General features: G+C 42.8%; 4 protein-coding genes and 1 pseudogene across 5 annotated transcripts; 2 read left to right on the top strand and 3 right to left on the bottom strand.

Moving 5' to 3' along the window:
* Positions 1–5481: 5481 nt before the first annotated feature.
* LOC127780242 (uncharacterized) lies at positions 5482–7797 on the bottom strand (the record flags this gene model as incomplete). Its single annotated transcript, XM_052307170.1, has 4 exons — positions 5482–5532; positions 7078–7370; positions 7459–7646; positions 7691–7797. Coding segments are annotated over 4 exons (639 nt in total), but the record flags the coding sequence as incomplete, so codon positions are not given.
* A 1230-nt stretch (positions 7798–9027) lies between these two features.
* LOC127780403 (peroxidase 7) lies at positions 9028–10500 on the bottom strand. Its single transcript, XM_052307311.1, has 3 exons — positions 10159–10500; positions 9868–10047; positions 9028–9776 (listed from the first exon to the last, which is right to left on the bottom strand). Exons 1-3 carry the CDS (start codon positions 10498–10500, stop codon positions 9192–9194), a joined length of 1107 nt encoding a protein of 368 aa, XP_052163271.1. The 3' UTR covers positions 9028–9191.
* Positions 10501–21382: 10882 nt separating this feature from the next.
* LOC127780732 (uncharacterized) lies at positions 21383–28712 on the top strand (annotated as a pseudogene).
* Positions 28713–35037: 6325 nt separating this feature from the next.
* LOC127778539 (protein trichome birefringence-like 13) lies at positions 35038–40756 on the bottom strand. Its single transcript, XM_052305159.1, has 6 exons — positions 40278–40756; positions 39630–39807; positions 39078–39218; positions 37296–37416; positions 36465–36599; positions 35038–35789 (listed from the first exon to the last, which is right to left on the bottom strand). Exons 1-6 carry the CDS (start codon positions 40687–40689, stop codon positions 35532–35534), a joined length of 1245 nt encoding a protein of 414 aa, XP_052161119.1. The 5' UTR covers positions 40690–40756; the 3' UTR covers positions 35038–35531.
* Positions 40757–43383: 2627 nt separating this feature from the next.
* LOC127779287 (ubiquitin-like domain-containing protein CIP73) lies at positions 43384–51858 on the top strand. Of its 2 annotated transcripts, XM_052306016.1 has the most exons (18): positions 43384–43707; positions 44284–44413; positions 44591–44708; positions 45270–45368; positions 45913–45953; positions 46074–46124; positions 46223–46291; positions 46369–46515; positions 46591–46660; positions 46738–46886; positions 47845–48009; positions 48092–48163; positions 48247–48361; positions 48934–49497; positions 49595–49923; positions 50194–50796; positions 51045–51200; positions 51535–51858. In XM_052306016.1, exons 2-18 carry the CDS (start codon positions 44285–44287, stop codon positions 51607–51609), a joined length of 2952 nt encoding a protein of 983 aa, XP_052161976.1. In that variant the 5' UTR covers positions 43384–43707; position 44284; the 3' UTR covers positions 51610–51858. The 2 variants fall into 2 exon arrangements, with proteins under 2 accessions (XP_052161976.1, XP_052161978.1); XM_052306018.1 differs by lacking the exon at positions 46074–46124 and having other exon boundaries at positions 43385–43707.
* The last annotated feature ends 20015 nt before the right edge of the window (positions 51859–71873 follow it).

The following is a 71873-nucleotide window of genomic DNA, read 5'->3' as shown; positions in this document are numbered from 1 at the left end:
CGTGGCGGCCTAGGAGCGTTTGTAGAAGTGCCACGTGGCGGCTTGAGAGCGTTTATAGGAAGTTTAATGGACTTTTAGTATATAATAGATAGATTTGTATCGTCCCAATCAAAAGACTGGGGCCTAAATGCCCCCACCGCCGTTACTAGCAGTGGCAATGGAAAACATTGTGTACTCCCTCCATCCAAAAGTCTAACCCTATTTCTTTTGGCATTAAGACTAAGGAGTAATTAATTCTTTCACAATGTGATAAAATCAATGAACATGCAACCAATAAGTAAAAAAATGACTTTTTAGGTTCCGATTAACAATTTAATTTAGCACATAGTAACTACAAATTGAACTTAGACTTTTGAAAAAAAAACCAAAAAATAAAAAACCCTCGTAGCTTTCCAGATCCGGCCACCCCTCCCCGCCGGAGTTGAGGTCAAGGGCGGCCATGCCTATCTGTTAACGACCAAATTTGTTTTTTCGCAGCAACACTATCCTGGAAAGCACTGCCGCTGCCAGATCCAGTGAAGTAGTACGGGGAGTCGGTGTAGGGGCCGAGCCTGTCGGGGGAGGCGTGTGAATCGGACTGCGACATGAAGTCCCTCGTGCCGGAGCCGTCGCCGTCCATCTCCGCCCCGGATTGATGCGGCTGGCGAGATCGGTGAAGCCGAAAGCTGCCGTGAGCAGCTACGGCGAGCAAAATCGGCGGTGGCGGAGGCGGGCGTGAACGGCGTCGGCGGAGTAGGAGGCGGGCGAGATGAGGAAATTTTGGGGGCGAGATGAGAGAGAGCGAGCGTGCGAGGGAAGAGAGAGAGAGAGAGCGGGGGTAAGAGAGAGAGCGCATGACCGACCGGGGGCAATGCGCGTCCCAAAGCACTTTTTGGTGAAATTTGCTAGTCCAAACTGCCAAATGACAAATACAAAGTTGTCAACTTTTGAAACTAGTGTTTAGATCCATTTTACCAAAAAGTGGTTCAAAATGGCAAAAGTTTTGCCATTTTGAAGGATCTAAACGGGCCCTAAGTTTTAGGCTTTTGGAAGGAGGGAGCATCTCTTAAGAGCAACTCCAACAATCTAGCTATCTGGTTTGGATCGGTAAAAAAAAAAAACAAAACGAGTCAAAACCAGGGTCCAACACACTCGGTGTCTCGCTCCGCTCGCGATCCCGTTCGACATCCGTCGCCCCTCGTCCTGCATATTTGCAGTGGCCATCCCGCTCGCAATCGCCTCTCTCCCGCGCACGCGCTCGTTTCCCGCCCGCGCGCTCCCGCCCAATCGGTCCCGGCGCCTCGCCTTCCCGCCGTGCTACGCCGTCGCACCTGTCCCGCCGTCCCGCGCCGTCGTCGGTCCTGCCGTCTAGCGCCCCCGCCCTTCCGCCGTCGCGCCGCTCTGGCCCCGGCCTTCGTCTCGCCATGTGGAGGCTGCCGCGTCCTGCTTCAACGGCGGCTAGGGTCTTGGATCAGGATGCTCATCGCCCGGAAGGGGACTTGGATCAGTCGGGTATTGGATCGATGCGCCATCGGGTGGTTCCTCCAATAGGCGTCGATGGTTGGAAGGCACAAGGTCTGTTCATCGGTGAGCAAGTCACCGATGAGGAGGTCTGCACAGGTGAGACTCACTATCTACGTCTGTCAAACCCTTTGCTGTTAGTTGGATGACTGGATCACAGGAAGTTTAGCTCGTTCTGTATTCTACCTGAGGATTTTGGGATTGCATTCATGTTGGCTGTAGGTTTCTGGAAATAAAATTGCTGTCTTTCTTCGCACCTGACCAGAGTAGCTACTTGTTAGTACAGTACATTTGAATGAAAGATTCATCCAGATCAAATTGCTTCTTCTTTGCAAGTAAATAAACAGGACCTACCCTGAGTCCCGTTTTGCTCTAAATCTTCCATCATGCATTCACATCACAATAATTTCCACAAAATAAGATAGTTTACAATTGCAAGAGAGTAGGTAAATTAAAAGGATAATACTATGTTATTTACATTGCTGCAAATGTCCACATTGCATATAATTTTATTCAGCTCGATAGTAGTTACATTACTTTAGATGCAACTACTTCCAGTATAATTGTAGGCTCCTTTTTATAGCCCCTATACATCCCGTGCCATGCAGTAGGACAATTCTTCCGGCTCCAATGCATACAATCTGTGGAACCTAGCATACTAGGAAATCTTCTGCTCGCTCCAATTGTAAGTAACCTAGCAGTATCCTGTTCATTAAGCTTCCTCATGTACTCTGGCCCAAAAACCTCAACAACTGCTGCAACAAACTTTCTCAAAGCTTCTAGAGCGGTGCTCTCACCAATACGAATGTACTCGTCCAAAGCATCAGCTGGTACTCCATAAGCCAACATACGGAAAGCCGCTACTACCTTCTGCAGACAAGATAATCCGAGCACACCGACTGCATTCCTCTTCTGCTTAAAATAATCGTCATGTTCCTCAACAGCTTTCATTATGCGAAGAAATACATGTAGCCTCATCCGAAACCTATATCATGATGCAATTAAATTAAATTAGCAATACGATAAAACACGGCACATAAAAATTACATAAACATTATAGAGAACATGCGAACCTGCGTCTAAAGATGTTTGGTCCAAACGTTGGATTATCTGAGAAATAGTCTTTGTAAAGAAGATTGTGCCACAATAGTCTATCCCGATGCACTACCTCATGTCCATGAACAGATCCAATTCGACCCGGATTATTTACTGATTCCTCAATGATCATTTGCGCAGCACCAAAAAATAGATCATGCTCCTCATCCGACGAAGAGGGATCAATCAATTCGTTCATTACGAACTCATTAAATTCATCATCGGACTCCATACCCTGCACGCAAGACTGATCAATTTCTACTGATGTTAATTGAATTCACACAAGACTGCAGTACCAATCTTCCTCTACATGGCGATAGTGTACGCACCTGTTGGATGAGTGGCCGGCGGCGGCCTGATGACGCAACAAGGAGGCGCGCGGCGTGCATAAACGATCTGCCGACGGCGACGTGGTGCAACGAGAGGCAGCGACGTGCAGAAGGAAGCAGCCGGCTGTGAACGACGTCCAAGCGATGGCCGGAAACCAGCGGCGGCGGCGGAGAAACGAGAAGTCACGGAGTCAACCGGTCCGGAAGAACGGGAGCCGTGACGTGGACCCTTTTGAATATGGAGAGTCAATATTTAGCTAGGCTGTTGGTTTTACCCCTCTGTTTGGGATCTTTTTTCGTTTTTACAGACCTCTTTTCTCTCTAAACTTAGCTAATCATATACATAATCTCTTGGAGTTGCTCTTAGGGTCTGTTTTGCTAGGTTCTAAATCCCGAATCCGTATCCGGTGAAGCTAGAGCAGACCAAACGCTACTTAATTCTCAACTTTAAGGAGTAAATCGATCTGCTCTAGAAAATATATAGGAATGGTGGGGTTACCTTTTTTTATCTCCATAACTTCAAATCCACTACAGATTTAGAGCTCTATCAAATTGGCTCTTAATTATTACTTGTCTTGTGAAATAAGGTTAAAGTTGATTATCGAATATTTGCTATTAGTTCGTCACAAGATTTATGCAGACATTTCAAACACCGATTTCACTTTCCTTTTCTCTATCCCCCTCTAGCTCGGGACTAGCGGTGGAAAGCAGAATTTTTAACTAGGGTCTTATTAACATTAACACGTCTCATCAAGTGATAGTTATGGGGAGACAGGGGCGGAGGCAGCCCTAGGCTTGCTTCCAAAATCATGTATAAATTATGTTAAATCACCATGTAAGTTTAGAGGAAAATCAACAACTTATTAGATGAGCCCTAGGTTAGCCCTACTCTTTAGTAATTTCTGGCTTCGCCACTGTGAGGAGATGATTAGATAGGACACATAAATCTACATGTCAATGATTATCACTGCATGGACAACGTTGTAGAGTACCCTCAATAATTCTCCATCTCTAGATGGATGGACTTAACACTAACTCCCTTCTTTGCCATGTTGGGCTCTCCTCTTTCACAGCTACCATGATGTTCTTGCTCGTCTCCTCCTCGATGCCTATATCGCCAACCTTTCTTATCGAAGCCATCTAGCTAACCTCATTCGTCGATGTCTGGTCCTACTTATCTACCTGCTGGTAAAGACTCACTACTACAAAACATCAAATAGATGCCGACACCTAGCCTTAGGCATCCCCCTCCTTACGGTTAAGGGTAATGACTTCAAACATGGCCTTTAAAATGCAAAGCGGACGTTCCGGCACGAATCTCCGCAATTACTTGTTCGGCAAAAGTGGTAAAACCGGTACCTATAATACCTTTCCCGCCAACACGCCCGCCAACCCGCCAAAATAGCAAGAACCGGCATCTTTATCTCCTAATAGGAAACCGGTACATTTTACCCCTGACAGAAATAGATGCCGGTTTTAAATTAAATCTGGCATCTTTTAGTTGGCGTGGGGGCCACCTTGGACTCGGCAACTTTGTGGACAAAAGAAATATATGCCGGTTTTCAGTCAAAACTGACACCCATCTTAAGCCGAGCCGAATCCACTCCTCTTTCGCCCATCCTTATCCACTTCTCTCTCTCTCCCTCTCCATCCCGTCTCCACCGCCCCTCTCCTCTCTCTTCTTCTTCCTTCTCTCCTTCTCTCTTCCTCTCCACATTTCCTTCACCTCTCCTCCTCCATTCACCACGGCGGCAGCATGGCGGGGTTCTCCCCTCCGCCAAATCCGGTGGGACGGGAGGTGCTGGTCCGGCGGCGGCGTGCTCCCCTCCATCAGATCTGGCAGGAGGGGAGAACCCGGTGACGGCCCGTGGATGGAGACGGCGGGACGGAGGTGGCCCGCACCGGATCTGGAGGTGCGGCGTCGGCTGGAGGTGAGACAGCATCGGTGGTCGGCGGATCCATCTCTCCCCCTCCCTCCCTCTTTGTGATTTGTTTGAGATGCGTTCTTGTTCATGTGAGAGTTCATTTGTTGCTATGAGAATTGATGTGAGATTTTGTGTCGTTCTTGTTCATCTGTTGATGTGGAATCTATTCATCATTTGTTTCTTTGGTCATGTGGGTTCATGTGGGAGTTAATCGGCTAGAGTCGGCTCGAGCTCGAGCTGGCTTATGTTTTTTTGCTCGTTGATTACATATTGGTGTTGGTTTTTAAAATGACAGTGGCGCCGGTGCACTAATCAGTGGCGCCTCCATGGTGCCGGTTAGGAAAACCAGCATCTAAGGGGGTTACCAACCGGCACCGAAGTGCTTTTTTGTAGTAGTGACTCCTAAAATATTTTGTTATGCTTTTCTTCCCTTCCCTTCTGTCGGTCTCCTCAGGATGTTAATACGCAATGTTAACATTCCACACTACTATACGTATATTTTAAGAATAATGTTTTAAAAACTTGTATATATTCTACAAATCTTCCACGTAATTTATACCGACAAATTCCATCAAGTTGCCGTTTTCCGTTCCTTTCCACATCCCTCATAATTCTCTCGCTGATCTCACCTGCTAATAATCAAGAACATGCACGGACGGCGACATGAGCCCTGTACGGTTTTCCTGCTCCCCAAAAAACCGTGATGGACCTCATGTTACTCTGTACCAAGACCCTCCATGTTCTCTCATTTCATTTCATTTGCACACGCCCACACCACTCATCTGTTTGTTCCTCTCGTCGATCTTGTTGTTGGGAATTTACCTTTCGAGTCTTGACCCCAAGTGGCTGGACATGCATGCAAAAGATCATTCAATTAATTGCCACCGTGTCCTATGCTGCTGTAATCAAGCGCAGCTCGATCCCTGCTGCCCAACTGTTCAGCGAGATGGCGAAATGGTGCCAGTGTGTGACTGACACGTCCATGGAATCATGGATTGACACATCCAGAGAGAAATCTCATGCCCCAAGCGACATATTTCCAAATGAAAAGTATTATGTGAATAAAATTTTTATACACGTGTTTTTAGCGATATAAAAGTAAAGTCTGAAAATAAAATTACTACTCGCTTTATTTTGAAATTTAATATAAATATGTAATATATATAGTATTATGGTTAAAGTACCAATAGTAAGACAAGTTACAACAAAATATGTAATACTTCCATGATTTTTTTAGTAAAATGAATGGTAAACTTCATGTAAAAAAAAAATTAACGACATCATATCTTTCAAAACGGAGTTAGTAGCTTTTTAATACTATGAAACACAAATAATGTAAGTTTTATATATTTATAAGGTTTTAAAATACAAATTTGATCTTCCATGCATCTAAAAAAAATGTTTGGGAAATAAAATGAAATTACATTATGAAATTAATTTTTTGGTAATTTCTAGATACGATTTTCATACATCCAATAATTTTAGAAAGGTATTGGTGCTAGGATGTTGTTAAGTTTGAATTGAAGCATCGTCACTACTGTTTAATGGGCCTGTGATGGATTGTGTAATGGGCTAATCTACTACATGAGCTGGTACTGATTTCCTTTTGGAAAAAGTACACCGAAGGTCCCTCAACTTGTCATCGAGTTACAAAATCGTCCCCCAACCGCAAAACCAAATATCCAACGTCCCTTAACTAACCAAAACCGATCACAAATGGTCGTTCCGTGGTTTTGACCCCGGTTTTGTCCTACGTGACGGCTGAGTCAGCGTGGGACCCACGTGGGCCCCATATGTCAGGCTGCCACATCAGCCTCCTCTCCCTCTTTTCCCCTCTTCTCTCCGTTCCTCATCTCTCTCTCTCTCCCTTCTCTGACCCATGGTTGCGACGGGCGACGCGGCAGCGGTGGGGGGGAGCAGCGCGCGAGCGGGCGGCGAGGGGAGGGAGCGGGCGGCGGGGGGAGGAGCGGCGCGCGGGCTCCCCCGCTGGCTGCCACCCACGAGGCCCACGAGGCAGAGCAACGGCGGCGACGACACGGCGGGGGGCGACATGGCATCGGCCTCGTCGGAGGCGAGCGCGGCGGCCCCACCCTCCTCGACTGCGCGGCACGCGGCCGTCGGGGTGCGCGAAGAGGCCCCCCACCGCGGCGTCGAAGTCGGGCGCAAAGACGGCGAGGAGGTCCGATGGCCGACCGGCGATGCGGCGGCGGAGATTGGCAGGGCGAGGCGGCGTCGGCGGCGGCGAGGTCCTTGACGAGCCTCCCATTGCCGGTGTCACAGCACGCGCCGCGGTAGAGGCGGTGGGCGAAGAGGATGCCGCGCGGGTCAAGGCGATCGAGGACGAGGGACGCGTACTCGGGGAGGCCCGCGGTGAAAACGACGAGCTCGAACGCGCACGCCGCTGTGGCGAGGAATGCGTCGACGCCGGGGCACACGGCGAAGTCGTGCTGCGTCGGTGGCAGCGGCGGGTTGGTGTAGAAGAGGAGCGGCGTGAAGATGCCACCACGACCCCGCCCGTCATCTCGTTGAACACCATGATTAGCACGACCATCACCAAGTGCGGCCGGTACTCGCGACGAAGAAGCCACCACAACGCGCCCGACTCGTACCTCCGGTCCTCCTCAGGAGCGCGGACGATATCCTTGAGCTCGGTGTCGACGTGGCGGTGGCTGCCCAGGCCCTGCGGATGCACCGCAGCGAGTCGCGGGCCTCGTCGAGCCTCCCACGCAGCGCGAAGCTGTTAGGCGTGTCCGGGATGGACGCGGCGCCCACGATGACGATGACAGCCGGGACGATGCTGGTGCCGAGCGAGAGTGGAAGTGGCGGCGAGATGGCCACCACCTGATTGGGCTTCCGCGTGGAAGGAGACGGAAGTCAGCGGCGGCGGTGCGACGCTTAGTGGGGGAGCCGAGGACGGCGAGGCGGGCGAAGAGTTTGAGAAGGCGGCGGCGGCAGCCATGGGTCAGAGAAGGGAGAGAGAGAGACGAGGAAGGGAGAGAAGAGGGGAAGGAAAAGAGAGAGAGGAGGCTGATGTAGCAGTCTAACAAATGGGGCTCACGTGGGTCCCACGCTGACTCAGCCGCCACGTAGGATAAAACCGGGGTCAAAACCACCAAAGGACCATTTGTGACCGGTTTTGATTAGTTAAGGGATGTTGGGTATCTGGTTTTGTGGTTGGGGGACGATTTTATAACTCGATGACAAGTTGAGGGACCTTCGGTGTACCTTTTCCTTTCCTTTTCGAAAAGGAAACAGTCCATTTGCCTCCCTCGACTATTGACGGAGCTTGGTCACACTCTTTAACCGCAAAATCTAAGATAGTGAGTTAGTGACTCCCTTAATTATTAAAACCGAATAAATTTACCTTCTTAGATGGTCTTGATAGTGGTTTTATCCTGTGGCGCCTATGTCACTTTTACTTTTTTTTTTAATGTGACGTTGTGCTTACATGGCATTTTTGTAAAAGAAAAAGAGAGAAAGAAATAGATGGAACCCACATATAACTCAGGAAAAAGTAAAAAAAAAATATCAATAGGGCCCATCTTAGTGCGTTCTTGCTGGCAGATGGCCATCGTTGCCGTCAAGCTCATCACACTTCTCTCCTACAACACCATACTCCACGTACGGTGGTGTGACAGCGAAGCTTGTTTAGCCTAGGTGCCGTTGTCGGCCTGACGGCATCTCTCTCTCTGCTAGGAGAGAGACGGAGAGAAAAGGGCAAGTGAAGGGAAATGGAGAAAAGGGGTGGACACGGAAGAAGAGAGAGGATGACATATGGGTTCTACTATTTTTATTTTTTTAAAGGTTTATATGTGAGTCCCATCTTTTTTAATAAAAAATCGGACTGAGCACCGCATAGGCACCATGTCAGCATGTTAAATCACTATGTAGCTTAAAACTGCCATTAAAATCGTTTAGAGAGGTAAAATAGATCCGATTTTTATAGTTGATGAGTATATGTTTTGAAATTTGGGGATATGCAAATTAAACTTGCCATAGTTGAGGGCGGCGCAATGGACTTGTACCAGGAATCAGAGAGGGTGAATTACAAGGCCTCAAAACTTTGTCCAGATCAACTTCAGATGCAATATCATGATTTAAGCATAAAACATGACTCTGTCTTACACTCTTACACCATACAACACCATCTCAAATGTAGTATTACCGAACAAATTGAAGAGAATTAAGCTCCAAAACACAAGCAATTTTTTTTTCTCCTGAGGAAATTACCAAGAAGCCAAAATGAAAAACCAGTTACATTACTCGCATAAGCAATTGATAATAGATATCGATCGATAATATAATTCGATATATTGACATATATGCTAATCAGATCAATCAATCAGTAGGAGTTGCTGTTGATGGCGGAGCACTTGAGGCGGACCTCGCCTTCGTCGCCGGTGAGCACCTGCGCGGCGCCGAGGCGGCGCATGGAGTCGGCGAACTGGTGCCTGATCAGCTCCGGGCGCGCGCCGGCGAGCTGCCTGACGAACTCCCCCGTCCTCGAGTCCGGCAGCAGCTTCTGGTCCGTCTCCAGGAGGCCCATGGCGCGCAGCAGGTTCTTGTAGTAGCCGTTGTCGAACTCCGTCGGCGTGTCGGCGTCGAGGTAGACGTACCCGCCGTCGCCGGCGGCGGCGCACTTGCGGCGGAGGAAGTCGCCGTACCGCGGGCTCATGCTGGCGTCGGGCCTCCCCGTGCCGGCGTAGTCCCACAGCCTCGGCTTCACGGCGGCGCACGTGGCGCGGCCGATGGTGTGCGCGCCGGAGAGCACGGCGAGGTCCAGCACGGTGAGCCCCCTCGACTCGAAGAAGGCGATGAGGTCGGTGACGCTCTCCCGCCCCATGGGCACGTACTGGTCGGCGTCCACCATGCTCGACCTCCTCCCGTCCTTCCTCCCGTACATCAGCGGCCAGTAGTCCACCTTCACCTGCACGCACGAACACCGTTAGCCACGCGCGCCGCCGCCGCCGTACGCCGCCGGCGAGAGTAGATTACTAGAGTGTGTGAGCTGAGCTTGCCTCGGTGCTGGCGTCGCGGGCGGCGGCGGCGAGGATGTCGGCGCAGGAGACGGTCTTGGGGCACTTGGCCTCCAGCTCGGCCTTGATGGACTCGATGAGCTCGAACCCGCGCAGCGTCTTGCTCGCCTTGGCGTACCTCTCGCTCCCCGGCGAGTCCACCAGCACGGACGCGTCGATCCCCTGCACGCAATCCAATATCCATCACATCGCGATTAGCCGCCATTGCCGGAATGGTGGAGATGTCATGTCAGGCTGGCACGGCGACGGCGAGCTCGTTCGTGGCGTACGTACCCCGACGGCGAAGTCGTGGAAGAAGAGGCGGAGGAGGGCGGGGGCGAGGGTGGAGTCGGCGGCGATGGCCTTCTTGACGGCTCGCTGGACGATGCCCTCCATGTCCGGGCACGACTGGTGGTAGTAGTCGGCCTTCAGCCCGGCGGCCGGCCGCCGGTACGCCGGCTGCACGTAGCCTTGTTGTTTCTGGCCGTCCGCCGCCACCAGCGCGGCGAGGAGGAGCGCCGCCGCCGCCGCCGAGACGGCGACGACGGCCAAGGAGAGAGACGCCGGCGTCCTCGTCATCTTGATCGATCGAAAGGGAAAACAATTCTGTGCTGCCGTGAGCTGTGCATTATTCATCTGGGTTTCTGCGTGAGATTATATAGTTTTTTGAGCTTGTTTTGTGACGAGGACGACATGGCGAGCACGTAGCGCAGAAAACGAGATGAATTCGATCGATCGACGACGTGAGGAGAGCAACACAAGACGGGATTGTGATTGAAATTAATTAGTACAGTAGTATACTCTCTAATTAATAATTGGGTTGCAGTTTGCACGTAGGGGGAATCTAGATGGTTTAAATAGTTATTTGAATTGTTAATTTTGGTGTCAAGTGTTTGTTTGCGCAGGTAAATATATGCGTGTATTGGTCAATCGATCGAGTCGGCGTAAACATATTTGTGCTTGGCATGTCGAGGGCAAACATGCAAGCATGCAACCATCATATGACAACATCAAGTTATCGACATACATGGTTACGGTACAAGATTTTTCTATTTGATCTTGCAAATGATTGGATGATCGACTTTCGAAAAAGAAGGAAATGTTGAGAAATACTACTTAATTCATCTGGGTCAACAATCAACCAAATGACAATCTTTTTTTTTGGCACTAAATTTGGGTTAGGTATGAGATCTCACAAGGTTTCATCAGTCTTAAATCTGCTACTAAAAACAGCAGTGTTCATTTGTTCAAATAAACAGAAACACTGTAACCTACTCTAAACTAACATAGATATTTGAACAGACCCTCACCCACCTCCAAAACACACACAGAAATGAAGTTGACTTTACATGGTCAACATACAGTGGAAACTTCGATCACAACAGTGTTGTACTAATCAGGCAACGAATTGATGCTTCATCGTATTTTAACCCCAAAATTATCTCGGGGGAATTTCTCAAACAAGGTCTCCAACTTTTGTCAGGCTCACTCACTCTCGATTGCCACGCGATTCGCTGGTAGCAAATCGTTCCAAGTATCTGTTTGCCCTCGCAAGCACCAATGCATGCAATCATCATGCTTCTTCCAACCAGCTGTTGAAGGATGAGCATCAGCTCCGAATTCACACATCATTCGAGTTATATTCAGAACACTTTAATTTGAAAGTAGACTTTTTAAGAGCCCTCACCAAGACATCTGTTGGAATAAATGGGCTAGGCACAATTTAATTCAATTAAAATCTCAATAGCCCACAAGTAATGTTAGAGACAATAATACTGCCTTGGAAATTTAGGCGGAAGAACCTCAACTTAAATAGGGTGATATTGGGGATTTCCTGTTGACCGGTTGAGGTGATGGTTGGACTGCCACACGCATGCGCGCGCGCCGAGTCGGCCTCAGCCGTTGGCGTAGCGAGGCGAGGCGGCCGACCGAGCCAAGCCTGCCTGCTGCTCTTCCGTTTTGTAATAGACGAGAATAAAGTCACCATTAAAAAATGAAATTCATTGTGTTGTAACCTCCACAACAAATGAGAGATCCATTGTGTTGTAACATCCGCAACAAATGAGAGATTTATTTGTTGTAACCTTCACAACAAATGAAAGATTCATTGTGTGGTAACCTTCACAACAAATGAGATTTATTTTGTGGTAACCTTCACAACAAATGAGATTTATTTGTGTGATAATGGAGATCTCTCTATATATAAATAACGCAAGGTAGAGGCCCTCAATGAGTGTGTCTTCCTCCTACTATTGTTCCTTGGCGATACTCTTCTTCTGTTCCTACGCTGTCTCTCTTTTCCCCGGTTCTGTTCATCCCGCACGCACGGGTGATCGGAACGAGCAGGTGCCTCCGAAACTCCGTCCGCTTGAGAACCTGCACGCGTAGGCGGGCGATCAAGTTTTTGGGTAGCGCTTCAAGCGCGACTGCTCTGCATCATCTTCACCAACATGTCGATAACCGGCGACAACAACAACACTGGAGACAAGGAGAAGGAGCCTCCCGTCAACACCAACAGAGGCAATACTACCTCAAACTCCAGCGAATGGCCATTCTCGGGGTATAACGTTTCACTATTACCGTTCGTTCTTCGTTTCCTACAGCTGTCGGTCGCAATATTATTGCGTTCTCTTGTCTATGTTGATGCTTATTCTATATTAAGCATGCTCATGTTGTACACATCTAACAATGTCACTAGATCTACTCAAATTACAAATATCATATTTATTGTCTTAATATTTTGGATTAAAATATGCTGAATTATGACCAAATTTCCAACAATCCAAAAACTTGATAGGTCTTTTTCGATAGTTGGCTTTGCTGCATCACTAAAACCACATCCTTTCGATGGTTCAAATTATAAAAGATGGAAAGCACGTGCACTTTTGTGGTTGACGGCGATGCAATGTTTCTTTGTTTCACGGGGCAAAACGAGTGAACCGCCTCTCTCCCCTGAGGAGGAGGCTAAGTTCGAGGCTGCGGATTGCTTGTTCCGTGGAGCATTGATCAGTGTGCTCCCCGATAGTATTGTGGATGTGTATATGCACATGCCTTCAGGGAAGGACATGTGGGATGCTCTTGAGGCCAAGTTCGGGGTTTCCGACGCCGGCAGCGAGCTGTATGTCATGGAGCAGTTCTATGACTAAAAGATGGTCGATGGCCGTTCTGTATTGGAACAGGCTCATGAGATTCAGATGTTGGCAAAGGAACTTGAGCACAACAACTGTGAGTTGTCGGATAAGTTTATGGCAGGTGGCATTATTGCCAAATTGCCACCTTCTTGGACGGACTTTGCTACTTCTCTAAAACACAAGAGGCAAGAGTTCAGTGTGACTGATCTTATTGGCTCTTTGGGTGTTGAGGAGAAGACGAGAGCAAAGGACAACCGGGGCAAAAAGATCAAGGGAGGTTCTAGCGCCAATTTGGTGTAGAAGAAGAACCCTCACGCATCTCACAACAACAACAAGAAAGTCAAGCCTAATGTCAAACTAAAGGCTACTACCAATTTTAAGAAGAAAGGCAAGCGAAAGGCCAAAGGCGTCTGCTTTGTGTGCGGTAAGCCTGGGCATTGGGCCAAGAATTGTCCTCATCGCAAGGACAAGAAGTCTGCCAACATGGTCATTAGCGAGGGCGGAGGAACATTGGGGTATAGTAAATTTTTACCTACAGTTTTCTCTGTCTGTCATTCACCTGATTGGTGGGTTGATACTGGTGCTAATATTAATGTGTGTGCTGACATTTCCCTGTTTTCTTCTTATCAGGTCGGGAGAGGTTCCTCCTTGTTGATGGGAAATGGATCGCTTGCGGCTGTTCATGGTGTTGGTACGGTCGATCTGAAGTTTACTTCGGGAAAGACCGTACAGCTGAAGAACATGCAGCATGTCCCTTCAATAAAGAAGAATCTAGTTAGCGGCTCTCTATTGTGCAGAGATGGTTTTAGATTTGTGTTTGAATCCAATAAATTTGTCGTATCTAAATATGGAACTTTTATTGGAAAAGGCTATGACAGCGGAGGCTTATTCCGTTTTTCTTTGGATGACATGTGTAATAATAATGTTGTGAACCATATTAGCGAGAATGATGAGTCCAATGTGTGGCATTCGCGACTTTGTCATGTGAATTTTGGTTGTATGACACGCTTAGCCAACATGAGTTTAATTCCAAAATTCACTTTAGTCAAAGGCTCTAAGTGCCATACTTGTGTTCAATCGAAACAACCTCGCAAGCCTCACAAGGCATTCGAGGCGAGGAATTTGGCACCACTAGAACTTGTTCATTCCGATCTGTGCGAAATGAACAGCGTGTTGACTAAAGGGGGAAAGAAATATTTCATGACACTGATAGATGATTGCACTAGATTCTACTATGTGTACCTATTGAAAACAAAGGATGAAGCATTACATTACTTTAAGATCTATAAGGCTGAGGTAGAAAACCAACTGGAAAGGAAAATCAAACGGTTGAGGTCTGATAGAGGTGGAGAGTATTTTTCCAATGAGTTTACTTCTTTCTGTGAAGAGTATGGAATTATTCATGAGAGGACGCCTCCCTATTCACCCCAGTCAAACAGGGTAGCCGAAAGAAAGAACCGCACTCTAACTGAGATGGTGAATGTCATGTTAGACACTGCAGGACTTTCCAAGGAATGGTGGGGTGAGGCAATATTGACTGCGTGTCATGTCCTGAATAGAATTCCTACTAAGCATAAGGAAGTAACACCATTCGTGGAATGGGAAAGAAAGAAATTAAATCTCTCTCACCTGCGTACATGGGGCTGTTTGGCCAAGGTAAATGTACCTATAGCCAAAAAGCCTAAACATGGACCAAAGACCGTAGATTGTGTGTTCCTTGGTTATGCTATTCACAGTGTGGAATATAGGTTCTTAATAGTAAATTCTGGAGTACCCGACATGAGTGTTGGTACAATTACTGAGTCCAGAGATGCCACATTTTTTGAGAATGAATTTCCTATGAAAAATGCACCTAGCACTTCTAGTCAAGAACCTATTTTATCCCCTGAGCACTTTGCGCCGATAGAACACATTGATCAAACGCTTGAGGAAAATTCTGAGGAGGATAACATTGTAGCAACTCGAAAGAATAAGAGACAAAGGACTGCAAAGTCTTTTGGAGATGACTACATTGTATATCTTGTGGATGATACTCCAAGAACCATTGAAGAGGCATATTCATCTTTTGACGCTGACTATTGGAAGGAAGCGGTACGCAGTGAGATGGACTCAATTATGTCTAATGGTACTTGGGAAGTCGTTGAGCGTCCATATGGGTGCAAGCCTGTAGGATGCAAATGGGTTTTCAAGAAAAAACTTAGGCTTGATGGTACAATTGAAAAGTACAAGGCAAGGCTTGTGGCCAAGGGTTATATCCAAAAAGAAGGCGTGGACTTTTTCGATACTTATTCACCAGTTGCTCGCTTGACCACAATTCGAGTACTACTCGCTCTGGCAGCCTCTCATGGTCTACTCGTCCATCAAATGGATGTTAAGACAGCTTCCCTCAATGGAGAGTTGGAGGAGGAAATCGATATGGATCAACCAGATGGGTATGTACTAGAAGGTCAAGAGGAAATGGTGTGCAAGCTGTTGAAGTCCTTGTATGGTCTTAAACAAGCACCTAAGCAATGACATGAGAAGTTTGACAATACACTTACATCTGTTGGCTTTGTTGTGAACGAAGCTGATAAATGTGTGTACTATCGCTATAGTGGGGGGGGAAGGAGTGATCTTGTGTTTATATGTCGATGACATATTGATCTTTGGGACCAACCTCAATGTGATTGAGGAGGTCAAGCACTTTCTGTCCAAAAGCTTTGAAATGAAGGATTTGGGAGTGGCTGATGTTATTCTTAACATTAAACTATTGAGAGGAAATGAGGGTGGGATTACACTTGTGCAATCTCACTATGTGGACAAGGTCCTGAATCGCTTTGGTTATAGTGACTGTAAGGAAGCTCCTACTCCTTATGATCCCAGTGTGCTATTAAGGAAAAACCAAAGAATAGTAAGGGATCAATTGAGATACTCTCAGATCATTGGTTCATTGATGTACTTAGCTAGTGCAACGAGGCCTGACATCTCATTTGCTGTGAGCAAGTTGAACCAGTTTGTTTCAAATCCGGGAGATGATCATTGGCATGCTCTTGAAAGAGTAATGTGCTATCTAAAAGGGACAATGAGCTATGGAATTCACTACGCCGGGTACCCAAAAGTGCTGGAGGGCTATAGTGATTCAAACTGGATATCTGATGCTGATGAGATAAAGGCCACAAGTGGATATGTGTTCACACTTGGAGGTAGCGATGTTTCCTAGAAGTCTTGCAAGAAGACCATCTTAACGAGGTCAACAATGGAAGCTGAACTCACAGCTTTAGATACTGCCACAGTTGAGGCCGAATGGCTTCGTGAGCTCCTGATGGACTTGCCAGTGGTTGAAAAACCAGTACCAACAATCCTGATGAACTGTGATAATCAAACAGTGATTATTAAAGTGAACAGTTCGAAGGACAACATGAAGTCATCCAGGCATGTTAAAAGAAGACTGAAGTCTGTCAGAAAGCAGAAAAACTCCGGAGTGATAGCATTGGACTATGTCCAGACGGCTAAAAATCTGGCAGATCAGTTTACCAAGGGGCTACCACGTAATGTGATAGACTGTGTATCGAGGGAGATGGGCTTGAGACCCAATTAGAGTTGCACAATGGTGGAAACCTGTCCATTGTGATCGGAGATCCCTGTGAATTTGGATGGCGAAACAAACTATTGGGTAACTGACAGAAGAGACCCTAAAATGAGCTTATCTTCATGATGCACTTCTCTTCTATTCTGTATGGTAGGATGGTATACACCTTAATGTGATCCGAGTGGCTTTTCATAAAGCAGAGATGTTATCCTATAGAACATCTTAGAAGGAACACACCTATATGAGTCCGACTGCTAGTCACAGTCTATGAGATTTGGGTGATCTCTAGATACTCATGAAAAGTCTAGGAGTATAACTTATACGCTCCAAACAGAGGGGATGCAAACGGCAACCCAGTACCAGTTAAGGGTTTGAGTGAAACCTGAATCGCACAAGACTAACAATTCAAGGCATAATCCAATGTTCAGTTGTGATCTGGTGTAGCTCTTTTCCTAGGTGGAAGTTGAACTTAACAGTCTCCATCGAAACACTGGTATAACTAACAGGTTCAGTTTGGAGAACATTTCTTGTGAGCCATGAAATTTGGTGGGGATTGTTGGAATAAATGGGCTAGGCCCAATTTAATTCAATTAAAATCTCAATAGCCCCCAAGCAATGTTAGAGACAATAATATTGCCTTGGAAATTTAGGCGGAAGAACCTCAACTTAAATAGGGTGATATTGGGGATTTCCTGTTGACCGGTTGAGGTGATGGTTAGACTGCCACACGCATGCACACGCGCCGAGTCGACCTCAGCCGTTGGCGTAGCGAGGCGAGGCGGCCGACCGAGCCGAGCCTGCCTGGTGCTCTTCCGTTTTGTAATAGACGAGAATAAAGTCACCATTAACAAATGAAATTCATTGTGTTGTAACCTCCACAACAAATGAGAGATCCATTGTGTTGTAACATCCGCAACAAATGAGAGATTTATTTGTTGTAACCTTCACAACAAATGAAAGATTCATTGTGTGGTAACCTTCACAACAAATGAGATTTATTTTGTGGTAACCTTCACAACAAATGAGATTTATTTGTGTGGTAATGGAGATCTCTCTCTATATAAATAACTCAAGGTAGAGGCTCTCAATGAGTGTGTCTTTCTCCTGCTATTGTTCCTTGGCGATACTCTTCTTCTGTTCCTGCGTTGTCTCTCTGCTTCCTCGGTTCTGTTCATCCCGCGCGCACGAGTGATCGGAACGAGCAGGTGCCTCCGAAACTCCGTCCGCTTGAGAACCTGGACGGGTAGGCCAGCGATCAAGTTTTTAGGTAGCGCTTCAAGCGCGACTGCTCTGCATCATCTTCACCAACATGTCGATAACCGGCGATAACAACAACACTGGAGACAAGGAGAAGGAGCCTCCTGTTAACACCAACGGAGGCAATACTGCCTCAAACTCCAGTGAAGGGCCATTCTCGGGGTATAACGTTTCTATTACCGTTCGTTCTTCGTTTCCTATAGTTGTCCGTCGCAATATTATTGCGTTCTCTTGTCTATGTTGATGCTTATTCTATATTAAGTATGCTCATGTTGTACACATATAACAATGTCACTAGATCTACTCAAATTACAAATGTCATATTTATTGTCTTAATATTTTGGATTAAAATATATCGAATTATAACCAAATTTCCAACAGCACTTGGTGCTGGTTTACCAAGCGTGCTTCTACGTTGTTTGTGCGATTTTTGTCCAAAGAGAAAAGTTCCTCGACCTGACCAAGGTTGAGCTCAAGGTATTAATATCGAATTTCCAGGTTCTCAAACCCCTATAGGTGATATTTGCCTATTCGGACAAATAAAAAAAAGGAATAATATGTCTGCAATGCAGAACAATTAACCACCATTCAATCATCTTCGTAACCGAACGCTGGTTAGCAGAAGACTATTCTCCCAACATAGAAAAAAAAAATCAATAAACTACCAGTCAATACATATTTATGGGAGACGATTACACAAAGCACGATCGTTGTTTGTTCAGTTTTTCTTTTCTATCTTTTTTACATTCCCTCAACCCCCCCCCCCCCCCGGTTCCATCCTTTGTTTCTTTTTTCATTTTTATTTTTTTTTACTTTGTAAGCTTCTCTATTTATCAATGAAAACTAGCTACAAGCACTTAAGCATCGTTTGCAAGAGCTGGTTCCCAACACTCTACCATCGTTTTCCGCGCGCACGTTTTCAAAACTACTAAACGGTGTGTTTTTTGCAAAAAGTTTATACACAAAAGTTGCTTAAAAAAATCATATTGATCCATTTTTAAAAAAAATAGCAAATACTTAATTAATTATGTGCTAATGGACTGCTCCGTTTTCCGTAAATACTGTTTGGGTTGGGAACCCAAACTTGCGAACAGAGCCTTATAGATCAGTCACTAGTATATCTATTTAATATTAGACTCGGTTTGTCATATATTTTACGCAGAGTATGATGGTTCAAACGGGTCTAAAAGATAATATGTAGTTAAAAAGTATAAGTCATCAAAGATTCTAAATAATAAAAACTCCATTTTAAGGATAAGATTTAAACTCGACGGAAAGATTATGGACATTGAGTATGTTTAGATTGGTGCCATTTTAAATTATACCCTTTTTTGATAAAATTGACAAAAAAAATATAGATGTATTAATTTAGTTTGTTACCAAACATTTGTAATACATAAGAATCTATTATATTATTAAGACAGCTTTAAAAAGAGACACCATGTTTACTATAGATGCTAGAAATTCCCATATTAATCGAAGAAAAAGAAAAGAAGAGTCCAAGTAGAAATACAAATTACAAATAAATGAAATTCGAAATTAAAAATAATCAATATTAAAAGAAAAGTCACTCAATACGAGATTAATTAAAATTTGGAAGAAAATTAAATAAAATCTGAAATAAAAAAATAAAAGAAGAGTTCAGGTAGGAATACAATTTAAAAATAACTAAAATTCGGAATTTAAATAAGAAATATTGAAAGAAGAGTCCATATAAGAATTCAATATGAGATTAATTAAAATTTAAAATAAAAATAAAACAAAATCAAAAAATATCTCTACTACTTAAAAAATTGAAGATGATTCCGTCGTCCGTCCGTGAAAAAAAGGGCGAAAAAAATCAAATATCAAATAAAAAGATAGGGCGAAAAAAAGGATCCGATTCCCCGTGAGCCTTAATATGAGTCAGCATCATATTTGGACCCAAATCCTAGAGAAAACACTAGTACAAGAACACAAGAACAGCATCAACACAAACACAAGAAGAAAACGCGACACCGGAAGGGGAGGGTGCCGCCGTCGCCGGGCCACCACTACCTCCCCTCCCTTCCCACTAGATCCGGCGGAGGGAAGGGTGCCACCGCCGCCGCCGCCTCCCTTCCTGTTGGATCCGACGGAGGGGAGGGCGTCACCCCTGCCCACCGCCTCCCTTCCCGCCGGAAGGGAGGGCATTGCCGCCTGCCACCTCCCGTGGCTCCATGGCAAGAAAGAGGAGGCGAGGGGCAGAGAGGCGCTGAGGTCGCGGGTAGAGAGAGGAGAGAGGAGGCGGGGCGTCGCGGGAGGCGAAGTGAACGAGAGAGAGGATAAGGGAGAGAGAGAGGAGGGGCGGTGTGGTTCGGTTTAGTCGGGCAGTTTTTTTTAATATGTGCTATTTTGGCGGTGTGGTTCGGTTTAGTTGGCCGGTTTTTTTAATATGTGTTATTTTTTTAATAAAATCAACACCTATAATATAAATATAGGTGTCAGTTTTTAAAAAATTGACCTACTACTCTGTAAAAAAAACTCAATGGACTTTTTTCTTTTTGAACCATTTTAATGCACCCGGAGTTTTGTATGTCTCAGCAAGAAGAGAACAAATCTACCATCTGAATAGTCGATACATATAACAACTTAACAAACGATATGCATAATTTGCACACTAATTTGTACACCTATGGAAAAAGCATTTATCGATAATCCATAAATGTTTGAGGTGATTTTCCATTCATGCATGCATCCATGAATCTCATTGACTAGGCGTGAACAGAGAAAACATGTGCAATCAAAATCTATAAATGTAATGGATACATGTTCTAAGTGGGTTGATGGTCTAATTAATGATAGGAAATGTTAAATAATCTAGCTAGGGCACTTGGCCCTGTTTTTCCTATGCTAACATAATTTGAGCGCACACTTTTAAACACCTTAATCGGATATGATCCATTTGAATGGTTGTACTCTAGCTTTACAATTAAATCAGGCCAACCATTAGAGAACCCTCTTAAGCATATCATATAATCCTATAAACAGGATATTTATATATGCTGATCACTATGTTCTATCGGAGTATAAATAGAGCATGAAAATTCTAATTTATATCCATGAAACAGGCATTCGTTTAGGATTAATGAAACAGATTTTCATATGTAGGCTAATAAAGTTTTTCCAATTTTTATCTAATTTCAGTTGCTTTTTCATTTACATTATTAGTTTTAGCACTATTTGATCCACTAAAAATTATTGTAACTTATATTTTCTCTATAGTAAATTATTTGTAGCTAAATTTGAAAATATGATTAAGTTATATAACTTTCCTGATATTGAATTATCGTTCCGAACAAAGTTATCTGTAGTTTCATATTGTTATTTATATGTTTATATTTCCTTCATCATTTTATGTCCAACTATATAATATATGATTTAGGATTTTAATTTATGTCAGTGAATATTATTTAGAACCCGTTACAACGCATGGGTATTATTGATTTTTTACTAGTAAGAAAATAAAATAAAACCCGGAATTTTAAAAAAAAGTTCAAGTAGAAATATAATTTAAAAACATGTAGGATTCAATGCTCAGAGAATGTCTCCTACTGCTACCCTTGCCCAACAACTGTTTTCATTCCCAGATTTGTTGCTGTTTTACAAGTATAGTCAAGAACCTCTCCAACACCTTGAAGGATGTTGTTTGGAAATCAGACAATCTTCAACTTCAAGGTTAACCTTCTTAGATTAACTTGGGAGAGGAGGGATGGGTGAAATATTGTTGACATCCCATTCTTCTGAATAAGTACTATAGTTTTTAGAGGATGGAACAGCAGAAAGCATATCTAGTGCACTTGTAACTAATGTGAACGATCCTGTAAAGTGTAAATCATGTGTTGGTACTGTTATATCTCCCGCTCTAAGTGAATCTGATTATTCAATGGGTTTTGTGTCTGCGATTTTTATATGTAAATCAGTACAGTAGTAAAGAAATCAGTATAGTAGTAAAGAAGAACCGTATGAGCGCAATTGGTCAGCATTCATGTTCATTTACATTGGTATATACGGTAGTAAAGAAGAAACATATGTGCACAATCTCCGTAGAAAACCAACAAGACTAAGAGGAAAACCAACCAGACTAAGGAAATATTACTGCTGTGCTGACGAAAGAATCAACAAATTTAGACTAAGAGATACTCCGTAGAACAGAAGGCACGGAGGAAATCCTGATCGGCAAAATGCGTTATTCACTTGCTCAGACTCTGCCCTTCTTGTGATAATCTCGGGCCTCCCCAGCTCTTAGCCGCCTTGTGTGTCGTCGCCCTCTACTCGTCGTCTCTTTTCTTGGCGATCACCGGCAGCGCACCGTTGACCGTGCTGCCTGACGAATCAAAGGGCTAAGAAGGGTCCTTAAAGGTCGATCTTGTAGGGATAGCTCCAAAAGATCATTGTGTCAGCCCTCGTTGGCTAATGTTTCTTGTTTTCGGTTCTTGGACGAGCTCACCACCGGCTGCCATGCCCGGGGCCCCTTCTTGCCTTGACTTGCGGACGTCTGGCTCCCTCCTTGCACCGTGATCGCCTCCTCTCTCCCTCCTTCCACCGTGATCGCCTCCTCTTTGTCCCTCCGAGCCGGGTCGGTTGCTCCCTCGTCCGCGAGAGTCACCGGCCTTAACTGTCGCCGGCAATGGCCACTACCCTTTAACTTTTTTTTTTGCTACGGGCGCTGCAAACTATTGCTACAGACGCTGCGAACTATCGCCGCCAACGAGTGCTTTCTTCGCTTTCTCTCTCTTTTCCAAACCGTTACAGAACTTGTAATGAGAAGAGGAAGATTGCTCTTTTTAGCTCCTATCCTGCTCTATTTGCTTCCCTTCTGTTCTTAAACGTAAGAGTCGTTTTTTTTCTGGAAGGCCCTTACTTTTATACAAAACTAGAAAAAAAATAAGTGTATGTACTATTTTTAATTCATACATTTTGTATCTACTATTTAGAGATGATCTAAAACGCAAAATTTATTAAGCAACTAAAAAATCGGCGTGCCGTTGGCACGCTTGCTAGTCAGAATATATATATATGTGTATATATATATATATATATATATATATATATATATATATATATATATATATATATATATATATATATATATGACACCTATTTCCTACTACCGGGAGTAGTTACTCCCTCCTCTTAATGGGTCAGGTTATGATCCAATAACCGGTCCTTAGCTTGGTTATTTTATTTAAACAATTAACTAAATTGTTTATTTGTTGAAATTATTTATTATTCGTTAGTTGCATGCAAACGAATTTAGTTAGTTGACATTAACATGCTAGCAAAAGAAACATGCAAGCGATATACTAATTTTAGTTAGTTGATGGTGACATCTTCTGCTCGTTTTTAATTAGCTAGTTTAAGTAGCATGCATTCAAAAAGGTTTGTATCCCACGAAAATACCGGACGGCACCTAAACTCTGAATTAGTGAGCTGGATAAGGTGGGAGTAGTTACTCCCGGTAGTAGCATATAATTTTCCTATATATATATATATATATATATATATATATATATATATATATATATATATATATATATATATATATACACTTATCACTCAAAAATACTACATGATAAAATTGGTGTGTTTTTTTAATTTAAAATATGTAAATACTTATTTTATTATTTAAAATTTTAGAGTTTTCATAAAATATTTTAGAAAGAAAATTATTAACCACTATTTTAGTTTTGACAAATAGATATATGATATTAAAAAACATTTATAGATGCATGTATAAATGATTTATTTATTATATATAGAAGTAAAAAACATATTTATCATAAAAAAATTAGAATTTGTATGTCATGTCAAGCAAAAGTACCAAATTTAATGTGTAATTTATTACATAAATTTTGATGAAATCCAAACAAGTAAAATAAATTTTAAGATTCATCAAAATTAATTGGTTCAAATATATTTGCTAATAGATTTGAATTTTTGAAAGATTAATCATTTAGTATATTTAGAGTTTTTTTAACATATCATGTGTAACAAAAAAAACACAATCATTTTATTAACTGAGGAGGTATTGATGATCCTATTACGTGATATAAGAAAACAAGGTTGTCTTCTTTCTTTGTTTGTTTTGGATTTTTTTTCTTTGCATAATAACTTTGGGTTTACTATATATTCTAGAGTAGTAGGAGTAGTACCGGGTAGTCGTAGGATATTTAAAGAAGGAAAATGAATGTAAATTCGTTGTTTTAGATTTTTTTTTCTTAATAATTTTGGGTTTACTATATATATTTTAGAGTTGTAGGAGTAGTATCGAGTAGATGTGGTATATTTATAGAAGGCAAATGAGTAGAAGTTCGTGTGGTTGGAAATGGAAGATAGTTTTGGAAGCCTCTAGAATCCATACGTGATATTTTTCTCTAGATTTTTCCTCATATATGATTGTTAGATGTTTTTTCTCTAGTATAAATTTAGATTTTTCTTCAAAGTAAGAGGTGCCAAGTGGACCAATCAAAAGCTAGCAAAAGAGCCAACTTTAGATTATTAGACTAGTCCAATACTTTTTTTTATAAACATTAGACCTTTCAAAGTATTATTTTGAGTGAAATACCCGTTTGGTCCTTAAAGTTGCATGGTGATGTCACTTACATTCCTGATTTTATAAAATACTTCCTCCGTTCCATAATTCTTGATCTTTTCGATAAGGTTGAGGTCAACATTTTGGAATTTTGACTATAAATAACTTTTAAAAATATTTAGTTTGAAGGCACTAAAACAAAAATATATATGTTAGTCTTAAAAAGTACTATAATAAAAGTAAATATTTATTTATTTATTTTATATATTATAATATAAAATTGTAGTTAAAGATATATTCTGAAGACCATATCATTGTCCAAAACATTAAAAATTAGAGATATGGAGAAAGTAAGTCCATAATGTTGGTTCAATATATGACTGCAGGTCCAAACCTCCTTTTGATTGTGTACAACTGCCTACGTGGCGCTCCATGATGGTACACATTTTGCATTTGTCCTTCTAGGCAGGAGTATACGTTGCAAAAAAGTGTGGGCAGTGAACAGCAGCGGTGAAGCCGATGGAGCTATGTACATAAGAGAATCCCGTGCCACGATGAGGACCTCAAGCTCAGTCGTCAGCGGATCTTGCAACCCTGAGCTCTAGCACTACAGATCACCGATGCTAGATCTTGAGGAAAGCACGGGAGGACCCTTGACGTAGACGCAACCAGAACAATAGCGCTTGACAGCTAGCTCTGCCTCTAAGCTTTGATGGGGCGGATGCAGGGTAATGCCGAGGTCACCTTCGCACCGCATGAGCCGATAGCCGTCACCAGATGCACCACGCCCGAGCACCAGGCTCACTGGATGTGGAGCTTGTGACCATCAATATCGCCTTTGCGCCGCGCACCACCACCGGATGTGTGCACGGAGGGGAGGGTGCACCAGTGAGGAAGGAGGAGAGGAAGGCTGCGAGATGCATGGAGGGCAGAGCTTCACACCAGAGAAGCTCATCCCTGCACCGGCCACCCCATACATTGGTGGTGACAGGACCATCTCATCACTTGCTCATCCACAGCACCCAACCATTGCTGTCGTCGCCAAGCGTGGACGTGGTCAGATCCACTGTCGGTGTTCACTGCCTACCCTTTTGTGCAACTTGTTCTCCTACCAAGGGGGCCGAATGTAAAATTTAAGCCAACGTGGAGCATCACATCGGCAATCGTACACGGTTAAAAGGGGTTCGGACCTTCTATGATACCCAATATTATTATCTAAATATGCATTTTATGAGATCGTGGATCTAAATGACACCATCATGCAACCTTAAGGACATGCCATGTATTTTACTATATTATTTTAGTATATTTTCAGATTTATGTTAATTATTGTCAAAATACGAATCTAATTATACAACTTCATATGAAAAATAAATTATTTTTAAAAAATATATATCAAATCTTAGTATTAAAGCTAAAACTAACCATTAATTTTGAATCCACTGTAATTTTTATGGAACTTTAGCATACCTCCTCCGTTTTATATTATAAAATGTTTCAATGGTTCTTTTAAGTTAAACTTTTATAAGTCTAATAAAGTTTATATAAAAAATGTAATAATAATTTTAATCCAAAGCAAACATGCTATCAAAATATTTAATGTTGGATTTAATTAAACTAATTTGATATTGTAAATGTTACTAAACTTTTCTATAAATTTGATTAAACTTTAAGAAGTTTGATTAAGAAAAAAATCAGAACGAATGTTGCTAAAGTGAGTTTTGAAATATGAATGACTTTTGTCAATATTTTGGCAGTGTGATCAGTTATTCACATTAGAACTTTTGTTTTTGAGATGTCATATTGGAACTAAGTTACCAGTTACCACTTATCAGCAATTGACCGAGATATTGTGTTTGTTTATATCCTCCGGACTGATAATACTTGTTGTTTTAGATAAGAGTGAGGTCAAACTTTATGATCTTTGATTATGAGCTATTTTTAAAATATCTGTCTTTCAAATATGGTGATACCTGTATAGATTAGTCTTAAAAAATATTTTAATAAAATATATATTTATTACTTCCTCCGTTTCACAGTGTAAGTCATTCTAGCATTTCCTACATTCATATAGATATTAATGAATCTAGATAGATATATATGTCTAGATTCATTAACATCAATATAAATGTGGAAAATATTGGAATGATTTACATTGTGAAACGGAGGGAGTAATACTTTTATATATATTATAATAGAAAATAATGGTTAAAGTTATTTTTTTATAAGACCACATCTTTATTGAAAAGACCAGTATTATCAAATCCGGAGGAAGTAGATTAATGCGCCGCTTGCCCCCAGAATTAACGAATTGGGCTTTGAATCTAGGAGGAAAGGGCCCGCCCGTCTCCGTCGACCACCACGCGCACCTGGTTAATTTGGTTCGCCGGCGCCGGCGTGCCGCGACCCCGGCCGCAACGCCCCGCGCGCCAATGCCGCCCACCAGATCACAGGCTGCGCAACTGGTGACTCCGCCATTGCGCGCGGACGGGGACGGCTGCGGCAAGAACGCAAAAGGAGAAGCACGGCGACAGAGAGGAGCACCGTCACACAATCGGAGTCGGAGGCAAAGCCAAACGAATCCGGATCGGCGGGCCTCTCTTATACAAGCTCTATATAATTTCACGGGGATTTGCCTGCCGGCATGGCACTCACTACGATTACATCGCTTCACTGCGTTGTTGGCTAGTACTCCCTCCTTCCCTAAATGTTTAACACCGTTGACTTTTTTAAATATGTTTGACTGTTCATTTTATTAAAAACTTTTGTGATATGTGTAAAACTATATGTATACATAAAAGTATATTTAACAATAAATCAAATGATAGAAAAAGAATTAATAATTACTTAAATTTTTTTGAATAAGACGAACGGTCAAACATTTTTAAAAAAGTCAACGGCGTCAAACATTTTGGGATAGAGGGAGTATTAATTTGGCAAGGGAACACAAGCTCGATCTGCTCAGCTAGCGACGACTCGACGATGATGGCATCGGTCGTGGTGCGACCTCCCGTCGGATCTGCTGGGCCTCGTCATCGCACGCCTCCCCTTCCCCGCCAACCGCACGCGCTTCCGCGCCGTGTGCAGGCCGTGGCAATCCGCCGTCCGCCTCCACGTCGCCTCCCCGCCGCAGCTCCCGTGGATCGCTCTCTCCCCCGGGCCGCCCGTCGCCACACCCACCCACGCCGGCGAGAACAACGTTGTTAACACCGTCTGCGTTGGCTCCACCGATGGATGGCGCGCCCTGCACCGCACCGCCACCACCGGCGGCGGGAAGAAAACCAAGAGGCACACGTTCTTCTTGCACAACCCTTTCACCACCACCACCGTCCCGCTCGCCGAGCTAGAGGACGTCCTCGACGACGCTTTCTTAAAGCGGAACGAGGTCCGCAAGGTGATCATCCGGTCCTCCTCCTGCTGCCCCGATGGAGACCACCTCGTCGCCGTCATGACCGACCACTATAACTTCCCTTTGATCCTGTGCCGGCCAGGGAAGGGCACCTGGACGCCCGACTCATGCACGATGCCATTCGTCCGCGTCATCGATATTGCCTTCTTCAAGGACAAGCTCTATCTAATTACAACAGCCGAGGACCTCTTCGCCGTCGACCTCGCCGCCGATGAACACGGCAAGCCCACCGTCACCAACGTCGAGCGCATCATCAGACAACCGAGAAGCCCCGATGGCATGATCGACGCATTTAGGTAGAGCGACGACGAAGACGACGACGACGACGGCGACGCACGAGAGGATGACGGTGACGCATCGTCGACCAATGACGACGGGGAGTACTCCTCCCTCGATGATGAGGGGGTAGTAGACGGTGAGGACCATGACGAGGTATTGAACCAAGAGGGTGGAGACAACAACAGCGACGGCGACGGCGAAATTGAGCCCGTCACTGATGACGATGACATCGACGACGTTGGCCAGCAGTGGCGCCCCACTTAGGAGCATAGAAAGTTTGAGCAATTCTACGAGGAGGAGTACGCGATTGTCGGCACCTAGCACCTCTTGGAGTCGTGTGACCGGTTGCACATGGTGAGACGGGAGTGGGTACTCCCATTCATCTTGCAGACCGACCACACCCGCAAGCTGGACGCCGGAACATGGGTTCCGGTCACCGGCAGCCTAGGTGGCCAAGCAATCTTCCTCAGTGAACTCTTCAGCAAGTCCGTGCCTGCGCCTGCACACAGTGAGGTTGAAAAGGACATGGTTTATTTTGTTGATACATACGACGTGTGGGACATGAAATCCGGCACTAGGAGGCTGTTTAGGCGAGTCGATAAAGACATGACGCGGCCCACGTGGGTGTTTCCTCCCAAGTTGATTGTGTAATGAATGTGGAACAAGGGAAAGAAATTTAATGGAGAGCACCACGCGTCGGACGTACGGCGTGAGACAAAAAATCGGACGCCTCGTGCGACCGTCCGATCCATGAACACGTGCGTCAGTCATCCATCATGCATGGATCAAACAAATTTTAAACTACTTTTTCTCTTAAAATATTTATCCAAATCATGATCCGATTGCACCATTAAATCCGTTGCAATTAAATCTTTAAAACAAGACCACACATGAATATAATCCGATGAAAAAAAAATTTAGCTTATTATTGAATTATTTTTAAATGGTGCACGCTGTTGCGCCAAGTATATCGGAATTGTTTCACTAAGTAGATCGAAAATATTTTATCGGACGTTGTTTCGCCTTATATGAAAATAATGTTTCAGCGAATAGCAAAAGGATGTTTTAATTCACTGTAACATTTGATTCATACATAGTGAAACATCACAAGTACATTAGGTGAAATATTTTTAAATTGAAAAAAAAAATCGGACGGTAAAATGTTGCAGTTGACTAACAAGAGAAATATTATGTTATATATTTGGTGAAACAAAAAAAATCAGCAACTAGAACATTTAAATATTTTATGAAACATGGTGAAGATATACGTTGAAACATGTCGCTGTCACACATGAAACAACAAGTATTAACGGATTGGAACACATGTTTTTCTTTTATCAAAATATAATCAAGCGATATCTTGTTGTATAGATTTAATTACAATAAATACAATGGTGTGATCGGATCATAGATTGAATAGGTAATTTAAGAGAAAAATCATTTTGAAGCTTGCTAAAATACATGCATGTATGCATGCATGAGGTGGAGAGAGAGTCGTAGAAGGTAGTTTCAGGAATTTTGTGAAACACACTTAAGACACATATTGAAACATATCACTATCACGTATGAAACATTTTGTTTTAACGGTTTCAAACATATGTTTTTCTTTTGACATAATATAATCATGTGATATCTTGTTGTAAAGATTTAATTGCAACGAATACAACGGTGTGATCGGTTCGTAGATCGGATAAGTAATTTAGGAGAAAAAATATTTAAAGAGAGGAGGAAAGAATGAAAAGAAACAACTAGACATGTGCATGTATGTTACATTACGACAATGGTTCGTCCAATCCACCAGACAGCTGATTTGCAGTATTTTCCTGACGCCAACAGAAAGAAAGGATAAATTAGCAAGTAGGGACTGAGCTGACCGTAGGCGTCCGATATTTTTCATCTGATCGGATGTTCGAAGAGAAGCATTTTCGAAATTTAATCCGTGTAAATGCTTACACGATACATGATGAAAGGGGGTAGAATTAGATATTTGCTATTATTTATTCAATAGATGGAAAATGCTGGGATCGGGCGCCAGATCACCCCTAGAAAAATCGGGCGCAGGCCTCCCGGGCCTCCGCACCGTCCCCACCACGCGGCCACCACATGCGCCATTCAACAAATTACCCACATATTATGGAAATGCTCTACTAAGCAAATCCGTTTCAATTTTTGTTCCACTAACAATATTTCAGCAAGTGTACTCGTGATGTTTCACTATGTATGGATCAAATGTTGCAGTGAATTGAAACCCACATATTATGCAAACTCTCTGTTAAGATAATCCGTTTCAATTTTTGTTCCACCAATAATGTTTCAACAACTGTACTTGTGATGTTTCACTATGTATAGATCAAATTAATTAATTGTTCTGCGTGTTTGTACCATGTCGCATGTCTGTCCAGCTTTATAGTATTAGAATATGCGACGCATCTAAAATCGGGCGTTCACGTCATCATCCTTGCATACATGCAAGCAAAACTTTCTAAGCGAAGCTATTTTTTTCTCTTAAATTATTTATCCAAATCATGATCCGATTGTACCATTAAATCCGTTCTAATTAAATCTTTAAAACAAGACCACACATGGATATAATCCGATGAAAAAAATATTTAGCTTATTTTTGAATTATTTTTAAATGTTGCACGTTGTTCCACCAAATAGATCGGAATTGTTTCACTAAGTAGATTGAAAATGTTTCAATCGTTTAAAAAGCTGAAACACAACCAAATCACCTCATGAAACATTTTGTTACAACGTATGAAACAACGGTTTCTCAAAAAATCAGGTATTGTTTCACCTTATATAAGAAAATGTTTTAGCAAATAGCGAAAGAATGTTTCAATTCACTGCAGCATTTGATCTATACATATGAAATATTACGAGTATATTTGCTGAAACATTGTTGGTATAACAAGATTGAAACGGATTCCCTAATAGAGCGTTTCCGTAATATGTGGGGGATTTGTTGCAACAAAGTGTGAGTGGTGAGGACACGCGGGAGGCAGGCTGAGACGCGCGTACAGGGAGGGCGCCCTTTTTTTCATGGAGGCGCGTGTGGGGGGAGGGCGTTGTAGCGCCCGTTCCGTCGTGGCGCCTAGCGGGAAAACTAAATCTTAAAAACCCTATTTGTGGAAGTCGTTTCTTTGCTTGATGTCTGTGTGCGTGCCAATCTCCAATCTTGAATCCCCGATCCATCGTCAAATTCAAATTCCAATCTCAAATTCCTCCCAAATCAAATCCCTCTGTAAAAGTCTAGTTTGCCTCCCTCAGGTTTGGTGGGCCGAATTCCCTCTCGGCCCATCTCTCCCTCTCTCAGCCCTCCTCTCCCTCGCTCCGCACATGCGTTGCGCGTGAGCCGACGCCGAGCCGAGCGCCATCTCTCTCTCTCTCGTTCTCTCGCTCTCCCTCTCCCCGCCTCCATCCCCGTCGAGCTCCCCGCCCGCGATTTTCGAATCCTCCACGCATCGTTGTTTCGCGCGCGTGCGCCCGCGTGGTCGCCGCGGTCGTCGCCGTCGCCTGCCGCCCGTGCCGCGCCTGCGCCGCCTGGCCCCTCGCCCCTGCCACACTGCGCCACCTGCGCCGCGCCCTGCCCCACGAGCCAGCGCACATGCCCGAGCCGCGCCACCTGCATCCGTCCAAAACCTGGAGACAGAGCTCCCGCTCCCATCCCTCTCCCTCCCCAACTCGGCAAAGTTTGAGCCCTCTTTCTCCCCCTCCGTTTCCCGCTTTCCTCTCTCGGCCCGGCCTCTGCCCTCCCTCCGCTTGGAGCTAGCGCCATGGCAGAGGAGCGCCTGGCGCCGGTGCCAGCCCGTTGCCCGCGTTTGACCGCGCCCGTGAGCACCCGTTCCTTCCCCTCGAAGCTCCATCCCGTGCCTATAAGAGTCGCCCTACCCCTCTCTCATTTGGTTCCATTCACTCGAGCTCGCCGCGCCATTGCCGCTCCCTTGCCCTGTTTTGCCGTCGCCGTCCGTTGCCGAGCGTGCCGGAGGAGTAGGCGCGTTCGTGGACACGTGACGTGGACTCCAGGCGCTCGTCTTCCTCCTCTTCCCCGGCCCGAGGCCGAAACGATCACGTTTCGCGCCGTCGGCTCTCGTCACTGCGCCCTTCACCGTCGCGGTAGTGCATCTCCCCATTCCCCTTCCTCGTTCCTCCTCCTCCCCCTAGCTTTCGGCAGTAGCATGTGTAGACCTCTTGTAGCTAGCTGGCGCCGCCCCGACCGCTGCCGCTGTTTGTTATGTGCTCGCAGCCGTCGCCGCCTGAGTTTAGTAGCCGCCTCTCGTCGCCGGCCTTCCTCGGTGTGTTTCCTCCTAATCCGACGCTAGGAATGGTTTCCCGAAGTCGCGTAGATGCTCTAGTGCGTAGGAATCGATCCCCCGTCGCGTCGTCGCCGTTTCCCTCTCATCTCGCCGCCGGTGGCCGCCGCCGCAATCTGCCGCCGTCGAGCCCCCTCCGGCAAATCCGAGCTGTTGGCTCGTCTCCCCTCGTCCCATGCAACCTCCCGGTGTGCTCGCCCTTGCCTGTGTCGCTGCGCTTCGCCCCGAACGCCGCCGCTGCCGTCCGCCGTCCGTTCACGGCCGCGTCGTCGTCTTCCTCCCGCCGGCCCGCGTGGCAGCCACGTAGGCGCCACGTCGGCGCCAGCTCGGCCGGACCGGGTCAAGCCGACCCCGGTCAGCCGCTCCCTCCGTCCCCGCTCGCGTGCGCGCGGCCCATGGAGAGCCGAGAGGCTGTGCCTGGGCCCGCCGCGCGCGTACACTGCGCCCCTCCTCCAAACCCTAGCGCCGCGTCGCGTGCTTCCTCGGCACGGTGAGCCGAGCCGCCGACAAACGGGTCCCACTCGGGACCGCGCGAGGTGGACCCGGCCCACCGGCTCCCCCTCCCTTTCTCCCCCGCGCGTGCCTTTGGGCCGCCTTCAAGGGCCTGCCGGCCCATTAGCTCGGCCGAGCCGCGCCCCTTCTCTCGGGTCGCGCCCTAGCTGCCCGAGGGAAGTCTAATACCCCTCCCTCCTCCCTTTCTTTTTCAAAAAGGATTTAATTAAATCCTTTTCCCTTGAGACAAAAATCCAATAATCGTAGAAATTCAATATCTTCTCAACCGTACATCCGTTTGACTCCGTTCAACTTCCAAAAATTTCTCAAATCTCGAGATCTATCTAATGGCACGCTTAGAGGTCAATAATAGGGCTTTATTTTCGCCGTTTGTTGAGTTGTCCCATTTCGCGTGTAGTTTTGGAGCCCGAAGACCCATAGTGCGAGGATTTCGAGTATCAAGCTTAAGATCTCGAGCAAGGCAAGTCACCTTTGATCATCTTGCACCTATAATTTAAATCTAAGTATTTCTTTTCCGCAAATATTGCATGAATAGGTTTAACACAAGTAATTCGGCTGCGACTTGCAAGATAGCCTGCCGGCCCCAATCTTAATTGCTGCAATTACCCTCCTTGAATTATTGAACACTTACACCTCCCTTGTCAACTGTTGTGCTTCGATGAACGGGCCTTCGGGCACACGCATCGAAACACCTCCCCTCAAATTTAAAATGTCCAATGATGGGTAAAACTTGGGGATTTACAAAATACTTGAAAAACCCGACACCTGGGTCGGTGTTTGCGAACTAAATGAATTTCCAAAACCGTAGACCAGGGGACGTACCGGGAGTACGGTTTCCCGCTCTTGCACTTAAGGACCGTTTCCTTGGAATTTCATCCGAACATAAGACAAGTGCGACCACATGGGTGGAATGGGACACCCCTGGCTGAGTAATTAGCTAATCGGGGGAACCATGATGCCAAGAGACATGTGGATTCAACAGGGTGGTGTCGAGGAGAACCCCCGGGTTTCCTGGCACAGTATGGTCTGGGACCTAACCTGGTGTTGGTCTGGGACCCCTCTCGTTGGCATATGGTGAACCTGTGTCGGCTTTCGAAATGCCTTGTCATGAAAGCCTCAAGGTCTCCAGACGTGGCCGTTCTGCACGGGTTGGGTGATCCGAGTGAGTAATGTCGTGTGGGTAAAGTGTACCCCCTCTGTAGAGGTTATTAAATTGTTCGAACAGCCGTGCCCACGGTCATGGGCGGATATGAGGTGATTCCTAGCATAGTTTTGTTTGACTACTGCTTTGTGAAATTCCTGTTGTGGAATGGGTTCGATGTTTGGAAAATCTGCGGCTGATGGGATCAGCCAGGCCCGGGTGGCCGTTTGAAAGCTGTTGGCCGGGTGCCAGCCTTGATCTATTCAAAGACTGATACAATGCACATATTCCGACCGGACGAGACGCACCGTCTCCTCCGTGTCGTTCGAGAGCACTCACTTAGTTGTTTCAAAAAGGAGTTTAACTAAAATCATTGCAAAAACAACAGCCTTTCCTTTGAAGCCTGCATTAAACACTTAATTCCCATGACTTGCTGAGTACTTCTGTACTCACCCTTGCTCTATATAAATAATCCCCCCCCCCCCCCCGGGTTGCTGAAGAAGATGAAGTGGATCCCGCTGATGAGGAGTTCTTCCAGGAGCATGTCGGCTTCGATGAGTTTTAGGGTTTCGGTCTAATTCCCAAGTCGCGCCTGTGATGAGTGGTTTAAGTCTTGGCTTCCGCTTTCCCCTTTTGTAATGCAGTTGTGAGCTCGGGATCTGTCCGCAGCCTAACATGACTGTACTCTTACTCTGTAATAAAGAGACTTCTGATGCTGTGATATTCAATCTTCCTGTGATACCAGCACTGTTTTCTAGGACTGGTATCAATTAACAGGTTAATTTGGAGCGTCACGGGCTAGTTCGAGGCGTGGCAGGTGTCCAATTTTTTTCCGCCGGATCGGACGCCCAATCCCCAGCATTCTTCTAGGATGTGTCATATTCTATATGAGATTGACTTATTTTAGGACGAAGAGAGTAAGATGCAATCAATGCATCAACATACAATACATGGTCAGAGGACGGTATTTTTCTATTTGCTCTCGCAAACGATTGGATGACAAGATAATCAACCATTTGCCAATCACAAGTTTTCATCAGTCTTTGTGAGTTTGAGAGGAGAGGAAAAGAGAAGATTAAGAAGATACGCAAAACGAGTTGAGCCATTAGCGCATGATTAATTGAGTATAAACTATTTTAAACTTCAAAAATGATTAATATGATTTTTCAAAGCAACTTTCGTATATAATTTTTTTGCAAAAATATACACCGTTTAGTAGTTTAGGAAGCAGTGTTCAGATGGACAGAATCACTATCCAAACTCTAGGACAAATTTGAACAGAAGTACCTCACCCACCGCCCAAAACATACACACAATGACACAAAAATGATGTTAACTTTACATTGTCTAATGCTCAATACTCTAATGCCTATATGAAGAAGCTGCCGTGAATAAGCTTTGATCAAAACAATGCTGTGCAACGATCGATGCTTCATCATGTTCACAACCCACAAAAATCTCGGGAGAATTTCTCAAGCAAAAGAGTCTCAACGTTTTGTCAAACTAACTCTCAGTCGCCAATAGATTTGCTGCTAGCAAATCGTTCCATGTATCTGTTGGCCCTGGCAAACACCAATGCATGCAATCATCATGCTTCTTCCCACCAGTTGTTGAAGGATGAGCATCAGCTCTGAATTCACTCATTCCAGTTATATTCAGAACATTGAAAGTAGACTTTTCAAGAGCCCTCACCAAGTGCTGGTTTACCAAGCGTGCTTCTACGTTTGTGCCATTGTTGTCCAAAGAGAAAAGTTCCTCAACCTGAAGAAGGTTGAGCTCAAGGTATTAATATCAAATTTCCAGGTTCCAAGCGGCATCAAGTTCTCAAACCCCTATAGTTGGTATTTGGACCAATAAAAGAAAGGGAAAAGAATAATATGACTGCAATACAGAACAATTAATCATCCAATCATCTTCATATCAAACGCTACTTTACAGAAGACTGTTCTCCCAACAGAGGAAAACAAAATTAACTATCAGTTAATGCATATTTATAGCGCAAATACAATATACTAATGGATTTGTGGTGCTAGCTACAAAAATTGATGTCCACAGAGGATAAATAGTTCAAAATTGCAGCTCTTTAATTGTCAACTGAATGCTGAATTGTTGGTTGTGTCAGATGTGCTTGAAATGATTAGGTCCATGCAAAAGAACAAAGAAAATTGAAAACAGGGAAGATTACAGGTGGCTGAAAAAAGATTTTAGAATCCTCGACAAAAAGGTTAAGTTCAGGCAATTGAAGGAATCAAATTCCTATTCATCTATGTCAAGGTAAAACAGATGGTGTGCCATTGATTCAGATATACAAGTTGTTAAGCTTAGCACAAATAGTCAGCTTGTTAAGCTTAGCATAAAGGAAAAGGTAAAGAAAAGAAAATAATGTAAAGGAAGACAACAAAAATCAAAGTATGTAATGAGCTTTAGTTTCAGTACCTCTTCTGCAGACAAGGGCTTGTCACGTTGACAAGATCCACCTTCATTCCAGTCACCACCTTCAAAATGCCTAGGAGATTGAGTGCGGAAGAGTTTCACCCCATTGGGTCTCATTGCTTTGTTCACAAATATTATCTGATGGAAATTGTATATCCATAGAATGAGGAAGATAGGTTGAGTGGCATAACGACAGAAAACAGGAAGTTAGTAATGTTCACCTTGGATACATACGAAGGCTACTAAGGCCCAACAATCAAATAAAATTCACAAGGTGGAAATATATATATTCAAGTAAAACAAAGGTGGAAAAATATTTTCTATATCTATACTCCTTTAAAGAAGGTAGTGATGGTGGTACTGAATCTGCCACCCTATCTACTTCTTAATATTTTAAAAAATAACAAATCTAAATGGATAGCCATGCATAAAATCAAATTAAGGTGAATATTCCCTATAGTAAAAGGATGAATGACACATTTATGGAAAATATATTTGTAGTTGTTGTGGGCAATATTATAAATATGTTTTCTTTATCCGTGGGAAAGTATGAGCATTCAGCTAGTTTAAGGAAAAGGCAACAAGAACAAATTGAATTTACTGCTTGATGAAGTACAATCTCTCTCTCTCTCTCTCTCTCATGGAGACATGGCTAATATTTAAGCTTATAGCCCATTGGTAATATAATATTTCACAAAAAAAAACACCTCATTCTGTAATCAGCAAATAATTTCGGGACAAAATTACACAAAAAGTTCAAAAATACTTAATAGTTATGCATTATCAAGAAAATAAAATGTTTTTTTCTCAAAAGACAACCGCAGATATCCATACCATGTGTTTAAGAGCCAAATCCAGTCCTGCAGGTGGCAGTAAAGGAGGTATAACTGGAATCCCCTTCTCAAAGAATAGCATTGGTGACTGTACTGGATTAAATTTTGAAGGGGCCCACCACCTGTACAAAATACATGAGTTTGAATCCCAGCAAAGATAATATTTATGCATTTTAACAAAATAAACGAGAGTCAGGAAGTCAGGAGATAGCTTAGCAAATTAGCCCTTATCGTGTGGCAAGCTGCATACATCTATAGATATATCTAGCATTCTAGCTAAGAATAAAAACAGTTTACCAAAACAGTTTGAATGATATTATGCATGCTAATGAGAAGTCTGGTGCTACACCTGCTAATCAAACTCGTATTGACATTTTTCAACATCATATCAGAAATATTGATCTTATATACCTGAAGTATAATGGCCCAGCCTACACCTGGTCAAACAAAAGAGATGGTAAGGATCTGGTCCTTGAACGTCTTGTTTGTTGTTTAGGAAATGTTGAATGGTGTGCATTTTCCTAATACTACTGCCTACCATTTACCTAAGCTTTAGTGATCATACTCAAACTATTTCTATTTTAAATCCTAAAAACAGAAAACCTAAAAGAACTTTCAAATTTGACAAGTGGTGGAATTTATTTTTTTGGGGGGTGGGGGGTGGGGGGGTAAGATTTTCAACAGGAAGCTCAGGCAGCTTGGAAAAATTCGGAGCATCTTAATTACCAAAAGAGAACTACTTTGCTTGGAGCAAAAGGAAGAAACCCCTTCAGCAGGAAGCCAGAAACTATGCCAAGTAGAGGAAAAAATCCTGAAAAATCCAGAGCTCTCTGAATAGAGATTAACTAGCCCTTCAAGAGAGAAACTTGGCTCAGCAACAAGGATTTTCACAGGCAAAGAGCTAAGAAATATTGGGTCCAAATAGGTGGTTGAAACACAGCTTTCTTTCAGCAAGCAGCTCAAAAAAGGGGAAGGAAAAACAGGATACCAATTGTCATGCATAATAATCATCTAACAACTGATCCTGACGAAATTGCTCAACATTTATCTCTTATTTAGATCTTTTCCAGACTTCAAACACAGATTAAGGAGTCACATCCTCTCAAGATCAGCAAGGGCACACACTTTTGAGCCACCGGAAGTTCCAACAGAGGAGCAAAATTTTCAGATCCTCAAACAAATGCGAAGAGATGCATCTCCAGGACTAGATGGGCTAAATGTGGCGTTTTATAGAGCAGCTTGGCAATGGATTGAGAATGATGTCACCAAAATGGTACAGGAGTTCTACAATGCAGTTAAATTTGCAAAAAGGTATGGACGCTACCAACATTGTTTTAATTCCAAAAAATATCCAGTCCTGCCACTCCTGCTGATTATAGACCTACAAGTCTTCGTAACATTTCATACAAAAATTATTGCAAAAACATTGGCCAATCATATCCAAGAGAAGCTTCCAGACTTAATTTCTCATACTTGGAAAGTGTTTGTTAAAGGTAGGCGTATTTCCAAATTACTATATGTCCTGGCAAAAATTAGTTAATAAGCTAGATCAATAGCAACACAAATCTTGATTGGTGGATAATATCTAGTTAGATATCCGAGGTTTGAGGGAGAAGGCAAATATTGGAACTACAGTACAAGGAAGATTAACGTAATAAATTTCTGCTGTTAACTGGTTACTCAAAGTTTTCAAACATGAAATAACATTCATGGATCAGGATCTACTTAATTGGGCATCTAAGTGAAAAAAATGTTATCTGGCTTATGATTGATGTTCACATACCAATGCCCTGTGTTGAAAATAAGAACATCATGGAAGCTTGGTGCCTCTGCCCATGTTTGGTCAGGAATATCAACGTCTACTCTGTAGCCTTGCTTGTATCCAAGAGATTCTAGGGGACCCCCATTTGGACTGGCTGACCACCTACAACATCAGCATTATACGGCTTTGAGTAATAACCTCAGCAATATATGAGCAACAACATCATGAAAGAAAAACTATGACGCAGTGAAAAACATTAAGAAAGCGGCAGAGTCTACTATATTTAAAAATTAATGAAAATATAAAGACAAACAGTAGTCAACAGACAAGAGAAAAGTTTACTACTGCCTACTGGTAAGCATTCCAATACTACTAGTAAGTAACAGCTACAGTCCAAAACTGAAAGCAAAATAGCAAATGCCCAAAGCTGCAGAACAAAAATATGTACTACTGTGCACAGAATTGTACTTATATAATTAAATCAGTTGTAACACAGAAGGGAATTGCATGATGTGGAGTACACCATACTTCCAAAGAACTATAATTTGGTATTACTCAAATGCCACTTCTTACCTACCATAGCGTACCAAAAGATTAGTCCTGTGGTATGCGAGGGTGAGGTTATAGCACAGGAATGTGAAACCCCGGTCTGCTCCTGCAGGACGCCACTTGCGAACCTCCCCACTCGCCCCCCTAAGCATGCAGACCAACGAGACAAACATATTCCGGTTCAATGAATCACCCACAAATCCTGCAACAAACCATTAAACATAAATCATGAACAGCAAGTCGAGACTTCTTGTCCAACTAAGATTCTTTACATGTATGAGAGCCTCAACAACTGAACATGCTCCGCCACATAATCAAACTACAAGATTGCAGGTAAAAATTTACACGTCTGCTATATATTTGACCATACAATTCACGCATGGCAAAATATACTACCTTGAATTGCAAATTAATCAGGTGGAAACCACGTTCCTTCCATGCTGATCTTTCCAAGCTAAAAGCGGCACGCACAATGCACGTTGCTACACTCCACAAAGATGCCTTCATTGGCAATGTCTAATGATCCTCACTATAGAATGAACTGCATCTAGCTTGTAAATTGCAGCGCCACATTTACCTTGCACATAACTCCGTCCTCAAGTTCTACTATTCTAGTCACCATAGAACAAGCTGCAGTGGTAAAAAACACACGAAATGGGAACGAGCACGGACCAATGCTGGTGTTCCTGTGGCGCTCCAGGAAACGGAGCGGGTCGAGCCTGGGGAGCTCGCACCCGCGTGGCCTCCACCGCCATCGGAGCAGCTCCCGGCCGTTGCGCTTCCCGTTGGCGAGGCAGTTCCACCCCTTGAAGATCTCCCTGCAAGTCTGGTCGTACCTCAGGCCGCCGGACACCGCGGGATCGTCGTCGTCGGGAACCCACTCGCCGGACGCGTAGTCGCAGGGCCCGCGCTGCCGGGGCTCCCCGTCGCCGGAGCCACGGAGCAGCGGGGAGTTGGGGGAGCGGGCAGGCGAGGAGGTCAGGTGCAGCAGCAGGAGGAGGAGGAGGAGGAGGAGGAAAGCGAGGGGGAGGAGCGCGCCTCGCCTCCGCACGCCGGCGGCCGGGCTCCTCGCCGGCGGCGGCATACGCGGTGGGGGAAGCGAGGCGTGGGGGATCCGGTGACGTGGCGGCGGAGTGAGGCGAAGCCGCGAGTCGATCGCCGTGTGGGCCTAAAAAGGCTACTACTGGGCCATCATAAGTACTTTTGTTGGTGGGCTGGGCCCAAGATCGCTAAAATTGGTAAGTACTGGTATGAACATATCACTGGTATGAAGGAAATGGGAAGGGTGACAAACCGAATAATGCAGGCTTTTTGGTTATTAGAAGATGAAGGTGGAGCGAAAACGAACGTTTCGTGTCCGGCGAATCAGTCAGAAGGGACACGCCAAACATGAGGACACATCATTTTCTTCCGTTTTCATTTTTTCCCTTCTTTTACGTGATTCTCTTATGTAATCCGTTGCATCTTTTACGTGATTCTTATGTAATAGGTATTTCTATTTCTTTCCTTCACTTCTGTTTATTTCTCATATTTCTTTTTTCGTTATACATAGTATTTTTTATATATTCTTAACGGAAATTTTCTATACAAACAATTTCTGGGGAAACTTTTCTATATAAAGTGAGACTTCATATATGTAAACTTTATATATATGGACTTTGAATATATAAACTTTGTATATGTAGACTTTGTATATGCAAACTTTATATACAAATTATATCTATAATTAAAAAGTTTAGTGCATAAATTTTACTAGAAATATAAAACTAATGCCATGTTTAGTTCCAAAATAATTCTTTAAACTTCCAACTTTTCCATGACATCAAAACTTTCCTACATACACAAACTTTCAACTTTTCCGTTGCATCGTTTCAATTTCAACCAAACTTCCAATTTTGATGTGAACTAAACACAGCCTAAACATACTAATATATTTTTCAAAAAAAAAGTATAATCCAATATGATCAAACCTCCTAACAGAAAAAGATAAAAAAGGAAAAGATTATCTTTTACCATCGCGTGAAAGGAAAACGAGAAACAGGAAAACAATTTTTTTGCGCGGCTCCATTTTTCTTTTTGTCGTTTTCTGTTCGCTAGGTTCAATGCTAGCGCGCGTTCGCGCATTAGACCCACCCAAGGTGGACCATGTCTGGACAATTAAAAATTCTAATATGTTAGTGGTGATTTACTTAAAAGTAATGGACTAAAAGCTATAATTTTCTCTAGCTATATCCTCTTCCTTTCCTTACCTCCAACTAATTGTATTAGTCTCTTACGGTAACGAATGCCAAGGTCAACCTTAGCATTAATATTATTCATCATCATCGGTTAAACAACCAATTTTTCTGATACAACTTCTCCCTTTACGTGAGATCGATATGATATAATTATGTGTGTAATTTTTACCTGGAAATATTAATGTAATAACTCAGCATGGCTTTTCTTTTGCCTTATGCATAATCACTCGTTATGTGGCTTCACATAGGATAACCAACCGCTCCATAGGTCTCATAAGTCATAAGATTAGCTCACTGAACACAATGGGAAGTTTTCTAAAAAATAAAAGGTTTCTTAAATTATAGCAAAACTTTTTCATGCTCAATATTTCGTATTGGAAGTTTTTCCGTTGAAGTTTTATTTCTAGTTAAAGTTTGTATCCATGTTCAAAAAATTCTTATATGAAGTTTTTCTATTTCCAAATGAAATTTTTTTAATCATACAAATACTAACGAATATTTCAATAGAAAAAACTAAATACTATGCATAGCGACAAAAATCGTGTGTGCTTACCTTTTTCGTTCCCATTGATATCTAGAGGGAGGACATGCACATGTAACTTGCTAGGAGACATATGACTAGTTACGTATACCCATGTAAATATTCATGCACTAGCATCTTTTGATGATTATTTATGATATGTCTCGTAGATCTGAGTGCTTATTTGATTCATATGGTTTCTAAATCATAGGAACACGAAAAGTAAGAATTAGGATTAGGGTGTTACGTACTCTAATCCTTAGGAATTTTTTCAAGAGCTCTCATCTCATGTCAAAAATCAAATGGTACTAGGGGCCTGTTCACTTTGCTGAAAAAAAACCTTACCAAATTTTGGCAATGCCAAAATTATTGGCAGGATTTCTTATATAGTTATCAAAATTTGGCAGCAAACTAAATGTAGTCACTTTTTTGGCAACTTTACTAAAATTTGGTAAAGTTGAAAATAGCACCAAAGTGAACAGGTCCTAGATTGTAAGAATATAGGGCCTGTACACTTTGATGGGAAAAAAATTACCAAATTTTGGCAATGCCAAAATTTTGGCATAGTATATAGTTACCAAAATTTGGCAGCAAACTAAATATAGCCACTTTTTTAGCAACTTTACCAAAACTTGGTAATGTTGAAAATGACATTAAAGTGAACAGGCCCATAATCTTTAAGAATTAGATGTGATCTATTTCTATAAAACAAATGATGCATGTAAAAAAATTTGAAAGGCCTTATCTTTTCGCTTATGCTAATGCTTATCAACCAAAATATAAATTTGTAACCTTAAATTTGAAGTTGATTTTAAGGTTTTTTTCATAAAAAAAAACAAAGTAATTATAATCAGCCTTTGAGCCTTCTCCCGTGAGTGGCATTTGGCTGCTCCTATTGGATCGAGTGATAAGCAAGGCAAAGCATCCCCAAGAACGAAACCGCCGTGGAACTTTCCGGAACAGCCCGGACATGTGCCCCACTGCCCCCTCCCTCCTCACCTCCTCCCCCTCTTCTTCTTCTTCTTCTTTCACTGCGGCGCCCTCCTCTTCTCAGTTCTCACTTCTCACACAACTCGCAACCCTAATAAAGCGCAAAAAAAGAAAAAGAAAAATCGCCACGGAAAAATCCTCGCTGCCCCCCATCGGGCAGGAGCAACCGCCGCATCGGCCCCCGATCCGGTCGCCGCCGCCTCTCGCCCGATTCATCCGCCGCTTGCCAACCCCTCCGCTCCCAGCAACCCTAGTCCCCCACCCCAACGCCGCCGCCAGCTCAGCTCGCCTCGCGCGGGGCGCAGCCGACTCTCTACTTGTGGCCTCGGCGGCTCGGGCCCTCTCCGGATTCCACGTATGGCTCGATCTTCTGCTTTTCTTTTTCTTCTTCTTTTTTTTTTAATTATTCGGGAATTGAAGCCTCATCCTATTGGGGGCATACGCGACTTGGCGGAGAGGACAATGGCGACGCATTTCAGAGCTAAGGGGGGAAGGGATATGATTTTGAGGCTGTAATTGCTTGCGAAGTTCTCCTTTTGGAAGGGATCGGTCCTAGCCATTCTGAGCTGCTAAAAATTTTATTTGCGGTACGGAGCGTCTTCTGATAAGAGGACAGAACGATTAGGGTCTCCTGTAATCTGCTTTTAAATGCTTGATGGAGTCCTAGAACCTAAAATTATGGAATTTTCTCTAATGTTAAGCTAGGAATGAGGGTACTGGTTTCTTCGTAGATGGAAGGCGCTCTACTTGTTGCTGCCGGAACTCTGTTGAGATCTTGTGCTTAAATGCAGGGGTTTAACTGGCTGTGTAATCTTAGGCGTGGAGTGAGTTGACTATGAAGAATTCTGAACATGTCTAGGAATCATAATTTCGAATTTTGTAGCTTGTGGTTTATGCAGCATCTGATACTATTCAGTTCCTCGTTCTGTAGGATGTCTGAAGATGCGTCTGTCGGGGCCAGCAGTTCAACAGTAAAAGCTGGCGATGATCCAGAGGCTACCATTGAGATCAACATCAAAACCCTGGATTCACAAGTTCATAAGCTCCGTGTTAAGAAGAATGTATGCTTCGCCCCACCTTGACAGTTTGCTATTATGTCTCTGTGTGTCTGTTGAGTGTTGCTTGCTTGAAGAGATACTAGAAATGCTATAGAATGTCAGTTCCTTATAGTTAGAACGACAAGATGAATTCTCCCATGTACTTGTTTTGAGACAATCTAATCACCGAAAAATTTTTAGGTACCTGTTCTGGTCCTTAAAGAGAAGATAGTAGAGGCAACCGGGGTTCCTGTGGACCAACAGCGGTTGATTTTTAGAGGAAGAGTCTTAAAGGACGATCACCTGCTATCAGAATATCGTATCCTTTTTGTTCATGCTTCTTCTTTTGAATGCTTGAAGACAATCAAACCATCTAGAGACTCACCTCGCTTGTTGCTGTTGAGAACTTGAGCTATATACACTATTTACCTGCATTTTGTTTCCCATCTTTAGTTGCTTAGTTATAAATAGGCCGGGAAGATACACAACTCTTTTGGGCCAGTAAGGGTGATTTCGTTACTGCTAGAAGAGTAGAGTGCCTGATGCTTTTGTTGGGATTAGGGCTGCTTGCTTTGGTAGTGATTTCATAATGGCCTTCCAATGAGACAAAATAAAGTAGTAAAATGTCAAATTGAAGTATCTAAGCATTAATTCTTTGCAAATATGGGCAAGAACCTCAAATCATTGTAGACCTTGATGATATTTGTTAAGTTGAGGTGGTTGAACACCAGTATTTAACTGCATCGTTGGTGGTAATGAGGGGTTCCTTGGATCAACGATTTTCATCACCACATGATGTAATTTATCATTTTCGGTTTTCTTGTGATATTTCGTTTGTAAACACGACAGTTGTGATAGTTATATCCTTGACAACCTCAAGATTTGGAAGATGGGTACACATTGCATTTGGTTGCTCGGCGTGCAGCTGCTGAAGGCCAACATTCTTCTGGTACTTCTGATGAAAACACCCATGCTAATGGTAAGTTAAGTTGGGGGTTGCTTTGAAGAGTATACTATCAATATAGAACGCACCTGATATGCCTATGACCTATTAGTCCTCAGAGCCATGTGCTGCACAAGTTTTCGTAGTATCGTAAACAATTTATGTGCGTTTTCACTCTTCAATACCATGTTTCCATGTGTCTGTTCTATATATTAATTGTGTCAAGCTCATACTGGATAAAATATTATTGCCCTTTGAAGGGCAGAAAAATAGTTATTGCTAGTTATTGTAAAAAATAGCTAGGTAAGCATTTCAGGCTAAGTAGATGAAGGCTTGAACAGTCCTTCGCTTTATTTTTCATTTAATTTGTGAACTAAAAACACCATTATTTAACTGTATTTATGTAAGCATTACTGTGTTTCTAGTTATTACAATATATAGATAGAGCATAACAAATCAACTTGGGTTATATTGACTGGCACTACCTTTTGTGGTACCAGAGTGTATTTCCTCTGTACCTGATTTTAGGTATATTACAGCAATATGCTGGGTATGGGTCTGATAATCTTTTTACGTGCAGTTAATGTTGCTGGAAATGGACTGTTAGGAGATATCTCCAGGGTATGCTTCTAACATCGCTTTGTCTCGTATACTTAAAATTTCCAATCTGCTTAACTCTTAGCAACAACTACAGGTTAACTTTAATTTTCTTTGAATTCTTTTTCATTAACTCTCTTCTAGGAAATTATAGAGGCTATGCATTCTGAGGGGATGATAGATGACCTGGCTAGGGTATATGCTTTGTTCTAGTGTTATATGTACCTGTCTAAATGGGGACCAGAACCTTTATATGTTTATTGATGTGATTTCCTCCCACCTGTTATCTGCAGAGTGTTCGGGATATCCTTGGCTCCCTAGGTCTTGCGATGCCTGGTGGCATGACAAACACTACATTTTCGGTAATAAGGTGTTACTTCTTTAGGTCTAGTAACCTGAGACATCTCGGTATTTGACTTCTATATGTTTACTTGATTAGGTGCCTTTAACCACTGCACCAGAAGGGGCCAATAATGTCAATGGAAGAACTCAACCAGGGAATCATGCACAACCAGGGTTTTCAATTCTGAATCATCAAATCCAAGTATCACAACTACAACCAGCAGGCTCTATTCCTCGCAACATGGTTAGTAAACTGTACTTTTTTCATTGGTGTTTTCCCATGTATAATCATCATTATAACTTTTAGCACCATTGACAGGTTATTCCTGATTCTCTCACAACTCTTTTGGAGTATATCAACCGCATGGATCAAGTACTACAGAATAACGGTATCGTTTGTTGCAATTTGTTAGTTTGATGTGTGTCATAAAATACTGTCATGTTCATCTTTATGTTGCAAATTCAGGCACACCATCTGTTGATACAAATACCCAGCAGCCACCAAGATCGGATGATGCTTATCTAAATCAAAGATTTCCAAGTCCTGAGGTTCTGGTGTCAGTCATTGAAAGAGCCCAACAACTTCTTGGTGGCAGTGCTGCTTCTGCTCTTTCAGTATGTTATCCTCTCTGGTAGTTATATTAAGTTCTTTTTAGCTTCAGTGGTTCAGCCTTTATAGTGATATCTTGTCGACGTATAGTTTATCCTTCTTTGTAAGTACTATATTTTGTAATGATTTTGCCTTCTTTCTAATCAGCAAAATAATTCTCTTTGAACATCAATATGTTGCCAATGTACTACTTTTCAGTTCTCTTATTTGAGACAAAACTATGGAGATTTAAACCAAAATAAATCCATTGTCCCATTCCGTGACCATAATCCTGCTCCACAGTTATCTCTAATGGACCATATACATTTAATGGCTGATACTACTTGTTACAATATAGATGATTAGGCTTTATAACAACTACTAGGAGGAACTTTTAGCCACTTCGTGGTACAAAAATAACACTCTAGTGTTGTGTTTTGAATATAATTTTTGTTTTGCCTTGGGTACTAGGTCTGCCTTAGTGCCGTGTAACACTGCTCTATATTATCCCTGAATATTATATGAGGATTCAAATGGTATTTGTAAACGTTTTGTACCACCACTCTGCATTATCCCTGAATATTATATGAGAATTCAAATGGTATTTATAAACACCAGATGTTATTTGTTTGAGAGACTGATGATCTGTTTTTCATTCTTTTCTGCACTATCCCTGCTAACATTTTCCCTTGGGTGCCGTACACTTGATCTGTTTTTCATTCTTCTCTAGCATTGATTGACATGTGAAAGGTCTAAGTGGACCTCTCAAAGGTATCAATGGGACATTAGTCTTCCTAGTTCGGTTCTTTTCTCTTTTTATTATGATACCCACATTTCATACTTCTCAACGCTTATTGATTCAAAGGGGTAATATGTACGCAGCTTCAAGACTGAGTACAGTGAAATAGCTTACCTTTGAATTCACAGACGCATGCTTCTATTTGGAATTTTGATGACCTTCTGTTTACCTGATATTTGTTTCAGCATCTCGCACAACGAATCCAGAGAGATTCTGGCACCAGTGATGCATCTATACGTAGCCAGATCCAGAATGAATCAGCTCAGCTGGGAGTAGCAATGCAGCATTTGGGTGCAATGTTTTTGGAGCTTGGTCGAACAATGATGATGCTTCGGATGGGGCCATCCCCTGTATGCTTAATTTAAATTCTCTATTATAGTATTTAACTGATTTCTGCATGTGTTAATTTCATAACGCTTCTTATTTTGGTAGGCTGATGCTTTTGTCAATGCTGGATCTTCTGTTTATATAAACTCTGCAGGACCGAATCCAATCATGGTTCAGGTGACATACATTGAGATGCTTTCTCATGTTGACTTTAATTGTTGTGCCACTTTAATGACAACACACATTCTATTGCTCTGCAGCCATCTTTTCAAAATACTCCTCCTTTTGGAGTTTCGAGCATACCAGTCCTCGGTGGAATTTCTGGTGCCTTTGGTATTGTTGATCCTTCTCATACATCTGCTGTCAATACCCATGGTAAGATCACATTTCAAGTTCTCTTCAGTGGCTCTGTTGAGTGTACTCAGCTGAGTCATGAAGCTACCATTTCAAATCCTTAATCTCTACTGAGAAGTTCAAATGGTTATGGTTATGGCCTATGATTACAAACTATTACACTAATAGGTTAGTAGGTAAATTATCTGTTAGTTATTTCCCTTTTTTTTTTCTTGAACACGAGGGAGTTCTTCCCTATATTACCTGCTTCGTCCTGATTTACCTCTAACCAGAACTGAAAGATCATAACAGTTTTCATATATTTATGGGATTTTTCACAGGGTTTATTTACACCTGGATACAATATTGGTGGCCTTTAATTACGATTCTTTTTTCACCATCTTTGTGTTAGTTTTCCCACATATTACCCCCTCCTCCTGATTTACCCCTAACCAGACCGGAAGATCATAATAGCTGTAATATATTTATGGGATTTTCCACAGGGTTTATTTACACCTGGATACTGTCATCTTGGTGGCCTTTGATTACAATTCTTTTGTCACACTCTTGTCTGTCCTGAGCTTCCACTCAGACTTGATATGATCCTTTACTAGGTACTTCTACAACAAGTGGGTCATCTGCTGGTATGACCACTGCTTCTGCAGGCGCTGTCAATGAAGGTCGTCAAAATGTGGAAAGAACTCAAGGAGGTAACCCATCTGCTACCTCAATGCATGGATTGCCAGCAAGGACAGTTATTGCGGCTATTCCTGCACGGTCCACGGCTGAGGCTCCAAACCATGTCCTGAGTGTTATCCTGCCTGTTCAAGTGAGGAGTCAAGTAGCAATGCCTAATCAATCAACAGTTTCTCAAGGTTCTCAGATTGCAGTGGGCGGTGGATCTCAACCACAAGCCTCTGTAGGTGGTGTTGCTAGCATTCCTTCTATAGTGGCACAGGTAACTGCACAAGTAGCCAATGCATTGAGTGCAAATCAACAAGGCCAGGTTTCATCATCTGCGCAGAACACAGTAGATCAGGGATCTCGCTCGGTCACAACTAATGGAGTTGACAATGTGGATTCTCTGGTATCAGCAAGTACGCAACTGCAAAATGAGCTGTCAGATTCTAACAATGGACGCACTTCACTAAATGCACAATCTCTTGTAGCTGGAGCAGGTGCCTTTACATTCTTTTTAATGTATCGAACATTTTCTCTAATGGAAAATGTACTGAATTGTTCACCATTCCTGTTTGTTTTAATTTCTCTAATCAGGTATTTCTCCTTCAAACACATCTGATCCCAATTTAGCATCGGAAGACAGCAGCACTGAAAATGCTCCCAACATCGGCAGTATTCAACAACATCCAGAGATGGAAGGGATCCATGCAGATAATGTCAGAAAACCTTCTGGGGAATCAACAACAGCCAACTTAGTGGGGCAGATCACAACCACCTGTACAGATGATATTTCTGTGAACAGATCAGCAGAAAATTCTTCACAGAAGAACATTCCATTGGATGGAGTATCTGCACGGTCCATTAAGCCATCTGCAAGTAGTAGGTCTGAACCAGTAGGTCTTGGTGGAGGTTTGCAGCCTAAGGTATTAGTTAATTATTTTAGTGTTTACTTTTTAGTAATAATGTTTCCTGTAATTTGATTGTTTAGCCTGCATTTTGTTATCCATATCTTAGCGGGGTTAGAATTTGCCATGGTTGGCAGCAGTTTAGTTGATTGGTTTAATCACTTCACCATTTGGTCTGAATGAAAATGGCAGACATTTTACTGTTGAGAAAACGTAGTATGCCATTCATACATGATTATTTGTCCCAAATATGATATGATCCCCCCTTCTGAAACTGCTTTGATGCAGAGGCGGAGCAGAACAGCAAAGCCACCTGGGAGTAGCAGTGATACTGGCGAAGTCGTCAATTCCTCTCACATCAGCAATAGCCAAAATGCTGTTTCAATGGGCCAGCAGGTTCTGCAAGCCCTTGCTTCTCAAAATACTAATGTAAACAGAAGCCATGTTACGGATTCTCCACTTCCATCCACTACTTCTCAGTTTTCTGGTGGAATGCCTCCGAGAAGACAGGGTGGTGAAGGACAAGTTGATTTTGGCAGTATGATATCCAGTGTGCTAAACAACCCAGCTTTTGGCAATCTGTTGTCCAATGTAGCAGAGCAAACAGGCATGGGTTCCGCAGGTGATTTGAGAAACATGGTGGAAGAGTGTGCACAGAGCCCTGCAATAATGGATACTATGAGTAATTTAGTCCAAACTGTGGATGGGTCAGGAAGAGGTCAAGGTGGCATTGACTTGTCTAGAATGATGCAGCAAATGATGCCTGTTGTATCCCAAGTTCTTGGTGGAGCTGGGGCTCGTCCTGCTGGTACAAATAGTGGACAATCCAGATTGCAGCCTCGGCGCAGTGACATGAGAGTGGATGATACTTCAGATTATGGAAATTCTCAGGTAAGTCATCCAGCTGAATAGGTTGGAACTGCCTGTATTTGCATTTGTTCTTAGTATTATGGCTTGTGCTTATATGGTTTATTTGTGAAGAAAAAAATTGTGATGATTACTAATACACCATATCTGGACAAATGTTCATTCTAAAGGGTTGAGAATGTCATATGCAAGACTGACAAATGGAAAACAATATCTTTTTTTTTTAACTTTTTGATAATTCATAAACTACCATCCTGCTTTTTCATGCACAGATTGATCTACACCAAGCTCGTGAACACATTGAGCAACATGACTCCCCCAGGGATATCTTCGGTGCGGTCCTTGAAACTGCTGCACAGGCTTATGGTGAAGATGAGAGTATTGAGGACATGCTTGAAGAGCTTGTCAGTGACCCAGAACTTACAGATGTATGTTTCCAAAATCCCCCCATCCAAATTTAGAATAAGCTCTAATGATTTTCATAGGATGCCATATAGTTGATACCGTAGGGTGAGATTGTTTAGAAACATACATTAGGAGATTATGTTATACTAATATGTATACATATATAAAAAGGCAAGAGATCATTTTGTGGTAAAATAAGTGGTATATGCTTCTTATATGATCTTTTGTCAAAATAAATAAAAAATCTGATAGGATTACCCCTTCTGAAATTGCAGTACCTTGTTTGCCTTTTTTTTTCTTTTTAGAAAACCTTGTTTGCCTTCTGATTAACCCTAAACTGCTGCAAATATATGCTAGGACTACCTGAAACTTCTGCTCCAACAAGTTCGCCAGAGGATACAGTCGGCATCTCAATCCGGGAACCAGTCTTGAGGAATCATGGCAAAGAAGGTGATCCAGATATAGAGGTGATTGCATAGGCAAGGTGGTTGAACCATGCAGGTATTCACTGCAGAGTTTATATTTTATAAGTTGAAAATGGACAGAACCCAGTGTTTGGTTTGGTGGTCATGATTAGGCGCCTCCGTGGATGTACATGTGCCGTGTTCTCTAATTTTGGCCTCAGAGATGATGTTTACACCACCCACTGCACTTGCTTTAAATGTTTTACAGATTTTGTTAGTGGTACATAGCTATCATCAAGAGCTTAGATTTCGTGGAATTTATGTGGTTTGCCGATCTGTCGGTAATTTAAAATCGTTTGTCGAGGTGGTGTTTTTTGTTTGTCATCTTGGGAATCATGCCAGGTTGCCTTGCAAATTCAGGTTTTGGAAATGGGCAAGAGGACAGGCTATATAGGCCGTCCACAGGGTTGTGCTTCACTTACACTTTGATACGCTAGATAAAAGGACTCCTGGAGCTTTTGAGGTAATACGCTAAAGCAAAGGTCGCTGCCCTCATGCGAATACCAGCTACATGCACAAAGGCAATGGGCAGTGAAATGAGCACACAAAACTCTGCTCATGAGATAAGTGGGGCGATGCCACAGACATTGCACTACGGAGAGCAAAAGGGCCTGGTTACGGGAGTATAGTGAGTTTCGTGATGGGCAAAGAGTATACAGCTGTGTTCTTACCTCAGGTTTCCTAGCTCATCTCCCTCTTTTTTCGCGCGCACGCTTTTTAAACTGCTAAACGGTGCGTTTTTTTTACAAAGTTTCTATACGAAAGTTGCTTAAAAAATCATATTGATCTATTTTTGGAAAAAAAATTAGCTAATACTTAATTAATCACGTGCTAATGGACTGTTACGTTTTCCGTGCGCACTGTTCTAGTTGGGAACTCCCTCCAGCGAACACAGCCTAATGGTATAGCCAACTATTATCACCAAATCATCTATAGTCAATTTAATAGTCAATTCATATAATAGTTAACTATAAACATATATTACACTATTAATATTTAGTTCATCTGTCATACACAAATTGTATCTTGGAGTCCGTGTTGTCCACTACTCTTCTCTTTCCTCTGTAGCCCCGCTACTCTTCTCTCTCATCCGTTATACCTGCTCTTATATCCATTTGCAAACCTTTGTGGACAGCAGCAAGAGCACCTAATTTGGAATCCTGTGTTCGCACAAAACACTGGATTCCGATGTACTCCACAGTTGTATACTCCCTCCTTCCCAAATTGATCATCATGTAATAGAATCTAAAATTTCTTAAATTGATCATCATATAACTGCATGATATGGATTTCATCAGAATACAATTAATACAGTATGGGAGAATGTGTGCATGCTATGGTGTAATTGGCATGGGGTTTTAATGGATACATACATTATAGGAGAATATGTGCATGGTGTCTTGTTTAATGTGATTTAAATTATCCTTAGTCTTGGTGCATAAATTTAGGGCAAGTGCTATGCTAAAGGTGCCTACCACCTCTAATTTTATATATTTTACTCACTCATAAACTAAGAGTCAACCCATACAATGTATCACCTCTAGTACACAAATACCAATATCTTTAACACTCTCACATCATTTTTAAAATTTGTGTGGAGGTTGTATCTTGATTTAGGGGTGGCTCATTATCTCTCTTCTCACTTCTCTCCTCCACCTCATCACTCAATTTAATGTGGCACTCTTAGAGACAACATATGAGGTTATAGTACTTGCCCTTATATGATGATTAATTTGAGAAGAAGGGAGTAACCTAGAATTGGACAAGATACATTCTAATACTACAAATATAAACATTACTGTTTAGATTTGTAATAGTGTAACGTGTCTTGTTCGGTACTAAATTATTATATTTTACGATGGAGATTATTATATTTTAGAACCGAGAAAGTATCAGTCAATAAATCACCGTCAGAGCACAGGCTGATAGGTCCCCGTTTCCCCAATAATAACACGAAGCTAGCCGTACAGTACTAGTGTCAAGTGTGATTGTGTGTGAAGGGTTAGCGAGGGAAGAAGAGAAGAGGCGCCGCCGCAGGACCGGTGCTGCATTTGCATCGATCGCATAGTCATGAAGTCATGCAAGCGTACACCTACGCGGTCAAGTGACCAGCTGCTGCTGCTGTGCACACGCAGCCGCAGTGGTTCGCCATGAATGTGTCTGCAACATCATCACTCATCAGCGAGCAGGAATCGAGCAACCGAATGTGCCGTCTCCTTTGCGCGTGGAACCAATCCCGGAAGATATGCCATGCCAGGCCGTTTTCATCCCATCTCATTCATCGGACCCTGACCTACTGACCTCATCCCAAATTATTATCAAACCGTTTCTGTTCGCGTACGTAGGCCCCTGGTTCATATGGTATACCTGTCTTCAATTTTTTTTAAAGAATTACGTAGTACAACGCAGATACTCACAACACACGCACACTCACCCCTATGAACGCACGTACGCAAACCCTCATAACGCACGCACACTCACCACTGTGAGCATCTTCGAAGATCGGCCCAACAAATCATAAAGATTGACGAAGTTACCGTAGGCGCCTCACTGTCGACGGGTACGTTGCCTACCACTGAAAGCACAATACCGTTAAATTCAGAAAAATTCGCTCCTATGAGGAGTCATCCTCCGTCACAAAATAAGTTTATCTTTCACCACACATATCACTACAACATAAAAAAAAAAGATCACAATATAGTCACTTTCTTAAATCCTGATTTAATTATTTCTCTCTTTATCTATTCCTGATGTATTTATTTTCTACTTTCATAAGCTCCAATAAGATAATTATTTAGAAATAAACTTGTTTTAAAACAATCTAACGGAGTAACAAAAGTCATTTTGAAACGAATGGAGTACATGCTTGCCAACACTAAAGCCTAGCTACTCTGTGAGACTGTGACGGTGATGCACTATTGGGTACTGTACACTGCCGCGTGCCATGCTGCAGCGTGCAAAACAGCTACTGTAGCCGGCCTGCTAATGTCGTAGTACCACGCTACAAACGGAATTGCTGCTCATGTCTCTAGTCACACCATGACACCACGTAGGGTACTTGACACTTGCTCTAGTACTAGTAGTACTGTAGTAGGAAGTAACTGAGGCCTGTTTAGTTCACACACAAAAATTATACATTCTGTCATATCGAATGTTTAAACACCTGCATGAAGTATTAAATATAGGCTAATAAAATAATTAATTACACAGATTGCGACTAATTTACGAGACGAATCTTTTAAACCTAATTGCTATATGATTTGACAATGCGGTGATACAGTAAACATTAGCTAATGACAGATTAATTAGGCTTAATAAATTCATCTCGCGGTTTACTGACGGGTTCTGTAATTAGTTTTCTTTTATTAGTATCCGAACACCATATATGACACGTTAAAACTTTACAGCCCCTACAAATGAACACCCCTGAGTCGTCACTGTTGAGCCTGTGATCTGCACGTACCCCTAGCAGCCAGGCTGCCAAGCGCAGCTAGCCACTGTAGCTGGTTTGGCCAGCATGTCCCCTTCCCCTCCGAGTCAAAAAGGTCGTCGCCGATCGAGACGCGACGCGACGGCCGATCGACCCACGTGACCGATCGACCGCGACTCCGCCCTATGATGTCCCGTCCTGGCGAGCCCGGCGCCCACCCGCACGCGCATTGCCAATTTGCTTGCCGCGCCACCGCGCGTCGCTACTCGCAGCAGCCTCGCCTCGCAGTCGCAGCGAGCGCCGAGAGGTCGTGGCGCGGTGGCCGCGCCGCGCCGCGTGTGGCAACGGGGCCGTGGCTTGTCCGGGGAAAAGAGGCAAAGAGCGGCCGGCCGACGCCGAAAAGGAGGTGGGAAAAAGCGTGTGCGTGCGTGACTAGCTGCTATAGTGTGCGGTGCCCGGTGACGCGAACAGTAACCGAAACCACGTCCGGCAGCGCGGGCCGATCCAACAAACAATGAGGCTGCTGCTGTTACGCTGACCCACCGCCGGTTTGACTCACCTCACCGCTCACTCACCTGCACCCAGCAACTGCACCGAGTTACTACTCCTACTGACCACTGAGTTCCTGACACGCATGGATGAATGCCAGCCCGTGACTCTACAGGACCACCCCAAGCCAAGCCAAGCCGTTGACATATTTCACTTATGTTTACGCGACAGACGGCGTTCGCATTGGTTCCTGACCAAACCAAACGAGCAGCTGCCAGCTGACATTGACCGCTACTGAATGCAACGTTACGTTGCCGTTTCTCAGCATCCCAGGCTAACCTGACCACCTCGCTATACATGCATCACCCAATCCTGCCCCTCACAAAACTGGAATATTAGTATTAGTAAAACAAAATCAAACACTATTCATCGATCGTCTACTAATTGATGGCAGTTCCTGTGACCTGCTTGTCCTCCAAACAAACAGTGCTCACTTAAGTACTCACTTTGTCACAAATAAGTTCATTTTTAAGCCATCCTACATATACCAATACAAAATGAGAAAGAATAGAATAATCTCACTTTATCAAATTGTAATACAACTATTCCCTACATTATCTACTCCGATATTCTCTACTTTCACAAACTTTGATACAATGATTACTTAAAATTTTGGACAAACGGGAGCAGAAAAAAATAAACTCACACTGACTTTCTCGAGCTCACACTGAATGTCACAGACTCACAGGCCCATCTGTCCTCTGCTGTCCTTGTCTCTTGCGGTGTTTCAGTCAGTTGAACCCCATGGCTGCACCTGCATTTCTTTCAGTGGTGTCGTCCTACCTGCCTGGACTGACTTGAATGCCTCGCCCAACAACATCTAATGATTCTAATCTCAACAATATCTAATGATTCTAATCTAATCCCATGACTTTGCTGCCTCTCTGATTGTCAGGACAGGAGCAGTGTGTACAAATGTGGAGTTTATAAACATCTTGGTTTGAATTCTCCGCAGTTCTGCATGAGACGACGCTGGAACAGACAAATTCCAGCTGAAAAAGCGCATTGCCATCGCCGTGCGCCGTGTTTTTATCCGTGGTTTTTTTGCTCCCACTTCTCAAATCTGACTTTGCCTTTTGTAAAAGTAGTACTTATATATGAGTCTAGTCAGAGTTCTGAAGATGTGTTCTTGGAAAAGAATTCTGACGATGGCCACATCAAAAGGATTTCTGAAGATGCTCTTGCAAATATGGATTTCTAAAGAAGCTCTTGCATATATCTTCAGTGGTCAAGGCTAAAATGTTATCACACTGGTCAACTCAGTGTTTTGCTCGCTGGCAATTCTGTTTAAACTAAAGCATTCAAATGTGAGCATATTTTTTTGTATAAACAACATTCAGACACCTGATTAATGTGATTTACTTCCGAAGAATGGAACTTGTGAGAGTTGTAAAACACGTTATCAAGGTGAGAAACGAAATGTTTGTTCAGTTCTTTTACTACTCCAGGTTTCCTTGTCTGACTTCGCAGCATTTTATTATATTCTGTACGAATTTCAGGTGGTAGCATCTGCAGTTTTCGCAATTCTGTAGTCCAACATTCATACCAAAACTTGTAATTTTTGCAGTAATTCAGTGAAGTCCTCGTCTGAAAACATTCAGCATCAATCATGTGAAAACGCATTTGTTGTACGCGGCGTCGGTAATCCGAGTGCAAAATTCTTATATCTTTGTGCATGAAGTTAATACAAACGACAAAGCCAACAAGGAAAACTCGACTACATGTTACACTTAATCTCTTCATCAGTGAGATCTTAAAATATAATGACATGACCTAATTTTAACTCTGAATCGAGCAGTTCATACAGCAAAAGTCGCAATTAAGCTTACAAAGGAGCAGCGATTGGCATTGTTTTGTCGATCCAAATCACGCAACAGGCTGATCTGATGTTGCTACTTCTGTCCTCTTATGCTACTTACGCTGCATCTTCTTTGTTCGGTGTACACTTGATTCTATGTTTCCATCTGACCAAGAACAATGGATATGAATGAAGGTTTCAACCTATTTTACTTTGATCAAGAGTTGTCATTGTCTGGTTTGGCCCTGGAAGAATATTTCTGGTGAAGTTTGTTCAAGGATCAGATGACGATACGCGTCACAATGTCGGCATTACTTGCTTGTTTCGATCATAGTTTACAGTGTTTTTTGCTTGTGAACTCTGAATTTTCAGATGTTGCCAGCCTAATGTCATTGTTCAGCATCCTCTTGTTGATCGGCAAGACCTCCTTGTCGGATCTTGAATCTAGGCAAGTGTCAATTCGGCAAACATGTAAACTTCAAAATGAGGTGACAGATCAATCATCAAGATCAGCTATGGCAATAATTCCGACTACTTTCTAAATGGCTGTCAATGCGCGTGATTATTCAGAGAAAAGCACAAACTAATTCCTCCGGTAATTTTCTCCTTTTTTGTCACCTCAGTACAACAAACCTTGTCCCCAAAAGATAAAAAAGAGTAAATCTTGTTGATTTGTCATAGTCAATTTTCTGTTACTAGCTACTTAAAGCATGATATTCCTGAGGACCTTTTTTTTTGTTCAAACTGGCATATTGTTCTAAGAATCTTTACATGTACCAAACTAAGTATGCTGTTAATTCTTTACCCAGCAAAGTGCCAGTGTGCAGTCACTGTTTGTGTCGCCAAAGTGTGGGCACTTGCCCATGCTTTTTTGCTCTCATGGCCGAACAGTAACCATTTGATAGAGACATAAACACATCTCAATTTCCCATGTATATATATACATAGGCCACACACTGCTTGCTGCCTTATCACAAAAGCAAGATTTCAGAGAAAAAGGGGAAGCCGAGCACATCCCACATGCCACATAATGCCATGTTGAAACAATTGCTGGCTTGTTATTTTGCTAGATATCAAACATTCCCTGTTTTAATAAATATTAAGATATTTATTACAGATTATTTACAAAGATTGAATTTCGTTGCATTCCAGTATGTCAGCTCATCCAATGTTGGGCCCCTTTCTTTTTGGTTGATGGGGCCAGGATTATTTGCGAATTATTCGTACCATGCTTTTAATAGTATGATTTCTCTAGAAACTTTCTGCTTCAAAGTTACTTAAATCACTTGTTTTAAGCTATTTGTTATGTTCATAATGTATAGCATTTAATTCTTCTCTATAAACATATCGATGTGCATCAACCTTTCTCTTCATTACATATATGTTCTACTGTACGTACATAGTAAAATTTGATGATTTAATACTCTATTCATCGTCACATTGATTGTATTGAAATTGTAACAATGGTATGTGCGACCATCTTAGTATATGACAGTGGCTCAGGATGTCAAATAATCGAAGCAGAATTTATATGAAGTGTCAAAAAAAAAAATCAAATCTCTCCATTACATATACCATGAAAACTAATCTCACCATTTTTCACACCAACCATCATTAATTACTTCTACAAATTTATCCTAGTATCTGAACTTTAACGGCCCAATCTTTTGCAGTTAACCCATCGCTGTCAATGCCGCTGTTGAATCCATGCAAGAACAGCAGGAATGATCCAAGCTGGGTAGCTCCCACGCAAAGTACGGACTAGCTAAGCTAAGCTAAGTTAGCTAGCTACCTTACCAGCTAACCAGCATCAAATCAACCAGGAAAACAAAAAAATTTCAGAGCTAACCAGCTGCTAAAACTCTTGGCAACCATGTTCCATGCAGGACCAGATTTATAAAGATCAATCGCATCGAAGCAACAGTGGATAAATCTCCCTGAAATCTTCAGCTGAAAAGGTTTGGGTAAAGTTTGTGGCGTGGTGTTTTGGTTGCTGTTGACGCATCACATCGAGGTATCTATGGCTCTGATCAGCAGCAGTGTAGTAGTACAGTGAATGAAAACCACCTGAACTGATGAACCGTGAGTGGCTAATCATATCAAGCTGGCTTAGCTAGCTTGGGCTGCCTTTCTGCCTGATAGGTAGCCGTAGTAGTTAGGATCAATTAGCCGGTTGGTGACACAGGCTCAAGCTAGCGCAGCAAAGGATGCGGCCGTGCACATGATGGATGGACCGGTTGGATAACACAAATTTTGACAATTTGACCCTTTGCAAAAACTAATTTTACAAATGAACCGCGGCCAAAACTTATTTTAGAAATGACCCTTTTGTTCAGCGCCAAATCGTATGGCGCTGAATTTAGACACCTCAGCGCCACGTTAACTGGTGCTGAATGCCGTGCCACCTCTGATGGGAGGCTGAGTCGGCGTGCCAACGTGCATTCAACGCCGTGCTATTTGGCGCTGAGGTGTCTAAGTTCAATGTCATACGATTTGGTGCGGAACAAAAAGGCCATTTTTAAAATAAGTTTTGGCCACGGTTCATTTGTAAAATTAGTTTTTGCAAAGAGTCAAATTGTCAAAATTTGTGGGTTGGATAATTTCATGTGTGCTATTAGGGCCCCTTTGAATCGTGAGATTGAGAAAATATAGAAATAGGAAAAATGTAGGATTTTGATAGGAATGCAAGTATAAAACAGAGGATTGCAAAATGCAGAAAAAACACAGGAATGCCAGTTTGATTGAACCGCAGAAAAAACACAGGAACTGGATGAGAGAGATAGACTCAAAGGAAAATTACCAAAAGGTTGAAACTCTTCCTAAATTTCCTCCTAAATCTTTATAGGATTGTCCATTACATATGAATGTTAAAGGATTGTATCCTTTGTATCAAAGGGTTTCATAGGAAAATTTCCTATAGAATTGAAATCCTCTAAAATTCCTATGTTTTTCCTCCAAATCAAAGGGGAGCAAGGATCAATTAGAAGGTTTTGCGATTTGTGGTTGTTTTTAGTGGAGCTGGAAATACTAAAATTAATTGTCCAAGGAAGGTCCTCATGCTTATTTTGGTTTTAAACTGTAGTCATTATATTGAAAAATCATAATTCAGGAGGAAGGCGAAGTTCCTGCTCGCCTTCCACTTATTTTCGGCACAATTTCTATTCAGCATTAGCTTTTAAAATCGGACAAATAACACGATGATATATTCGACTGTGGTTTTATTAATATGCTGTAGTTTCACTAACTAACTTAGACCCTATTTGTTTCAGCTTAAGATTATTATAATCTAGATTATTAAATCAGATTACTCTAAACTAAATTATAATAAGCTAATATAAAATAAGCTACGAGTTGTTTGTTTCTCTGGATTATTAGAGGCATCTAAGGGTAGTGGGTCTTTAGCCACTCAATAATCTGGAAAAAGCTTCTCTAGAGAAGATTATTGGATTATAGTAATCTGACTTATAGATTATAATAATCTAGCATAATAATCTATTTATTTGTTTCAGCTTATTTCTAATAATTTATATTATAATAATTCTAACCTGAATCAAACAGGGCCTTAGACTCACACTATGCATGATGATTTGGATATCATTTAGCTAGCTAGTAAGATTAATTGGCACCAGTGGAGGTTATCTACGAAGGAATAATTGCAGCAAAAATCACTACCATGTCAATTAACCACTGTATAACATGGTTTGGTGTTATTTGTCTGCTCTAGAGTTGAGGGTGAGGAGATAATTGTTCGATCAGACTCACGTGAGTGTTGGGATACGTATAGGCTATGATAGCATAAATTAAAATTTTCTATCGTGTAAACTAGGAACCATGCAAGTATTAGATCATAGATCGTTACCACTCGACGCACTGCGCAGCGGAAGAAGACGCTGAGAAGTCGAAGGAACTCTCGCGAAGTAGCGCGTGTCGATGTAGAGGAAGTAGTCGATTGCACCGGCTCGACCTTCTTCTCCTCGTGCGTTCTCCTCGCCGTACTCCCACGCCGATCAGCACTGCAAACCAGCGGCGCCTCTACCGGTATCCACACGTACAGGGACGGAACGCCACGCGCAGATGTGCTAGCACCCGCGTGCGGCTAGGGTTTTGCTCGGGGAGGAAAGTGACGGCTAGGGTTTCTCACGTGATGCAATGCCTCCGCCGGTCACACCCCTCACGAATATATAGGATCCATCACTCGGGCCTCCAAGGCCCGTAGGACTCCTATTCGGATCCCTATCCGAATTAAGCTCATATTGGTTCTCCATCCAATCCCCTTATTTCGGCCCATTAAGCGTGCGACCCTGTAGGTTCATGTATACTCGGCTGTAACCCGAAAACTCCTTTTCACCGGGCATACATAGAGATCATATCGGCTGAACCTCTAGTGTATACTTGTATGAACCCCTTTGCCTCACGATATCTATTAAGCTCAAGGCTAGATATGTGCCATCCTCTAATAGCTCAATCATTCACTCGAACCTGTTGATAGATTATATAACTTGTGATTTACTCCTCAATCACCATTGGCATGGCCATGCACTTCCATAATCTACAACATCGAAGGGCCCAGAGATATCTCTCCATAGGAGAGGCAAATCCCATCTTGATTATTCATATCCCACTACATATTTCATAGCATACCCGAAAACTACTTTTATAACTACCCAATTACGGAGTAGCGTTTAGCAGTCCCTAAGTAAACTATTACATATGTTGGGAACCATGATAATCTCAGGTCTAAGGATTCAACACCAACACTAAATGAGATCACTGATGACACAACACATATGGCTCTTGCAGTGTCTCATGTTGGGTCTATCCAACAACATGTTCACTAACATGCGTCCACATTATTAATTTGATATCTCTATACCATCATCCATGAGACATGATCATCAATTAATACATGTGCTGATCATCTAAACATATTTGTTCCACATATGATATTTGATCAAGGATCCTTTAGAAATAGCAACACATAACATAAAGAGTCTCATGAAAGAATCACATATTCATTAACCAATAATGAGTTTATCTATTTCAAGGAACAAAGTCGGATAAATATGTAAATATAGTGTGTGATACAATCATCTCTATGATTGCCTCTAGGGCATATCACTATCAGTGAGTATAAATTAATACACAATATTGTACCAGTAGTCTATATATAGTTTTCACTGGTAGAGAAATGCTCTTTACTCCCGGTTGGAAACCCCCCTATAATCCCGGTTTTCCAACCGGGAGTAACTATCCGGGACTAAAGATCACTATCTTTAGTCCCGGTTCAAATATCCGGGACTAGAGATCGATCTTTAGTCCCGGTTGGTAGAATCTTTAGTCCCGGTTGGTAACACCAACGGGGACTAAAGGGTTTGTCCCAATTTTTTTTCCATTGTTCTTTTGAATATTGATTTCACACCAATCTCTCCAAAATCACAAAATCAATCAGAAATTCCAAATCGAAATTGAGATGCTCCCTACATCCCCAGATCAAATAGCAACATCACAAATCATAATATTCACATCACAAATTGTCAGAAAAAAACATGACAAATTCTAAAAAAAATTACATCACAATCACAATCACATATACATCACAGATCAAATAACACAGATCCAGATCCAATGAATCACAAGTAATTAAAAAAAGAAAAAAAAGAAAAATCCGGCCGCCGCCGCCGCTGCCTCCTGCCGCGGGCCGCCACCGCCGCCTCCTCCTGCGCGGGCAGCCACCACCGCGGGCCGCCGCCGCCTCCCGCCGCGGGCGGCCGCCGCCGCCTCTCGCCGCGGGCGGCCGCCGCCTCCTGCCGCGGACGGCCCCCACCGCCTCCTCCTCACGGGCCGCCGACCGCGCCCGGGTCCCCGCTGCCGCGCTCCGGGGCCGAGCTCCTCGCCGGAGTCTGAAGTGTTGAGAGAGAAGTCTGAGAAGAGGATAAGGATAGGTGTGACCGTGTGAGAGAGAGGAGGAGGAATAGGAGATAGAAATTTTTGAGGATAGCAGCAATGGATTATATACGGTATATTTGATCTTTAGTCCTGGTTGGTAACACCAACCGGAGCTAAAGTTAGGATTTTAGTCCCGGTTGGTAACATCAACCGGGACTAAAGATCTCTAGGGACTGACAGCCTCTGACACGACATGAACCGGGACTAAAGATCACCAACCGGGACTAAAGATGATTTTTAGTCCCGGTTGGTAATACGAACCGGGACTAAAGATGGTATAGTCCCCTTACAGTTATAAACCGGGACTAAAAATGATTTTAGTCCCGGTTTTTAATAGAACCGGGACTATTGTGGATTTGAGTGGATCGACCAAAGATGGTTTCTCCACCAGTGTTTGAGAAATAGAAAAAATAAGTACTGAAAACAGAGCTTGGTCCTAAGGGAATTAGACGAGTTGCTTAGAACTTTAGCTGTTGGTCAGAAGGTACTTGATTAAATTTCACACAACAAAAATACGTTGGGTTAGATTAGATTGGCAACCTTTTTCCATTGAGCTCGAGTGTTACAGGTAACGTGCATTTGTTATAACCTGATAATACAGCCGGTGCAACCGCATCCATGCATGGTTTTTGTACTATCCATTCTGCCTCTATGTATTTAGTTTCACAACAATAATTAACATATACTTTTTTCCCATCCTGTTTGTTTAGTGTCGGGTTGACCTATACTCCAAAAAGTTCCTTCTGAAGGTTATACTTAAGCATCACACTTTCTTGCATGATGTGTGTCATCCTTGTTTTATTTTTTGTTAATGATGTTAGGTTTGACTAAAGTGTCAAACCCATCACATTAATTAGCAAGTAGGAGTATCATCAACGAGGAAAGGGTTGTCCTTTGGAATGAAGAGGTTAAGCTAAGCTTGGCACATAAAGGCAGCACAGATGCTACTAGCTCAATTATTTGCATGTACAAGATGGTCGAGACTATAGATGATTATATATTATTACCTCCGTCCCAAAATAAGTGTAGCCGTGGAAATCCGTGTCGAATGTTTGACCATCCATCTTATTTGAAAAATTTATGTAAATATTAAAAAAAGTTAGTCACACATAAAATACTATTTATATTTTATCATCTACTAACAACAAAAATACTAATCATAGAAAAATTTTAAATAAGACGAGCGATCAGTTTTGCATTTATTTTGGGACGGAGGTAGTAATACTTAAGCTATGCAGGGGAGGAGGAGAAAGAGGGTTAGCTTACCTAACAAAAGCTTCAGCCACAAAAGATTTTACAAACAAATGGGAGAATTTTGAATGCCAACCAATCTGATCTTCCCCAAATCAAACATACCCATCTACATCTCCAAATCCTCCATGGTATAAGAAATACATAGAAATTCTGAAGAGCATGGGCAGGTATACTGTAAGCCACTTCAACCTTTTTTCTAATCTGAAATACCTTCTTAATCAACAAAATACTTAAGTCAATTCAATGGAGACGAGAATTGAAGTAGACTAGCTAATCCAGGAGTATGCTTTATATTTTCAATAAATTAAGGTTGGCGCTAACTGAAATGAAATCATTTTTCAAAAATTTAAAATGGAGAAGCCAGTTGCCCACTATGTGTACAGTGCGATTAGTTAATTGGCAAAAATAACCTTGCTGAGGTGATCAGTGTATATTTATTTTATATGATTCAAACCACAGTACCAAAAAAAATTCTGTAAGGGCGTCACATACGTTGAATTTCTCTGACCGTAGTAAGACTTTTGAGGTACTACAAAACAACACTATCATTATTTTACTTAATCATCAAGCATATATGGATCATTAAAGAAAACCACAATTGGATTAGACTTTGACATGCTTCAATTATGCGAAGACCTGTGACCACAAAACAACAAATGACACGCAACATAGCTAGCACCACATGCACAATTAGTTTAATTATGACGACAAAATATGTAGGAAAGATCCCCTTATCTAGCTAGTCTAGTTGAGTTGTTGGGTGCATAAGCTAGAACCACACAATAATTCCCATCTAAATTTTAATCCGGTGAGAATTCCTAGCTGCAAAAGGAAAGGACACTCTCTCATTTGGTGGCTCAACTCCATTAACATCGTCCTACCAGTTGCCATTATTTCAGTGAAGAAACATTTGCGACGCACGCAATATGCCAATGTAAACGTGTCGCCGACAGGTGGGCCCATATGTCAAGGAGAGTTTGCAAACTATTAATTTGTAGCCGTGCCCAAAATTGGTCTAGCATGAGAGGTCAAAAACTATAGTTGTCATAAACTATGCTTATGCAAGGGAACCAAGGGAATATTATGTATGGCCATAAGCTACTCCCTCCGTCACTAAATTTTTGACGCCGTTGACTTTTTTAAGCATATTTGACCATTCGTTTTATTCAAAAACTTTTGTGAAATATGTAAAACTATATGTATACATAAAAGTATATTTAACAATGAATCGAATGATAGGAAAAGAATTAATAATTACTTAAATTTTTTTAATAAGATGAACGGTCAAACATGCTTAAAAAAGTCAACGGCTTTAAATATTTAGGGACGGAGGGAGTATGAATTATCCAGGATTAGGGAATAATTGCCGTCCCATTCTTCTGATCCAAGGGGACCATCTCTTTGCTTTTGCAAATAATTTCAATACTAGCTATCTTCTGCCCGTGACTGACAAGCTACACACAATTACGGATATCGGGCATTGTAACAGAGAAACAAATCCGAGACCCGGTATGATGTTTTAAGATAATGTGAAAAGAATCGGCCTTTGCTTCAAAGAAATATAACCACTTATTACAAAAATTTTATCAAAGAGAGCAAATACTCAGGCAACAATAAGAACAGAAATAATAAAATCAACACATAAGAAAACAATAATTATTAAAGTCTATTTGTGTATTTTTATCCGTAGTTGGCAAAAATCTGTATAATTGTAACTTCCAAGCTTTGACATACCGAATGTAAGAGCTCCTTATTCTCTTCATACTTTTAAAATTGTGCTCAGATCGGGGTATGATTTACAAGCTAAGCCAAAAAGGGAAGTAGCTTTTGGAGAAGAAAGAGAGACGATAGATCATGGATGATGAGATAGTACGTGGTTAATTAAGGAGAAAAAAAATTGACTGCAAAAATTTGTGATGATGAGTTTTGCTTTTACCTTTTTCCTACTTCTGTCACTGTGTAGTGATCTTTAATCATTCTGTGATGATAATGTTTGGCTTCGGCGGTGCTTTTGGTAGCAGCAGTACGATGTATCCTTTTTGCCATTCTTCCGAGGCTTTAGAAAAAGGTGAAAACAAGCAACTTTCGACATGGTGCCTTCCACCTATAGGCTACATGTTCCGTAAAATTTGCACGGTTGTATTTGTCTAGTTATACACTTGCTGGATATATTACATTAGTTGATCATGGAAATTTTACATGCATCCTACGTTTTTATTCAACATTTCACGAGTATGAATACAGGTGGCAGTGTTGTTTTTTTTTTCTAAAAAAAATAATACAGACACATGTTCATATACACTCGCACAAACTTATAAATGCACATGCTTATAGCCTACTTTTATGAGCACGTTCTAATATTGTGTTAGCATATATTAAGTTCGATGAAGTTACCACAAGCGTCTTTACTATTGATGTGTACGTCGTCCACATCTAAAAACTAATTAAAGTAAATGCAAGATAAATTTTGCTACATGACACTGACTTCGGGGTTTTAGCTGTAGGACACCGTACAAATAAACCTTTGGAGGAAGTCATTCTTGAAAATTGGATATTTGTTGATAAACACCGTACATATTAAAATATTTATTTCCGATTGAATAAGACGTAGAAATCGTGTGATAAGTTAGAAATATCCCTAGGCCCACATTTCAGCTCTCTTCTCTCCTCTTTATCCCTTCGTCCTCTCCCAATAATCACCGCCACTACCTTGTTATCCCTATCTAAGGCAGCCTCCTTGTATCTCTCTGCCCGTCAACCTACCGGGATCCCCTTCCTACGTAGACTGCCACTGTCCAACGACCATCAACATCCCCGAGGACCTCCTGGCCCCCTCCCCGTCCAAATCGACGCCTCCCAATGACCAATGCCACCACCCTATCGTCTCCATCTCCTCTCTCTCTCTCTCTAGATCTGGTGCTTAGGAAAGCTCATGCCATCATGGACTCCTCGACCGCCGCCACGGCATGGGGAGGGAGAAGGAGAGGTGGTGGCGTATCAACAACAGTAGTAGTTTCAGGGCCAGTCTTGGGGTTTTAGGGCCCCAGGGCAAAAACTTATAAACACATAGCATTTAATATTCGATGTGATAAAATTATCCATATATAACATTTTAAAACTTCAAAGAGAAATAAATATCAGTAGTGAGCAGAGAAGACGACCGACGGACGATTGATACGAGCGTGGCTACCGGCGAGCCATGATTTGCTGACTTGATGTTTCCGTTTACGAGACGCCGAGAAGTCCAGAAGTCGTCGAGAGCGCAGGAGTAGCGAGCGGTGTGACATGATCGAGGCGGCACGACGCGAGTGGTGTGATGTGATCAAGGCGAAGCGACGGAAGTCAGATGAAGATCGCTTCAACTTCGCTGAAACAGGCTTGACGATGGATTAAAATTCATTTTCTGTATTAGGCTATTCAACTGTCTAACTTAATATAAACCCATAGCCTATGGACTAGAATTATGCAATACGTAGTATATATACTATATGTGTATAGGGGGCCCCTAGATTTTGGGGGACCTTGGGCGGCCGCACAGCTTGAACCCCCCCCCCCCCTCCCACCCCAAGGGCTGGCCTTGAGTAGCTTGCAATGTGGCTTTGCTCGGGGCCCAACGCGACTTGTGTGGTCGGCAAGCATGGTGTCGCCTGATCGTTAGTGTGGTGAAGGGTGACCGATGGTGTGGTGAGGGAGGAGAGGGGATATAGTGAAAGAGAGATGGGATAGCTGACACGTCAGCCTAAAGGTATTTATGACATTTCACATTATTTCTCTCTCCTATTTAACTGAAAATAAATATTTTAATAGGTGTGATGTTTAGCAGTAAATATCTAACTTTTGATAGTGTTTTCTCCAAAGGTTCACTTAAGCGATGTCCTATAGCTAAAAATGCAAATGCCATGTAATAAATTAAGCTTACCTAAATTCAAACACCCATGCTAAATCAAATCTTGAACTTGAATGTGGGTGGGCAAGGTTCACCTGGAAGAAACCTAGCCATCTACACTCAATTCACATTTGCGTAATATTGCTAGTTGACTTGGCCTCTTCATACATTTTCAGACTATGTTTACGGCGGTCGCTACTACTATCAGTGTTATCATCAATGCATAAAATGACTAACATCTGATTTGGTAGTAATGATTATTTCAATATCCCTATTAATAAATTCATATGAATAGACCAGGATCATACCAGAGAGATAACTCAAAATAAATTAACTCCTGCTAACTTTCTTCTAAAATTTATATATATGAATTGAGTTTGGCCTAGTTCAAGACATAACATTTTAGCACATGATTAATTGAGAATTAATTATTACAAATTTTAAAATAAGTTTTTTTTAAAAAACTTTTACATAATCTTTTTTTTTAAAAAAAACACAACAGTTAACCGTTTGATAATAGGGTTAAATCGAGCATTGGAGGACGCTTATAAACATGCCAACAGGGTTTACATGTACGGTAACCTTATCTCTGTTTTTGAAATCACGATAAACCTCGTGGTAATCGTGCGGTTATCGCGGGTGGAGGTAACCCCACCCAAAACAGTTTGGTGAATTCTGCATGCCAGTGTGACACGAACGCCACACGCTCGTACTGCGTTGAACCAACGGCAGAGAAAGTTTCTAGGTAGCCCAGTAAGGGCATCTACAACCAAAGCCACTCCATTGGACACCTATCTCCCAATGAAGGATACTCGCAGCTGGGTTCTTCAAAATCTGAAGCAATCGGGTGAAGGTACTCCAACCCACAATGGGTAATCCCAACCCATAAAGCCACAAGTGTTGCTTTTCTCTTCTACCCCTCTCTTCAAACTAAGGAATTTGAAGACATGAAGCATTCAGAATACATGAATATATTCAACACAGGAATTTTCAATCAAGGGTAACCTCATATATTATAATCCAATTAAGCAATAGAATACTATTTTCTATCTCACTACTCTCAAGTACTACTCTCTACTCCTTCCGTCCCATAAAAACCAACCTAGTACCGGATGTAACATATGTCCAGATTCATCGTACTAGAATAAGAATATGTCACATGTGGTTCTAGATTCGTCTTTTATGGACAGAGGGAGTAGACAGGAAAGCCTTATCTTATCCTCCTCATTCATCGGGTCATTCCCCGCATCATGTCCCCCCCCCCCCCAATCTTCCAGAGGCATCGAGAGCAGCAAACCATCAAAATCAACAGGGATGGCGGAGCGAGCTTGCGCTCGCGGCCGAGCTAGGTACCGGGCGGAGAAAGCGAGGCGGCAGTCGGCCGACGAGCTCGCACGGGCGCACGGTAGGAGCGAGCTGCCACCATGGCCAGCACAAGCTCGAGCTGTGTGGTTTGCGACTTTGCCCTACCGCGCCGCCACCGACTCTGCCACACAACGCCGCTCATGAGCTCCCTCCGCTCTCTCTCCCTCTCTCTCCTGTCGCCTCTCTCTCGCTGCTGCACGTCGTCGCCGCCGACGGAGAGCGGCGCGTGGGTCAAGGTGGCGGATGGAGAGCCACACACGGGTTGTGGTGGCCGTCGCCGTCCTCCCCACCTCGCACCGGCCTCGCCCCGTCGACGTCGCCGACCTCGGTTCCGGCGCTGCCAGCAGCTAGAGGCGACAGTCCAGCGCCGTCGTGCGCGGATCTAGCCCCCTCGCGGCCAGATCGGATGGAGCGTCGCCGGCGGAGGTTGTCGCCGGCATTGTCTCCGCCTCTCGTCTCCCTCTCCCTCTCGCCACCGACGTTCACATTTCTCCCGCCACTCGTCAATCTCTCTCCCTCTCTCTCCTATCGCTGGCGGCCATGAGGGCGATGAAGAGGGTCGCCGCCGCTGCCGGAGCCATGCCGTTGCTGGTGGAAGGGGACGAGGGTGGAAGGAGAAAAACCGGAGGACAGAGCGGTGTCCTTGGGCTACTCCCCCACCCAGTGCGCCTCCTCTATCGATCTCCCAACCCAGGCGCTCGTAGAGCCGCGCCCCTCTACGTAGGGGCGCGCGCTTCTGCTGGGGCACGGCGCGGCATGAAAAAGGGATGAGGACGGACGGCGTGAGCTAGGGACACGGCCTGGAGAGCCGCGTTGAACATGCCCTAAACTGAATACACATGACGATACAGCGCCCGGGGGAGGAGCAGCAACACGAGCACAGTAAAAACGCGCATGTGCATTGTGCACGCGAGGGGGGGCGAGGGGGCGTGGCGGCGTCGCACGGGTACGGTGCGTGCGGGCTCCACCGCGGCAGCGACGGGTCGGAACCTGACAACATGTGTGTTGCCCCGGACCACGCGCGACCCCCCCCCCCCCCCCCCCCTTCCAAACCCGTCGCGTCACCCTTTTTCCCCCGGCCTGTCGGTGGGACCCACCTAGGCATCGCATTGATCGATCCTTTTTTTTTTCTTCTTCCCCTACGACGTCGCTCGCCCAAGTGGAAAGCCGAGGAGGAAACCTTGTCGGTCACGAGCCCCTTTTTTACATGTTTGGACTCTGTAGGCTGTAGGCTGTGTAGCAGTAGCTTCTTTCCGCCGCGTATCGTATCGATGTCCGAAAGAACATCGAACGGACGTTTTCAGTGAACAAATCGATCGAATGCTACGCCTACTCCTAGCCGAATACTCCCTCCGCCCAAAAAAAAAGAAAAAAATATTCCTATCATCGCAAGATAAATTTAGTGAGGAGTGAAAATGACCAAAATGACCTTTATCATTGGAAAAAGTAATAATGGTGATTGGTAGATAAAGGGTATCTAAGGAATAAAACATCTCATTTTATATGCTGAAGGTAGGTAGGATAATAGAAGTTGATTTTGTGTGGGAGAAAATTTAAGCTCTATAAGTTAAGTTTTTTTTTTAAACGGAGAGAGTAGGGGTGTGTTTAGTTCACGCTAAAATTAAAAGTTTGATTGAAATTGGAACGATGTGATGGAAAAGTTAAAAATTTATATGTGTAGAAAAGTTTTGATGTGATGAAAAAATTCAAAGTTTGAAGAAAAAATTAGAAACTGAACCAGGCTTAAAATGCATATGTACGCACCAAAACCGAGCCAGCCGTCCAAGCCTTATTACAGTCGTAACAGGTCAAATTGTTTTTAAAGTCGTACTCCCTCTCCTAAAAACCCAAAGGAAAAACGTTTGAATTATACCCTTAGTCTACTGAGTAAGTACGAATTATACCCTATACCTAAAAATCAGACATATTTCATTCTTAATTATTACTTAACACCAGACAAATTACCTTCTAATTTAAATAGGAGTGGTTTTAATTCTACGTGAC

This window comes from Oryza glaberrima, chromosome 7 (assembly GCF_000147395.1).
Source record: "Oryza glaberrima chromosome 7, OglaRS2, whole genome shotgun sequence".
Lineage (NCBI taxonomy): Eukaryota > Viridiplantae > Streptophyta > Magnoliopsida > Poales > Poaceae > Oryza > Oryza glaberrima.
The sequence above is the reverse complement of the archived record's forward strand: the minus strand, read 5'-3'. Positions and strand labels throughout refer to the sequence as shown.

Excerpts from the sequence above, each read along its gene's own strand:
- LOC127780403 (XM_052307311.1), bottom strand. The coding sequence starts at position 10,500 with ATGAATAATGCACAGCTCACGGCAGCACAGAATTGTTTTCCCTTTCGA. Across the intron at positions 10,048-10,158 it reads TCCACGACTTCGCCGTCGGG|GGGATCGACGCGTCCGTGCT; the intron begins GTACGTACGCCA and ends GATTGCGTGCAG. Across the intron at positions 9,777-9,867 it reads CCCGCGACGCCAGCACCGAG|GTGAAGGTGGACTACTGGCC; the intron begins GCAAGCTCAGCT and ends TCGTGCGTGCAG.
- LOC127778539 (XM_052305159.1), bottom strand. The coding sequence starts at position 40,689 with ATGCCGCCGCCGGCGAGGAGCCCGGCCGCCGGCGTGCGGAGGCGAGGC. Across the intron at positions 39,808-40,277 it reads CCACAGGAACACCAGCATTG|GATTTGTGGGTGATTCATTG; the intron begins GTCCGTGCTCGT and ends GGTTTGTTGCAG. Across the intron at positions 36,600-37,295 it reads ATTTGGCTCTTAAACACATG|ATAATATTTGTGAACAAAGC; the intron begins GTATGGATATCT and ends AATTTCCATCAG.
- LOC127779287 (XM_052306016.1), top strand. The coding sequence starts at position 44,285 with ATGTCTGAAGATGCGTCTGTCGGGGCCAGCAGTTCAACAGTAAAAGCT. Across the intron at positions 49,498-49,594 it reads ATCTCTTGTAGCTGGAGCAG|GTATTTCTCCTTCAAACACA; the intron begins GTGCCTTTACAT and ends TTCTCTAATCAG. Across the intron at positions 51,201-51,534 it reads GTGACCCAGAACTTACAGAT|GACTACCTGAAACTTCTGCT; the intron begins GTATGTTTCCAA and ends AATATATGCTAG.